At 45.1% G+C, this 60,948-nt stretch overlaps 8 long non-coding RNA genes across 8 annotated transcripts in view; all 8 read left to right on the top strand.

The window, feature by feature from the left end:
- Positions 1-4,439: 4,439 nt before the first annotated feature.
- On the top strand, positions 4,440-9,394 carry LOC140692633 (uncharacterized). The gene is made up of 3 exons (XR_012068190.1): positions 4,440-4,543; positions 7,743-7,815; positions 9,189-9,394. It is a non-coding gene; the product is annotated as an uncharacterized lncRNA (long non-coding RNA).
- Positions 9,395-9,753: 359 nt separating this feature from the next.
- Positions 9,754-14,675, top strand: LOC140692669 (uncharacterized). The gene is made up of 3 exons (XR_012068252.1): positions 9,754-9,834; positions 13,036-13,108; positions 14,482-14,675. It is a non-coding gene; the product is annotated as an uncharacterized lncRNA (long non-coding RNA).
- Positions 14,676-20,334: 5,659 nt separating this feature from the next.
- On the top strand, positions 20,335-25,257 carry LOC140692662 (uncharacterized). Its single transcript, XR_012068245.1, has 3 exons — positions 20,335-20,419; positions 23,619-23,691; positions 25,065-25,257. It is a non-coding gene; the product is annotated as an uncharacterized lncRNA (long non-coding RNA).
- Positions 25,258-25,628: 371 nt separating this feature from the next.
- Positions 25,629-30,550, top strand: LOC140692653 (uncharacterized). Its single transcript, XR_012068235.1, has 3 exons — positions 25,629-25,710; positions 28,911-28,983; positions 30,357-30,550. It is a non-coding gene; the product is annotated as an uncharacterized lncRNA (long non-coding RNA).
- A 367-nt stretch (positions 30,551-30,917) lies between these two features.
- Positions 30,918-35,840, top strand: LOC140692667 (uncharacterized). Its single transcript, XR_012068250.1, has 3 exons — positions 30,918-31,002; positions 34,203-34,275; positions 35,648-35,840. It is a non-coding gene; the product is annotated as an uncharacterized lncRNA (long non-coding RNA).
- A 10,864-nt stretch (positions 35,841-46,704) lies between these two features.
- On the top strand, positions 46,705-51,676 carry LOC140692673 (uncharacterized). Its single transcript, XR_012068256.1, has 3 exons — positions 46,705-46,876; positions 50,077-50,149; positions 51,523-51,676. It is a non-coding gene; the product is annotated as an uncharacterized lncRNA (long non-coding RNA).
- A 407-nt stretch (positions 51,677-52,083) lies between these two features.
- On the top strand, positions 52,084-56,968 carry LOC140692672 (uncharacterized). Its single transcript, XR_012068255.1, has 3 exons — positions 52,084-52,168; positions 55,369-55,441; positions 56,815-56,968. It is a non-coding gene; the product is annotated as an uncharacterized lncRNA (long non-coding RNA).
- Positions 56,969-57,375: 407 nt separating this feature from the next.
- The window catches only part of LOC140692671 (uncharacterized), a 4,881-nt gene continuing 1,308 nt past the window's right edge, over positions 57,376-60,948 (top strand). Inside the window, exons 1-2 of the long non-coding RNA XR_012068254.1 lie at positions 57,376-57,460; positions 60,661-60,733. This is a non-coding gene — a long non-coding RNA (uncharacterized lncRNA). The remainder of the gene's footprint in view (positions 57,461-60,660; positions 60,734-60,948) is intronic.

Genomic DNA, 60,948 nt, shown 5'->3' with positions numbered 1-60,948 from the left:
GACAGGCCATGCATCTCTCCTTAAGCTTGAAACAGAGAGTCAAATAAGCTGATTCACTTAAGAGAGTGCTTCCAATCACCTATGATTTCCTGCTTCCCTCTCCCATCTTTAGGGTTTTGATGTCCTCCTTGCCTTCTTCTTGTTTCTTCTTTGCCACTCATGCTCTTCTTGCATTTCCAATAATGGTTTCTTCTTTCCATTTCATCTTGCTGCTTTTCTATTCAGGGTAGATTTCTCAACCATTCTTGTAGGATAAGTTTTGAACTGCTGAATTCTTTTAAGATTTGCCGGTTTGTGGAATTTTCTAGCTCTGCCGTTATTAGGACTGGCGGTCATGTGGCATAGGCTCCCCTAGGTGGCAGCATTTGGCCATTCAGGATATGGTCTGTGTCCTGGCACTCCTCCCTCTCCTGCAATATTGCTGCCGAGATATCAGCTGAATCCCCTCTTGAGGTTCCCTTGTGACTATGTTGTTTCCTCCAGGTGCATTTTAAATCACTGTGATATTCGTGAGCTTTGTTGATTTGAATCATACAGCTGCTGGTAGGTCTATTGGGATTCCACCTCCTTTGGATGCTGTGTAATTCCTGAATTCGCATACATGATTCTTTCTTGGCTTTCAGGAAGTTTCAGTCTGATTTTTCTACAGATAAATTTTCAGACATTTTTTGTTTCCTTATCTCTTGCTTTTCCATCTGGGACCCTTATGAATTCTAGTCTTTCATGCCCTGTCTTAACCCAGGGTTCAACAGCAATGTTTACATTGCTTTGCACTTGCTTTCCTATGTCTGCTTCTGACCGAGGTTTTTCTGATCCCATGTCTTCACAGTCATTCACGCGTCCCTCTGCATTATCTAGTCTGCTTACGACTAAATTTTAGCCCTGATATTATCACATCCATTGAGTTTCCTGATATTTTTTGGCTCGTCTTTAGACTTTCTCTTCCCCTTTTCCGGTATTCTGCCTTATGTGATTCTGAGACACTGTTGTTTTTCAGTGATTTCCTGACCTCCATTTTCAACACATGGTCTGGATAGCGTTTTGCAGTCTAGTTGTTTGAAAGCATATCTTTTGGGCCTTCAATATCTTTGGAACTGAAAATGGTACTTCCTGTTTCTTTTACTGTACTTCTTCACCTCTACTGCTCAGGTAATATCAGGTATGTAATGTGGACTTCTAGGGCTTTGTTAAGTGAAAATTTTAGACTTTTGGCTCTATGCAATTCCATGGGATTTCTGTGCGGACAATTTCTCCTAGACATTGATGCCATATCGTGTTCCTGTGTGTGTTGTCTGGTATATCTCCAATTGCTGGTGTTGCATTAGTTTTGATGAAAAACCAATACTATTTTGATTTGCATAACTTCATTTTGATAATGCTTATCTCACAATTCTGAAAGTGCACAGGACACTTCTTCTTGTGGAAATGAAGCTTCTAAAGGTTCTCAGCTCTGCATTCTGCTCTATGTCATTTTGGAGTGTTTCCAAAACAGCAAACTGAGAGTGCGCTTGTGCTTTGTAGTTCCACGGGAATGTGCCAATGAAAGCAGTTCTTCTCAGAGCTTCTCTGTCTACAGAAACACCAGTGGAAGCATATCTATGGATGTCACATATCAGGGCCTGCTGGAATGATCCCGCAGACCTACCTTGGTGTCCTCGGTGCCGTACCGTGCTGGTGCCATCCAAAATGTAGCATCCGCTTTAGGGAGATAATGCTGTAGGTAATGCTTCCTCTTCTAACGCTGTGGACTTGGACCACTCTTCCTTGTCCTCTCATCCTTGTGGCACGGGTGCACGAAGGCAACCACACAGCTGTTGTGCATCCTGTGCCTCAAACCAAACCATAATCCCAGCCCAGGTTATGAATGTAGCAGATCCTAAGTCTTTCATTCTGATTTCAAAACCAAGGCCCCCTGGATCCCTCAGACCAGATGAACGATATCTCTGATTCAGCCCCACACGTGCTCTATTGGCAAAATGCCCAATTGGTCCCTGGTCCTGCAGATGCACTGGCTGTGGCCATGGGACATATTGGTAATCTCAACCACGTGACCAGTTTTGATGCTTTATCATTGGTACACATTTTGGTTTGCTCTCTTGATTCGACCCACCACATCCCACAATGCACTCCAGATCCCTGAGACTCAGCGTGTGCCATCATTCGTAGCCCTATCCCTCACAGAACGTTGCCTCTGCTACCTCAAATGTGGCAGCTGGGATCTTGGACTCCGAATCAACTGTGGGGATATTTTGCGCTGGTTTCTTTGAGTTCTGTCAGCCAAGCATCTGCTGTGCACTCTTGTAAATCTCAGCACATCACCTTCTATCCCATGTCTCCTGTCCGCTTGAGAGTGTGCGTCCAAGTTAAACAGAGTTTCACCCTTGTTGCTCCATCACCAGGGGTCAGACCCTCACTGGATTCCATTTCCTGCTTTGCCTTCTCCTGCTTCCAGGTGTCCTGAGGCCTCATCCTGTCTTTGGAAGTAACAGACCTCTCTTTGGCAAGTGTCCTGTGCCAAGGGCTGGGTGAGTGGATGTTTCCATTGCTCTGTTCATGGGAGCGAGTGAGTGCAGGTTGCACTTTTCTCTGCCAACTGGGCATCGATGAATCAACACTATCCAGATACATTTCACAGAAATGTGATATTTGCTTAGCTCTTTGTTTCTATACAGCCGTGGTGGGAGGGATGGTCCGAATACACCTGTTTTGACATTGTGTTGATATCTCATTTGCAGTCTTTAAGAAGTTTAAAAGAATTCATTTACATGTTTTGGGAGTTATACGAAAATGAAGTTATTTTTTGAAACACACTCAATCGACCTAGAAGCCAGACTTGTCAATTTTGGTAACATTTTGTCAGCTCGACGGAAAACCTAGACAGATAGAATGCAAATTGGCAGTCCAAACTGTTAAAGGGTTCATGTCGGCTCTTTACGGTTGAAGCCTCCGGAACCAACAGGAACCATGAAATAACTATTGGAAACTTGAAATAACCCCCAAACTTGGATACACTTGTGCATTGGTGCCCTTTACTCCCAATGACACCTACTGGCCAATATTGGCATTTCAAGGGGTAACATCCCTCTCTAGGAAAATACAAGAGGAAAGAAACCAAATATATACATTTAGGTTTGAATCCAAAAGCACCTAGAGGCATTCTAGCTAGGAGAACCCTGCTGCAGTTATGCTAGTCTATGGAGAACCAGGTGTTCTTCTATCAGTGATGAGAACGCTTAATCATCCGATCATGTTGGGTAAAGCCATTTAACGCAACCAAGTCTGCACCCGCATGATATAGTGCCCACGGGGGCTTGACTCAAGTGAAAGACGATCCACATAAGCTGTGTCTTTTATATCATTGGCGACTTTTACAGTACAGTTCTCTTTCTGACTTGTACTATTTACCTATACTGTCTTGAAAAATTGAGGCCTAATACAGATTCAAGTTCAGTCAGATTCCCCTCTCTTACCACACTCCCTTCACCCCAGGGAAGACATAAGCACAACATTTGCTGAATCTAGCGGAAGGCCATCGTTTCTAGGTGTGAGCTAAGTATTCAATTCCTATCTATTTCAGCCAAGTTTATTGGACCTTTAAGGAGTTCACTGTTGTTCACAGAGTGTGAAGCTGGAGGAACTCTGATTCTAGGAGGGGCTTGTTTTACTCGTAATGGCTTCATTGCAGCTCAGCTACTGATCCTTCAAAATGGATGCCTGTGTGGAGGGGAGGGAAGGCAAGTGCTTGCTAGCTAGGCCCAAACCTGGGAAAAGGCTTACCTGGGCTTGGTGAATTCTGGTCTGAATGGCTTGGGAAGGCCCCTTGGGAAGTGTGGATTCCCATGACCTCTTCCAAGAACAGGAGCGTTTTGATCATCTCTGCCATCTCTTCTCTTGCAGACGTCAGGGACCTTGGACCCGTTCTTGGAGAAGAGAATTGAGGAACTTCCTCAAGTCCACGTTGGCACTCCGTATGTTTCTGCCAGTATCAGCGAGGTTCAATATGTCTCATGAATGTCTTTGGAGCCTGGTATCCTCTACAGCTGTCTCCACGCCAGTATTCTCCATTGTAGCAGAACATCTCTCATCCATGTGTTCGCATCTCTCCTCAATCCGTTCAGCCAGCTTTTCGGCCAGCTTCTCTTCGTGTCTCCCCTAAAGTTGACTTCACCAGGACTGGGCAAGTCTGAAAGTACCTCGGAGCCTCACCAGTAAGCTGATGACAGGCAGATCTTCCACTGTCTGCCCTTTCAGGTTCTGGAAACTGACCTGTGACCTCAGGTCTTTGGGCAGCAGCAGTATCTCGAACTTACACAGCTTCCCGGACCAAACACCTAAGCCAAGCTCCACAGAGGGCGGCAGCCCCTCCATCACACTGATCCACCCACAGAACTCTGCCCGGTTACCTAGGATCCAACAGCCACAACAAGCCTCACGGTACACACCAACATTCCACCTGGAATCCAACCGCTAACTGCCATCCCCAATGGCTGCTGCATCTTGTCAGTGTTGGGGGAGGGGCTGCATCCGACGAGAAGTTCCTAAGGTAAATGTGATTCTACCCACTAGCGTCCCATGGGCCTTTCTTCTTCCCTCTTTCCTTTTGTTCAGATCTCTATGCACAGTACCAATGGAGGGAAGTGTGTCCCTTTTCAGTTGATGGTTTCACACGTCTTTAAACTTTCTAACAGTTCACAGTACACAGAGACCCACTAAAGGAGACTTATGTTCCTATAATATCCGTACACCCGGAATACATATGCGTCGCCTGATTTCTGCTGAAACACCCGCACTCTCAGGACATGGATCCATTGGTTTCATGGGGGCTGAAATTCCAAGAAATGAAACCAACCCCAATGTGCACTTTGCTGTCAGTCTCTTTTGCTCTTAGTACACTTTGGCAGAGCTACTTGCCTTTGTTATAGGCTTCTTACAATTCTTCTCTACGTAGCCTAGAATATGGCATTCCTTCATCCTGTTGGAAGACATACAAGTCTACATCACGGACTAGGAATCCATTTGATTCCAAATCGGCATTAGGGTTAGGTCACGATATGTTCTTATGAATCAAAATTTACGAATATGAATGCACGCCTCCGAATACAAGTGTGCTGAGTACATGCAAGCCGCGATAATGGGTCGATGCATGCTGAATGATCCTTGACATCACCTTAAGTATTTTCTTTTGAATAATCATGGTTCCCTTGGTAAATATCAGCCAACCGTACCATTTTGGTGTTTGTTTGTTGGTTTGATTCTTTGTTGGTCTGCTTCTCGCTTGTATTGCAAACACGACAGGCCATGCATCTCTCCTTAAGCTTGAAACAGAGAGTCAAATAAGCTGATTCACTTAAGAGAGTGCTTCCAATCACCTATGATTTCCTGCTTCCCTCTCCCATCTTTAGGGTTTTGATGTCCTCCTTGCCTTCTTCTTGTTTCTTCTTTGCCACTCATGCTCTTCTTGCATTTCCAATAATGGTTTCTTCTTTCCATTTCATCTTGCTGCTTTTCTATTCAGGGTAGATTTCTCAACCATTCTTGTAGGATAAGTTTTGAACTGCTGAATTCTTTTAAGATTTGCCGGTTTGTGGAATTTTCTAGCTCTGCCGTTATTAGGACTGGCGGTCATGTGGCATAGGCTCCCCTAGGTGGCAGCATTTGGCCATTCAGGATATGGTCTGTGTCCTGGCACTCCTCCCTCTCCTGCAATATTGCTGCCGAGATATCAGCTGAATCCCCTCTTGAGGTTCCCTTGTGACTATGTTGTTTCCTCCAGGTGCATTTTAAATCACTGTGATATTCGTGAGCTTTGTTGATTTGAATCATACAGCTGCTGGTAGGTCTATTGGGATTCCACCTCCTTTGGATGCTGTGTAATTCCTGAATTCGCATACATGATTCTTTCTTGGCTTTCAGGAAGTTTCAGTCTGATTTTTCTACAGATAAATTTTCAGACATTTTTTGTTTCCTTATCTCTTGCTTTTCCATCTGGGACCCTTATGAATTCTAGTCTTTCATGCCCTGTCTTAACCCAGGGTTCAACAGCAATGTTTACATTGCTTTGCACTTGCTTTCCTATGTCTGCTTCTGACCGAGGTTTTTCTGATCCCATGTCTTCACAGTCATTCACGCGTCCCTCTGCATTATCTAGTCTGCTTACGACTAAATTTTAGCCCTGATATTATCACATCCATTGAGTTTCCTGATATTTTTTGGCTCGTCTTTAGACTTTCTCTTCCCCTTTTCCGGTATTCTGCCTTATGTGATTCTGAGACACTGTTGTTTTTCAGTGATTTCCTGACCTCCATTTTCAACACATGGTCTGGATAGCGTTTTGCAGTCTAGTTGTTTGAAAGCATATCTTTTGGGCCTTCAATATCTTTGGAACTGAAAATGGTACTTCCTGTTTCTTTTACTGTACTTCTTCACCTCTACTGCTCAGGTAATATCAGGTATGTAATGTGGACTTCTAGGGCTTTGTTAAGTGAAAATTTTAGACTTTTGGCTCTATGCAATTCCATGGGATTTCTGTGCGGACAATTTCTCCTAGACATTGATGCCATATCGTGTTCCTGTGTGTGTTGTCTGGTATATCTCCAATTGCTGGTGTTGCATTAGTTTTGATGAAAAACCAATACTATTTTGATTTGCATAACTTCATTTTGATAATGCTTATCTCACAATTCTGAAAGTGCACAGGACACTTCCTCTTGTGGAAATGAAGCTTCTAAAGGTTCTCAGCTCTGCATTCTGCTCTATGTCATTTTGGAGTGTTTCCAAAACAGCAAACTGAGAGTGCGCTTGTGCTTTGTAGTTCCACGGGAATGTGCCAATGAAAGCAGTTCTTCTCAGAGCTTCTCTGTCTACAGAAACACCAGTGGAAGCATATCTATGGATGTCACATATCAGGGCCTGCTGGAATGATCCCGCAGACCTACCTTGGTGTCCTCGGTGCCGTACCGTGCTGGTGCCATCCAAAATGTAGCATCCGCTTTAGGGAGATAATGCTGTAGGTAATGCTTCCTCTTCTAACGCTGTGGACTTGGACCACTCTTCCTTGTCCTCTCATCCTTGTGGCACGGGTGCACGAAGGCAACCACACAGCTGTTGTGCATCCTGTGCCTCAAACCAAACCATAATCCCAGCCCAGGTTATGAATGTAGCAGATCCTAAGTCTTTCATTCTGATTTCAAAACCAAGGCCCCCTGGATCCCTCAGACCAGATGAACGATATCTCTGAGTCAGCCCCACACGTGCTCTATTGGCAAAATGCCCAATTGGTCCCTGGTCCTGCAGATGCACTGGGTGTGGCCATGGGACATATTGGTAATCTCAACCACGTGACCAGTTTTGATGCTTTATCATTGGTACACATTTTGGTTTGCTCTCTTGATTCGACCCACCACATCCCACAATGCACTCCAGATCCCTGAGACTCAGCGTGTGCCATCATTCGTAGCCCTATCCCTCACAGAACGTTGCCTCTGCTACCTCAAATGTGGCAGCTGGGATCTTGGACTCCGAATCAACTGTGGGGATATTTTGCGCTGGTTTCTTTGAGTTCTGTCAGCCAAGCATCTGCTGTGCACTCTTGTAAATCTCAGCACATCACCTTCTATCCCATGTCTCCTGTCCGCTTGAGAGTGTGCGTCCAAGTTAAACAGAGTTTCACCCTTGTTGCTCCATCACCAGGGGTCAGACCCTCACTGGATTCCATTTCCTGCTTTGCCTTCTCCTGCTTCCAGGTGTCCTGAGGCCTCATCCTGTCTTTGGAAGTAACAGACCTCTCTTCGGCAAGTGTCCTGTGCCAAGGGCTGGGTGAGTGGATGTTTCCATTGCTCTGTTCATGGGAGCGAGTGAGTGCAGGTTGCACTTCTTCTCTGCCAACTGGGCATCGATGAATCAACACTATCCAGATACATTTCACAGAAATGTGATATTTGCTTAGCTCTTTGTTTCTATACAGCCGTGGTGGGAGGGATGGTCCGAATACACCTGTTTTGACATTGTGTTGATATCTCATTTGCAGTCTTTAAGAAGTTTAAAAGAATTCATTTACATGTTTTGGGAGTTATACGAAAATGAAGTTATTTTTTGAAACACACTCAATCGACCTAGAAGCCAGACTTGTCAATTTTGGTAACATTTTGTCAGCTCGACGGAAAACCTAGACAGATAGAATGCAAATTGGCAGTCCAAACTGTTAAAGGGTTCATGTCGGCTCTTTACGGTTGAAGCCTCCGGAACCAACAGGAACCATGAAATAACTATTGGAAACTTGAAATAACCCCCAAACTTGGATACACTTGTGCATTGGTGCCCTTTACTCCCAATGACACCTACTGGCCAATATTGGCATTTCAAGGGGTAACATCCCTCTCTAGGAAAATACAAGAGGAAAGAAACCAAATATATACATTTAGGTTTGAATCCAAAAGCACCTAGAGGCATTCTAGCTAGGAGAACCCTGCTGCAGTTATGCTAGTCTATGGAGAACCAGGTGTTCTTCTATCAGTGATGAGAACGCTTAATCATCCGATCATGTTGGGTAAAGCCATTTAACGCAACCAAGTCTGCACCCGCATGATATAGTGCCCACGGGGGCTTGACTCAAGTGAAAGACGATCCACATAAGCTGTGTCTTTTATATCATTGGCGACTTTTACAGTACAGTTCTCTTTCTGACTTGTACTATTTACCTATACTGTCTTGAAAAATTGAGGCCTAATACAGATTCAAGTTCAGTCAGATTCCCCTCTCTTACCACACTCCCTTCACCCCAGGGAAGACATAAGCACAACATTTGCTGAATCTAGCGGAAGGCCATCGTTTCTAGGTGTGAGCTAAGTATTCAATTCCTATCTATTTCAGCCAAGTTTATTGGACCTTTAAGGAGTTCACTGTTGTTCACAGAGTGTGAAGCTGGAGGAACTCTGATTCTAGGAGGGGCTTGTTTTACTCGTAATGGCTTCATTGCAGCTCAGCTACTGATCCTTCAAAATGGATGCCTGTGTGGAGGGGAGGGAAGGCAAGTGCTTGCTAGCTAGGCCCAAACCTGGGAAAAGGCTTACCTGGGCTTGGTGAATTCTGGTCTGAATGGCTTGGGAAGGCCCCTTGGGAAGTGTGGATTCCCATGACCTCTTCCAAGAACAGGAGCGTTTTGATCATCTCTGCCATCTCTTCTCTTGCAGACGTCAGGGACCTTGGACCCGTTCTTGGAGAAGAGAATTGAGGAACTTCCTCAAGTCCACGTTGGCACTCCGTATGTTTCTGCCAGTATCAGCGAGGTTCCATATGTCTCATGAATGTCTTTGGAGCCTGGTATCCTCTACAGCTGTCTCCACGCCAGTATTCTCCATTGTAGCAGAACATCTCTCATCCATGTGTTCGCATCTCTCCTCAATCCGTTCAGCCAGCTTTTCGGCCAGCTTCTCTTCGTGTCTCCCCTAAAGTTGACTTCACCAGGACTGGGCAAGTCTGAAAGTACCTCGGAGCCTCACCAGTAAGCTGATGACAGGCAGATCTTCCACTGTCTGCCCTTTCAGGTTCTGGAAACTGACCTGTGACCTCAGGTCTTTGGGCAGCAGCAGTATCTCGAACTTACACAGCTTCCCGGACCAAACACCTAAGCCAAGCTCCACAGAGGGCGGCAGCCCCTCCATCACACTGATCCACCCACAGAACTCTGCCCGGTTACCTAGGATCCAACAGCCACAACAAGCCTCGCGGTACACACCAACATTCCACCTGGAATCCAACCGCTAACTGCCATCCCCAATGGCTGCTGCATCTTGTCAGTGTTGGGGGAGGGGCTGCATCCGACGAGAAGTTCCTAAGGTAAATGTGATTCTACCCACTAGCGTCCCATGGGCCTTTCTTCTTCCCTCTTTCCTTTTGTTCAGATCTCTATGCACAGTACCAATGGAGGGAAGTGTGTCCCTTTTCAGTTGATGGTTTCACACGTCTTTAAACTTTCTAACAGTTCACAGTACACAGAGACCCACTAAAGGAGACTTATGTTCCTATAATATCCGTACACCCGGAATACATATGCGTCGCCTGATTTCTGCTGAAACACCCGCACTCTCAGGACATGGATCCATTGGTTTCATGGGGGCTGAAATTCCAAGAAATGAAACCAACCCCAATGTGCACTTTGCTGTCAGTCTCTTTTGCTCTTAGTACACTTTGGCAGAGCTACTTGCCTTTGTTATAGGCTTCTTACAATTCTTCTCTACGTAGCCTAGAATATGGCATTCCTTCATCCTGTTGGAAGACATACAAGTCTACATCACGGACTAGGAATCCATTTGATTCCAAATCGGCATTAGGGTTAGGTCACGATATGTTCTTATGAATCAAAATTTACGAATATGAATGCACGCCTCCGAATACAAGTGTGCTGAGTACATGCAAGCCGCGATAATGGGTCGATGCATGCTGAATGATCCTTGACATCACCTTAAGTATTTTCTTTTGAATAATCATGGTTCCCTTGGTAAATATCAGCCAACCGTAGCATTTTGGTGTTTGTTTGTTGGTTTGATTCTTTGTTGGTCTGCTTCTCGCTTGTATTGCAAACACGACAGGCCATGCATCTCTCCTTAAGCTTGAAACAGAGAGTCAAATAAGCTGATTCACTTAAGAGAGTGCTTCCAATCACCTATGATTTCCTGCTTCCCTCTCCCATCTTTAGGGTTTTGATGACCTCCTTGCCTTCTTCTTGTTTCTTCTTTGCCACTCATGCTCTTCTTGCATTTCCAATAATGGTTTCTTCTTTCCATTTCATCTTGCTGCTTTTCTATTCAGGGTAGATTTCTCAACCATTCTTGTAGGATAAGTTTTGAACTGCTGAATTCTTTTAAGATTTGCCGGTTTGTGGAATTTTCTAGCTCTGCCGTTATTAGGACTGGCGGTCATGTGGCATAGGCTCCCCTAGGTGGCAGCATTTGGCCATTCAGGATATGGTCTGTGTCCTGGCACTCCTCCCTCTCCTGCAATATTGCTGCCGAGATATCAGCTGAATCCCCTCTTGAGGTTCCCTTGTGACTATGTTGTTTCCTCCAGGTGCATTTTAAATCACTGTGATATTCGTGAGCTTTGTTGATTTGAATCATACAGCTGCTGGTAGGTCTATTGGGATTCCACCTCCTTTGGATGCTGTGTAATTCCTGAATTCGCATACATGATTCTTTCTTGGCTTTCAGGAAGTTTCAGTCTGATTTTTCTACAGATAAATTTTCAGACATTTTTTGTTTCCTTATCTCTTGCTTTTCCATCTGGGACCCTTATGAATTCTAGTCTTTCATGCCCTGTCTTAACCCAGGGTTCAACAGCAATGTTTACATTGCTTTGCACTTGCTTTCCTATGTCTGCTTCTGACCGAGGTTTTTCTGATCCCATGTCTTCACAGTCATTCACGCGTCCCTCTGCATTATCTAGTCTGCTTACGACTAAATTTTAGCCCTGATATTATCACATCCATTGAGTTTCCTGATATTTTTTGGCTCGTCTTTAGACTTTCTCTTCCCCTTTTCCGGTATTCTGCCTTATGTGATTCTGAGACACTGTTGTTTTTCAGTGATTTCCTGACCTCCATTTTCAACACATGGTCTGGATAGCGTTTTGCAGTCTAGTTGTTTGAAAGCTTATCTTTTGGGCCTTCAATATCTTTGGAACTGAAAATGGTACTTCCTGTTTCTTTTACTGTACTTCTTCACCTCTACTGCTCAGGTAATATCAGGTATGTAATGTGGACTTCTAGGGCTTTGTTAAGTGAAAATTTTAGACTTTTGGCTCTACGCAATTCCATGGGATTTCTGTGCGGACAATTTCTCCTAGACATTGATGCCATATCGTGTTCCTGTGTGTGTTGTCTGGTATATCTCCAATTGCTGTTGTTGCATTAGTTTTGATGAAAAACCAATACTATTTTGATTTGCATAACTTCATTTTGATAATGCTTATCTCACAATTCTGAAAGTGCGCAGGACACTTCCTCTTGTGGAAATGAAGTTTTTTAAAGGTTCTCAGCTCTGCATTCTGCTCTATGTCATTTTGGAGTGTTTCCAAAACAGCAAACTGAGAGTGCGCTTGTGCTTTGTAGTTCCACGGGAATGTGCCAATGAAAGCAGTTCTTCTCAGAGCTTCTCTGTCTACAGAAACACCAGTGGAAGCATATCTATGGATGTCACATATCAGGGCCTGCTGGAATGATCCCGCAGACCTACCTTGGTGTCCTCGGTGCCGTACCGTGCTGGTGCCATCCAAAATGTAGCATCCGCTTTAGGGAGATAATGCTGTAGGTAATGCTTCCTCTTCTAACGCTGTGGACTTGGACCACTCTTCCTTGTCCTCTCATCCTTGTGGCACGGGTGCACGAAGGCAACCACACAGCTGTTGCGCATCCTGTGCCTCAAACCAAACCATAATCCCAGCCCAGGTTATGAATGTAGCAGATCCTAAGGCTTTTCATTCTGATTTCAAAACCAAGGCCCCCTGGATCCCTCAGACCAGATGAACGATATCTCTGAGTCAGCCCCACACGTGCTCTATTGGCAAAATGCCCAATTGGTCCCTGGTCCTGCAGATGCACTGGGTGTGGCCATGGGACATATTGGTAATCTCAACCACGTGACCAGTTTTGATGCTTTATCATTGGTACACATTTTGGTTTGCTCTCTTGATTCGACCCACCACATCCCACAATGCACTCCAGATCCCTGAGACTCAGCGTGTGCCATCATTCGTAGCCCTATCCCTCACAGAACGTTGCCTCTGCTACCTCAAATGTGGCAGCTGGGATCTTGGACTCCGAATCAACTGTGGGGATATTTTGCGCTGGTTTCTTTGAGTTCTGTCAGCCAAGCATCTGCTGTGCACTCTTGTAAATCTCAGCACATCACCTTCTATCCCATGTCTCCTGTCCGCTTGAGAGTGTGCGTCCAAGTTAAACAGAGTTTCACCCTTGTTGCTCCATCACCAGGGGTCAGACCCTCACTGGATTCCATTTCCTGCTTTGCCTTCTCCTGCTTCCAGGTGTCCTGAGGCCTCATCCTGTCTTTGGAAGTAACAGACCTCTCTTCGGCAAGTGTCCTGTGCCAAGGGCTGGGTGAGTGGATGTTTCCATTGCTCTGTTCATGGGAGCGAGTGAGTGCAGGTTGCACTTCTTCTCTGCCAACTGGGCATCGATGAATCAACACTATCCAGATACATTTCACAGAAATGTGATATTTGCTTAGCTCTTTGTTTCTATACAGCCGTGGTGGGAGGGATGGTCCGAATACACCTGTTTTGACATTGTGTTGATATCTCATTTGCAGTCTTTAAGAAGTTTAAAAGAATTCATTTACATGTTTTGGGAGTTATACGAAAATGAAGTTATTTTTTGAAACACACTCAATCGACCTAGAAGCCAGACTTGTCAATTTTGGTAACATTTTGTCAGCTCGACGGAAAACCTAGACAGATAGAATGCAAATTGGCAGTCCAAACTGTTAAAGGGTTCATGTCGGCTCTTTACGGTTGAAGCCTCCGAAACCAACAGGAACCATGAAATAACTATTGGAAACTTGAAATAACCCCCAAACTTGGATACACTTGTGCATTGGTGCCCTTTACTCCCAATGACACCTACTGGCCAATATTGGCATTTCAAGGGGTAACATCCCTCTCTAGGAAAATACAAGAGGAAAGAAACCAAATATATACATTTAGGTTTGAATCCAAAAGCACCTAGAGGCATTCTAGCTGGGAGAACCCTGCTGCAGTTATGCTAGTCTATGGAGAACCAGGTGTTCTTCTATCAGTGATGAGAACGCTTAATCATCCGATCATGTTGGGTAAAGCCATTTAACGCAACCAAGTCTGCACCCGCATGATATAGTGCCCACGGGGGCTTGACTCAAGTGAAAGACGATCCACATAAGCTGTGTCTTTTATATCATTGGCGACTTTTACAGTACAGTTCTCTTTCTGACTTGTACTATTTACCTATACTGTCTTGAAAAATTGAGGCCTAATACAGATTCAAGTTCAGTCAGATTCCCCTCTCTTACCACACTCCCTTCACCCCAGGGAAGACATAAGCACAACATTTGCTGAATCTAGCGGAAGGCCATCGTTTCTAGGTGTGAGCTAAGTATTCAATTCCTATCTATTTCAGCCAAGTTTATTGGACCTTTAAGGAGTTCACTGTTGTTCACAGAGTGTGAAGCTGGAGGAACTCTGATTCTAGGAGGGGCTTGTTTTACTCGTAATGGCTTCATTGCAGCTCAGCTACTGATCCTTCAAAATGGATGCCTGTGTGGAGGGGAGGGAAGGCAAGTGCTTGCTAGCTAGGCCCAAACCTGGGAAAAGGCTTACCTGGGCTTGGTGAATTCTGGTCTGAATGGCTTGGGAAGGCCCCTTGGGAAGTGTGGATTCCCATGACCTCTTCCAAGAACAGGAGCGTTTTGATCATCTCTGCCATCTCTTCTCTTGCAGACGTCAGGGACCTTGGACCCGTTCTTGGAGAAGAGAATTGAGGAACTTCCTCAAGTCCACGTTGGCACTCCGTATGTTTCTGCCAGTATCAGCGAGGTTCAATATGTCTCATGAATGTCTTTGGAGCCTGGTATCCTCTACAGCTGTCTCCACGCCAGTATTCTCCATTGTAGCAGAACATCTCTCATCCATGTGTTCGCATCTCTCCTCAATCCGTTCAGCCAGCTTTTCGGCCAGCTTCTCTTCGTGTCTCCCCTAAAGTTGACTTCACCAGGACTGGGCAAGTCTGAAAGTACCTCGGAGCCTCACCAGTAAGCTGATGACAGGCAGATCTTCCACTGTCTGCCCTTTCAGGTTCTGGAAACTGACCTGTGACCTCAGGTCTTTGGGCAGCAGCAGTATCTCGAACTTACACAGCTTCCCGGACCAAACACCTAAGCCAAGCTCCACAGAGGGCGGCAGCCCCTCCATCACACTGATCCACCCACAGAACTCTGCCCGGTTACCTAGGATCCAACAGCCACAACAAGCCTCGCGGTACACACCAACATTCCACCTGGAATCCAACTGCTAACTGCCATCCCCAATGGCTGCTGCATCTTGTCAGTGTTGGGGGAGGGGCTGCATCCGACGAGAAGTTCCTAAGGTAAATGTGATTCTACCCACTAGCGTCCCATGGGCCTTTCTTCTTCCCTCTTTCCTTTTGTTCAGATCTCTATGCACAGTACCAATGGAGGGAAGTGTGTCCCTTTTCAGTTGATGGTTTCACACGTCTTTAAACTTTCTAACAGTTCACAGTACACAGAGACCCACTAAAGGAGACTTACGTTCCTATAATATCCGTACACCCGGAATACATATGCGTCGCCTGATTTCTGCTGAAACACCCGCACTCTCAGGACATGGATCCATTGGTTTCATGGGGGCTGAAATTCCAAGAAATGAAACCAACCCCAATGTGCACTTTGCTGTCAGTCTCTTTTGCTCTTAGTACACTTTGGCAGAGCTACTTGCCTTTGTTATAGGCTTCTTACAATTCTTCTCTACGTAGCCTAGAATATGGCATTCCTTCATCCTGTTGGAAGACATACAAGTCTACATCACGGACTAGGAATCCATTTGATTCCAAATCGGCATTAGGGTTAGGTCACGATATGTTCTTATGAATCAAAATTTACGAATATGAATGCACGCCTCCGAATACAAGTGTGCTGAGTACATGCAAGCCGCGATAATGGGTCGATGCATGCTGAATGATCCTTGACATCACCTTAAGTATTTTCTTTTGAATAATCATGGTTCCCTTGGTAAATATCAGCCAACCGTACCATTTTGGTGTTTGCTTGTTGGTTTGATTCTTTGTTGGTCTGCTTCTCGCTTGTATTGCAAACACGACAGGCCATGCATCTCTCCTTAAGCTTGAAACAGAGAGTCAAATAAGCTGATTCACTTAAGAGAGTGCTTCCAATCACCTATGATTTCCTGCTTCCCTCTCCCATCTTTAGGGTTTTGATGTTCTCCTTGCCTTCTTCTTGTTTCTTCTTTGCCACTCATGCTCTTCTTGCATTTCCAATAATGGTTTCTTCTTTCCATTTCATCTTGCTGCTTTTCTATTCAGGGTAGATTTCTCAACCATTCTTGTAGGATAAGTTTTGAACTGCTGAATTCTTTTAAGATTTGCCGGTTTGTGGAATTTTCTAGCTCTGCCGTTATTAGGACTGGCGGTCATGTGGCATAGGCTCCCCTAGGTGGCAGCATTTGGCCATTCAGGATATGGTCTGTGTCCTGGCACTCCTCCCTCTCCTGCAATATTGCTGCCGAGATATCAGCTGAATCCCCTCTTGAGGTTCCCTTGTGACTATGTTGTTTCCTCCAGGTGCATTTTAAATCACTGTGATATTCGTGAGCTTTGTTGATTTGAATCATACAGCTGCTGGTAGGTCTATTGGGATTCCACCTCCTTTGGATGCTGTGTAATTCCTGAATTCGCATACATGATTCTTTCTTGGCTTTCAGGAAGTTTCAGTCTGATTTTTCTACAGATAAATTTTCAGACATTTTTTGTTTCCTTATCTCTTGCTTTTCCATCTGGGACCCTTATGAATTCTAGTCTTTCATGCCCTGTCTTAACCCAGGGTTCAACAGCAATGTTTACATTGCTTTGCACTTGCTTTCCTATGTCTGCTTCTGACCGAGGTTTTTCTGATCCCATGTCTTCACAGTCATTCACGCGTCCCTCTGCATTATCTAGTCTGCTTACGACTAAATTTTAGCCCTGATATTATCACATCCATTGAGTTTCCTGATATTTTTTGGCTCGTCTTTAGACTTTCTCTTCCCCTTTTCCGGTATTCTGCCTTATGTGATTCTGAGACACTGTTGTTTTTCAGTGATTTCCTGACCTCCATTTTCAACACATGGTCTGGATAGCGTTTTGCAGTCTAGTTGTTTGAAAGCTTATCTTTTGGGCCTTCAATATCTTTGGAACTGAAAATGGTACTTCCTGTTTCTTTTACTGTACTTCTTCACCTCTACTGCTCAGGTAATATCAGGTATGTAATGTGGACTTCTAGGGCTTTGTTAAGTGAAAATTTTAGACTTTTGGCTCTACGCAATTCCATGGGATTTCTGTGCGGACAATTTCTCCTAGACATTGATGCCATATCGTGTTCCTGTGTGTGTTGTCTGGTATATCTCCAATTGCTGTTGTTGCATTAGTTTTGATGAAAAACCAATACTATTTCGATTTGCATAACTTCATTTTGATAATGCTTATCTCACAATTCTGAAAGTGCGCAGGACACTTCCTCTTGTGGAAATGAAGCTTTTAAAGGTTCTCAGCTCTGCATTCTGCTCTATGTCATTTTGGAGTGTTTCCAAAACAGCAAACTGAGAGTGCGCTTGTGCTTTGTAGTTCCACGGGAATGTGCCAATGAAAGCAGTTCTTCTCAGAGCTTCTCTGTCTACAGAAACACCAGTGGAAGCATATCTATGGATGTCACATATCAGGGCCTGCTGGAATGATCCCGCAGACCTACCTTGGTGTCCTCGGTGCCGTAACGTGCTGGTGCCATCCAAAATGTAGCATCCGCTTTAGGGAGATAATGCTGTAGGTAATGCTTCCTCTTCTAACGCTGTGGACTTGGACCACTCTTCCTTGTCCTCTCATCCTTGTGGCACGGGTGCACGAAGGCAACCACACAGCTGTTGCGCATCCTGTGCCTCAAACCAAACCATAATCCCAGCCCAGGTTATGAATGTAGCAGATCCTAAGGCTTTTCATTCTGATTTCAAAACCAAGGCCCCCTGGATCCCTCAGACCAGATGAACAATATCTCTGATTCAGCCCCACACGTGCTCTATTGGCAAAATGCCCAATTGGTCCCTGGTCCTGCAGATGCACTGGCTGTGGCCATGGGACATATTGGTAATCTCAACCACGTGACCAGTTTTGATGCTTTATCATTGGTACACATTTTGGTTTGCTCTCTTGATTCGACACACCACATCCCACAATGCACTCCAGATCCCTGAGACTCAGCGTGTGCCATCATTCGTAGCCCTATCCCTCACAGAACGTTGCCTCTGCTACCTCAAATGTGGCAGCTGGGATCTTGGACTCCGAATCAACTGTGGGGATATTTTGCGCTGGTTTCTTTGAGTTCTGTCAGCCAAGCATCTGCTGTGCACTCTTGTAAATCTCAGCACATCACCTTCTATCCCATGTCTCCTGTCCGCTTGAGAGTGTGCGTCCAAGTTAAACAGAGTTTCACCCTTGTTGCTCCATCACCAGGGGTCAGACCCTCACTGGATTCCATTTCCTGCTTTGCCTTCTCCTGCTTCCAGGTGTCCTGAGGCCTCATCCTGTCTTTGGAAGTAACAGACCTCTCTTTGGCAAGTGTCCTGTGCCAAGGGCTGGGTGAGTGGATGTTTCCATTGCTCTGTTCATGGGAGCGAGTGAGTGCAGGTTGCACTTCTTCTCTGCCAACTGGGCATCGATGAATCAACACTATCCAGATACATTTCACAGAAATGTGATATTTGCTTAGCTCTTTGTTTCTATACAGCCGTGGTGGGAGGGATGGTCCGAATACACCTGTTTTGACATTGTGTTGATATCTCATTTGCAGTCTTTAAGAAGTTTAAAAGAATTCATTTACATGTTTTGGGAGTTATACGAAAATGAAGTTATTTTTTGAAACACACTCAATCGACCTAGAAGCCAGACTTGTCAATTTTGGTAACATTTTGTCAGCTCGACGGAAAACCTAGACAGATAGAATGCAAATTGGCAGTCCAAACTGTTAAAGGGTTCATGTCGGCTCTTTACGGTTGAAGCCTCCGAAACCAACAGGAACCATGAAATAACTATTGGAAACTTGAAATAACCCCCAAACTTGGATACACTTGTGCATTGGTGCCCTTTACTCCCAATGACACCTACTGGCCAATATTGGCATTTCAAGGGGTAACATCCCTCTCTAGGAAAATACAAGAGGAAAGAAACCAAATATATACATTTAGGTTTGAATCCAAAAGCACCTAGAGGCATTCTAGCTAGGAGAACCCTGCTGCAGTTATGCTAGTCTATGGAGAACCAGGTGTTCTTCTATCAGTGATGAGAACGCTTAATCATCCGATCATGTTGGGTAAAGCCATTTAACGCAACCAAGTCTGCACCCGCATGATATAGTGCCCACGGGGGCTTGACTCAAGTGAAAGACGATCCACATAAGCTGTGTCTTTTATATCATTGGCGACTTTTACAGTACAGTTCTCTTTCTGACTTGTACTATTTACCTATACTGTCTTGAAAAATTGAGGCCTAATACAGATTCAAGTTCAGTCAGATTCCCCTCTCTTACCACACTCCCTTCACCCCAGGGAAGACATAAGCACAACATTTGCTGAATCTAGCGGAAGGCCATCGTTTCTAGGTGTGAGCTAAGTATTCAATTCCTATCTATTTCAGCCAAGTTTATTGGACCTTTAAGGAGTTCACTGTTGTTCACAGAGTGTGAAGCTGGAGGAACTCTGATTCTAGGAGGGGCTTGTTTTACTCGTAATGGCTTCATTGCAGCTCAGCTACTGATCCTTCAAAATGGATGCCTGTGTGGAGGGGAGGGAAGGCAAGTGCTTGCTAGCTAGGCCCAAACCTGGGAAAAGGCTTACCTGGGCTTGGTGAATTCTGGTCTGAATGGCTTGGGAAGGCCCCTTGGGAAGTGTGGATTCCCATGACCTCTTCCAAGAACAGGAGCGTTTTGATCATCTCTGCCATCTCTTCTCTTGCAGACGTCAGGGACCTTGGACCCGTTCTTGGAGAAGAGAATTGAGGAACTTCCTCAAGTCCACGTTGGCACTCCGTATGTTTCTGCCAGTATCAGCGAGGTTCAATATGTCTCATGAATGTCTTTGGAGCCTGGTATCCTCTACAGCTGTCTCCACGCCAGTATTCTCCATTGTAGCAGAACATCTCTCATCCATGTGTTCGCATCTCTCCTCAATCCGTTCAGCCAGCTTTTCGGCCAGCTTCTCTTCGTGTCTCCCCTAAAGTTGACTTCACCAGGACTGGGCAAGTCTGAAAGTACCTCGGAGCCTCACCAGTAAGCTGATGACAGGCAGATCTTCCACTGTCTGCCCTTTCAGGTTCTGGAAACTGACCTGTGACCTCAGGTCTTTGGGCAGCAGCAGTATCTCGAACTTACACAGCTTCCCGGACCAAACACCTAAGCCAAGCTCCACAGAGGGCGGCAGCCCCTCCATCACACTGATCCACCCACAGAACTCTGCCCGGTTACCTAGGATCCAACAGCCACAACAAGCCTCGCGGTACACACCAACATTCCACCTGGAATCCAACCGCTAACTGCCATCCCCAATGGCTGCTGCATCTTGTCAGTGTTGGGGGAGGGGCTGCATCCGACGAGAAGTTCCTAAGGTAAATGTGATTCTACCCACTAGCGTCCCATGGGCCTTTCTTCTTCCCTCTTTCCTTTTGTTCAGATCTCTATGCACAGTACCAATGGAGGGAAGTGTGTCCCTTTTCAGTTGATGGTTTCACACGTCTTTAAACTTTCTAACAGTTCACAGTACACAGAGACCCACTAAAGGAGACTTATGTTCCTATAATATCCGTACACCCGGAATACATATGCGTCGCCTGATTTCTGCTGAAACACCCGCACTCTCAGGACATGGATCCATTGGTTTCATGGGGGCTGAAATTCCAAGAAATGAAACCAACCCCAATGTGCACTTTGCTGTCAGTCTCTTTTGCTCTTAGTACACTTTGGCAGAGCTACTTGCCTTTGTTATAGGCTTCTTACAATTCTTCTCTACGTAGCCTAGAATATGGCATTCCTTCATCCTGTTGGAAGACATACAAGTCTACATCACGGACTAGGAATCCATTTGATTCCAAATCGGCATTAGGGTTAGGTCACGATATGTTCTTATGAATCAAAATTTACGAATATGAATGCACGCCTCCGAATACAAGTGTGCTGAGTACATGCAAGCCGCGATAATGGGTCGATGCATGCTGAATGATCCTTGACATCACCTTAAGTATTTTCTTTTGAATAATCATGGTTCCCTTGGTAAATATCAGCCAACCGTAGCATTTTGGTGTTTGTTTGTTGGTTTGATTCTTTGTTGGTCTGCTTCTCGCTTGTATTGCAAACACGACAGGCCATGCATCTCTCCTTAAGCTTGAAACAGAGAGTCAAATAAGCTGATTCACTTAAGAGAGTGCTTCCAATCACCTATGATTTCCTGCTTCCCTCTCCCATCTTTAGGGTTTTGATGTCCTCCTTGCCTTCTTCTTGTTTCTTCTTTGCCACTCATGCTCTTCTTGCATTTCCAATAATGGTTTCTTCTTTCCATTTCATCTTGCTGCTTTTCTATTCAGGGTAGATTTCTCAACCATTCTTGTAGGATAAGTTTTGAACTGCTGAATTCTTTTAAGATTTGCCGGTTTGTGGAATTTTCTAGCTCTGCCGTTATTAGGACTGGCGGTCATGTGGCATAGGCTCCCCTAGGTGGCAGCATTTGGCCATTCAGGATATGGTCTGTGTCCTGGCACTCCTCCCTCTCCTGCAATATTGCTGCCGAGATATCAGCTGAATCCCCTCTTGAGGTTCCCTTGTGACTATGTTGTTTCCTCCAGGTGCATTTTAAATCACTGTGATATTCGTGAGCTTTGTTGATTTGAATCATACAGCTGCTGGTAGGTCTATTGGGATTCCACCTCCTTTGGATGCTGTGTAATTCCTGAATTCGCATACATGATTCTTTCTTGGCTTTCAGGAAGTTTCAGTCTGATTTTTCTACAGATAAATTTTCAGACATTTTTTGTTTCCTTATCTCTTGCTTTTCCATCTGGGACCCTTATGAATTCTAGTCTTTCATGCCCTGTCTTAACCCAGGGTTCAACAGCAATGTTTACATTGCTTTGCACTTGCTTTCCTATGTCTGCTTCTGACCGAGGTTTTTCTGATCCCATGTCTTCACAGTCATTCACGCATCCCTCTGCATTATCTAGTCTGCTTACGACTAAATTTTAGCCCTGATATTATCACATCCATTGAGTTTCCTGATATTTTTTGGCTCGTCTTTAGACTTTCTCTTCCTCTTTTCCGGTATTCTGCCTTATGTGATTCTGAGACACTGTTGTTTTTCAGTGATTTCCTGACCTCCATTTTCAACACATGGTCTGGATAGCGTTTTGCAGTCTAGTTGTTTGAAAGCTTATCTTTTGGGCCTTCAATATCTTTGGAACTGAATATGGTACTTCCTGTTTCTTTTACTGTACTTCTTCACCTCTACTGCTCAGGTAATATCAGGTATGTAACGTGGACTTCTAGGGCTTTGTTAAGTGAAAATTTTAGACTTTTGGCTCTACGCAATTCCATGGGATTTCTGTGCGGACAATTTCTCCTAGACATTGATGCCATATCGTGTTCCTGTGTGTGTTGTCTGGTATATCTCCAATTGCTGTTGTTGCATTAGTTTTGATGAAATCCAATACTATTTCGATTTGCATAACTTCATTTTGATAATGCTTATCTCACAATTCTGAAAGTGCGCAGGACACTTCCTCTTGTGGAAATGAAGCTTTTAAATGTTCTCAGCTCTGCATTCTGCTCTATGTCATTTTGGAGTGTTTCCAAAACAGCAAACTGAGAGTGCGCTTGTGCTTTGTAGTTCCACGGGAATGTCCCAATGAAAGCAGTTCTTCTCAGAGCTTCTCTGTCTACAGAAACACCAGTGGAAGCATATCTATGGATGTCACATATCAGGGCCTGCTGGAATGATCCCGCAGACCTACCTTGGTGTCCTCGGTGCCGTACCGTGCTGGTGCCATCCAAAATGTAGCATCCGCTTTAGGGAGATAATGCTGTAGGTAATGCTTCCTCTTCTAACGCTGTGGACTTGGACCACTCTTCCTTGTCCTCTCATCCTTGTGGCACGGGTGCACGAAGGCAACCACACAGCTGTTGCGCATCCTGTGCCTCAAACCAAACCATAATCCCAGCCCAGGTTATGAATGTAGCAGATCCTAAGGCTTTTCATTCTGATTTCAAAACCAAGGCCCCCTGGATCCCTCAGACCAGATGAACGATATCTCTGAGTCAGCCCCACACGTGCTCTATTGGCAAAATGCCCAATTGGTCCCTGGTCCTGCAGATGCACTGGGTGTGGCCATGGGACATATTGGTAATCTCAACCACGTGACCAGTTTTGATGCTTTATCATTGGTACACATTTTGGTTTGCTCTCTTGATTCGACCCACCACATCCCACAATGCACTCCAGATCCCTGAGACTCAGCGTGTGCCATCATTCGTAGCCCTATCCCTCACAGAACGTTGCCTCTGCTACCTCAAATGTGGCAGCTGGGATCTTGGACTCCGAATCAACTGTGGGGATATTTTGCGCTGGTTTCTTTGAGTTCTGTCAGCCAAGCATCTGCTGTGCACTCTTGTAAATCTCAGCACATCACCTTCTATCCCATGTCTCCTGTCCGCTTGAGAGTGTGCGTCCAAGTTAAACAGAGTTTCACCCTTGTTGCTCCATCACCAGGGGTCAGACCCTCACTGGATTCCATTTCCTGCTTTGCCTTCTCCTGCTTCCAGGTGTCCTGAGGCCTCATCCTGTCTTTGGAAGTAACAGACCTCTCTTCGGCAAGTGTCCTGTGCCAAGGGCTGGGTGAGTGGATGTTTCCATTGCTCTGTTCATGGGAGCGAGTGAGTGCAGGTTGCACTTCTTCTCTGCCAACTGGGCATCGATGAATCAACACTATCCAGATACATTTCACAGAAATGTGATATTTGCTTAGCTCTTTGTTTCTATACAGCCGTGGTGGGAGGGATGGTCCGAATACACCTGTTTTGACATTGTGTTGATATCTCATTTGCAGTCTTTAAGAAGTTTAAAAGAATTCATTTACATGTTTTGGGAGTTATACGAAAATGAAGTTATTTTTTGAAACACACTCAATCGACCTAGAAGCCAGACTTGTCAATTTTGGTAACATTTTGTCAGCTCGACGGAAAACCTAGACAGATAGAATGCAAATTGGCAGTCCAAACTGTTAAAGGGTTCATGTCGGCTCTTTACGGTTGAAGCCTCCGAAACCAACAGGAACCATGAAATAACTATTGGAAACTTGAAATAACCCCCAAACTTGGATACACTTGTGCATTGGTGCCCTTTACTCCCAATGACACCTACTGGCCAATATTGGCATTTCAAGGGGTAACATCCCTCTCTAGGAAAATACAAGAGGAAAGAAACCAAATATATACATTTAGGTTTGAATCCAAAAGCACCTAGAGGCATTCTAGCTAGGAGAACCCTGCTGCAATTATGCTAGTCTATGGAGAACCAGGTGTTCTTCTATCAGTGATGAGAACGCTTAATCATCCGATCATGTTGGGTAAAGCCATTTAACGCAACCAAGTCTGCACCCGCATGATATAGTGCCCACGGGGGCTTGACTCAAGTGAAAGACGATCCACATAAGCTGTGTCTTTTATATCATTGGCGACTTTTACAGTACAGTTCCCTTTCTGACTTGTACTATTTACCTATACTGTCTTGAAAAATTGAGGCCTAATACAGATTCAAGTTCAGTCAGATTCCCCTCTCTTACCACACTCCCTTCACCCCAGGGAAGACATAAGCACAACATTTGCTGAATCTAGCGGAAGGCCATCGTTTCTAGGTGTGAGCTAAGTATTCAATTCCTATCTATTTCAGCCAAGTTTATTGGACCTTTAAGGAGTTCACTGTTGTTCACAGAGTGTGAAGCTGGAGGAACTCTGATTCTAGGAGGGGCTTGTTTTACTCGTAATGGCTTCATTGCAGCTCAGCTACTGATCCTTCAAAATGGATGCCTGTGTGGAGGGGAGGGAAGGCAAGTGCTTGCTAGCTAGGCCCAAACCTGGGAAAAGGCTTACCTGGGCTTGGTGAATTCTGGTCTGAATGGCTTGGGAAGGCCCCTTGGGAAGTGTGGATTCCCATGACCTCTTCCAAGAACAGGAGTGTTTTGATCATCTCTGCCATCTCTTCTCTTGCAGACGTCAGGGACCTTGGACCCGTTCTTGGAGAAGAGAATTGAGGAACTTCCTCAAGTCCACGTTGGCACTCCGTATGTTTCTGCCAGTATCAGCGAGGTTCAATATGTCTCATGAATGTCTTTGGAGCCTGGTATCCTCTACAGCTGTCTCCACGCCAGTATTCTCCATTGTAGCAGAACATCTCTCATCCATGTGTTCGCATCTCTCCTCAATCCGTTCAGCCAGCTTTTCGGCCAGCTTCTCTTCGTGTCTCCCCTAAAGTTGACTTCACCAGGACTGGGCAAGTCTGAAAGTACCTCGGAGCCTCACCAGTAAGCTGATGACAGGCAGATCTTCCACTGTCTGCCCTTTCAGGTTCTGGAAACTGACCTGTGACCTCAGGTCTTTGGGCAGCAGCAGTATCTCGAACTTACACAGCTTCCCGGACCAAACACCTAAGCCAAGCTCCACAGAGGGCGGCAGCCCCTCCATCACACTGATCCACCCACAGAACTCTGCCCGGTTACCTAGGATCCAACAGCCACAACAAGCCTCGCGGTACACACCAACATTCCACCTGGAATCCAACCGCTAACTGCCATCCCCAATGGCTGCTGCATCTTGTCAGTGTTGGGGGAGGGGCTGCATCCGACGAGAAGTTCCTAAGGTACATGTGATTCTACCCACTAGCGTCCCATGGGCCTTTCTTCTTCCCTCTTTCCTTTTGTTCAGATCTCTATGCACAGTACCAATGGAGGGAAGTGTGTCCCTTTTCAGTTGATGGTTTCACACGTCTTTAAACTTTCTAACAGTTCACAGTACACAGAGACCCACTAAAGGAGACTTATGTTCCTATAATATCCGTACACCCGGAATACATATGCGTCGCCTGATTTCTGCTGAAACACCCGCACTCTCAGGACATGGATCCATTGGTTTCATGGGGGCTGAAATTCCAAGAAATGAAACCAACCCCAATGTGCACTTTGCTGTCAGTCTCTTTTGCTCTTAGTACACTTTGGCAGAGCTACTTGCCTTTGTTATAGGCTTCTTACAATTCTTCTCTACGTAGCCTAGAATATGGCATTCCTTCATCCTGTTGGAAGACATACAAGTTTACATCACGGACTAGGAATCCATTTGATTCCAAATCGGCATTAGGGTTAGGTCACGATATGTTCTTATGAATCAAAATTTACGAATATGAATGCACGCCTCCGAATACAAGTGTGCTGAGTACATGCAAGCCGCGATAATGGGTCGATGCATGCTGAATGATCCTTGACATCACCTTAAGTATTTTCTTTTGAATAATCATGGTTCCCTTGGTAAATATCAGCCAACCGTACCATTTTGGTGTTTGCTTGTTGGTTTGATTCTTTGTTGGTCTGCTTCTCGCTTGTATTGCAAACACGACAGGCCATGCATCTCTCCTTAAGCTTGAAACAGAGAGTCAAATAAGCTGATTCACTTAAGAGAGTGCTTCCAATCACCTATGATTTCCTGCTTCCCTCTCCCATCTTTAGGGTTTTGATGTTCTCCTTGCCTTCTTCTTGTTTCTTCTTTGCCACTCATGCTCTTCTTGCATTTCCAATAATGGTTTCTTCTTTCCATTTCATCTTGCTGCTTTTCTATTCAGGGTAGATTTCTCAACCATTCTTGTAGGATAAGTTTTGAACTGCTGAATTCTTTTAAGATTTGCCGGTTTGTGGAATTTTCTAGCTCTGCCGTTATTAGGACTGGCGGTCATGTGGCATAGGCTCCCCTAGGTGGCAGCATTTGGCCATTCAGGATATGGTCTGTGTCCTGGCACTCCTCCCTCTCCTGCAATATTGCTGCCGAGATATCAGCTGAATCCCCTCTTGAGGTTCCCTTGTGACTATGTTGTTTCCTCCAGGTGCATTTTAAATCACTGTGATATTCGTGAGCTTTGTTGATTTGAATCATACAGCTGCTGGTAGGTCTATTGGGATTCCACCTCCTTTGGATGCTGTGTAATTCCTGAATTCGCATACATGATTCTTTCTTGGCTTTCAGGAAGTTTCAGTCTGATTTTTCTACAGATAAATTTTCAGACATTTTTTGTTTCCTTATCTCTTGCTTTTCCATCTGGGACCCTTATGAATTCTAGTCTTTCATGCCCTGTCTTAACCCAGGGTTCAACAGCAATGTTTACATTGCTTTGCACTTGCTTTCCTATGTCTGCTTCTGACCGAGGTTTTTCTGATCCCATGTCTTCACAGTCATTCACGCGTCCCTCTGCATTATCTAGTCTGCTTACGACTAAATTTTAGCCCTGATATTATCACATCCATTGAGTTTCCTGATATTTTTTGGCTCGTCTTTAGACTTTCTCTTCCCCTTTTCCGGTATTCTGCCTTATGTGATTCTGAGACACTGTTGTTTTTCAGTGATTTCCTGACCTCCATTTTCAACACATGGTCTGGATAGCGTTTTGCAGTCTAGTTGTTTGAAAGCATATCTTTTGGGCCTTCAATATCTTTGGAACTGAAAATGGTACTTCCTGTTTCTTTTACTGTACTTCTTCACCTCTACTGCTCAGGTAATATCAGGTATGTAATGTGGACTTCTAGGGCTTTGTTAAGTGAAAATTTTAGACTTTTGGCTCTACGCAATTCCATGGGATTTCTGTGCGGACAATTTCTCCTAGACATTGATGCCATATCGTGTTCCTGTGTGTGTTGTCTGGTATATCTCCAATTGCTGTTGTTGCATTAGTTTTGATGAAAAACCAATACTATTTCGATTTGCATAACTTCATTTTGATAATGCTTATCTCACAATTCTGAAAGTGCGCAGGACACTTCCTCTTGTGGAAATGAAGCTTTTAAAGGTTCTCAGCTCTGCATTCTGCTCTATGTCATTTTGGAGTGTTTCCAAAACAGCAAACTGAGAGTGCGCTTGTGCTTTGTAGTTCCACGGGAATGTGCCAATGAAAGCAGTTCTTCTCAGAGCTTCTCTGTCTACAGAAACACCAGTGGAAGCATATCTATGGATGTCACATATCAGGGCCTGCTGGAATGATCCCGCAGACCTACCTTGGTGTCCTCGGTGCCGTACCGTGCTGGTGCCATCCAAAATGTAGCATCCGCTTTAGGGAGATAATGCTGTAGGTAATGCTTCCTCTTCTAATGCTGTGGACTTGGACCACTCTTCCTTGTCCTCTCATCCTTGTGGCACGGGTGCACGAAGGCAACCACACAGCTGTTGCGCATCCTGTGCCTCAAACCAAACCATAATCCCAGCCCAGGTTATGAATGTAGCAGATCCTAAGTCTTTTCATTCTGATTTCAAAACCAAGGCCCCCTGGATCCCTCAGACCAGATGAACGATATCTCTGAGTCAGCCCCACACGTGCTCTATTGGCAAAATGCCCAATTGGTCCCTGGTCCTGCAGATGCACTGGCTGTGGCCATGGGACATATTGGTAATCTCAACCACGTGACCAGTTTTGATGCTTTATCATTGGTACACATTTTGGTTTGCTCTCTTGATTCGACCCACCACATCCCACAATGCACTCCAGATCCCTGAGACTCAGCGTGTGCCATCATTCGTAGCCCTATCCCTCACAGAACGTTGCCTCTGCTACCTCAAATGTGGCAGCTGGGATCTTGGACTCCGAATCAACTGTGGGGATATTTTGCGCTGGTTTCTTTGAGTTCTGTCAGCCAAGCATCTGCTGTGCACTCTTGTAAATCTCAGCACATCACCTTCTATCCCATGTCTCCTGTCCGCTTGAGAGTGTGCGTCCAAGTTAAACAGAGGTTCACCCTTGTTGCTCCATCACCAGGGGTCAGACCCTCACTGGATTCCATTTCCTGCTTTGCCTTCTCCTGCTTCCAGGTGTCCTGAGGCCTCATCCTGTCTTTGGAAGTAACAGACCTCTCTTCGGCAAGTGTCCTGTGCCAAGGGCTGGGTGAGTGGATGTTTCCATTGCTCTGTTCATGGGAGCGAGTGAGTGCAGGTTGCACTTCTTCTCTGCCAACTGGGCATCGATGAATCAACACTATCCAGATACATTTCACAGAAATGTGATATTTGCTTAGCTCTTTGTTTCTATACAGCCGTGGTGGGAGGGATGGTCCGAATACACCTGTTTTGACATTGTGTTGATATCTCATTTGCAGTCTTTAAGAAGTTTAAAAGAATTCATTTACATGTTTTGGGAGTTATACGAAAATGAAGTTATTTTTTGAAACACACTCAATCGACCTAGAAGCCAGACTTGTCAATTTTGGTAACATTTTGTCAGCTCGACGGAAAACCTAGACAGATAGAATGCAAATTGGCAGTCCAAACTGTTAAAGGGTTCATGTCGGCTCTTTACGGTTGAAGCCTCCGAAACCAACAGGAACCATGAAATAACTATTGGAAACTTGAAATAACCCCCAAACTTGGATACACTTGTGCATTGGTGCCCTTTACTCCCAATGACACCTACTGGCCAATATTGGCATTTCAAGGGGTAACATCCCTCTCTAGGAAAATACAAGAGGAAAGAAACCAAATATATACATTTAGGTTTGAATCCAAAAGCACCTAGAGGCATTCTAGCTAGGAGAACCCTGCTGCAATTATGCTAGTCTATGGAGAACCAGGTGTTCTTCTATCAGTGATGAGAACGCTTAATCATCCGATCATGTTGGGTAAAGCCATTTAACGCAACCAAGTCTGCACCCGCATGATATAGTGCCCACGGGGGCTTGACTCAAGTGAAAGACGATCCACATAAGCTGTGTCTTTTATATCATTGGCGACTTTTACAGTACAGTTCTCTTTCTGACTTGTACTATTTACCTATACTGTCTTGAAAAATTGAGGCCTAATACAGATTCAAGTTCAGTCAGATTCCCCTCTCTTACCACACTCCCTTCACCCCAGGGAAGACATAAGCACAACATTTGCTGAATCTAGCGGAAGGCCATCGTTTCTAGGTGTGAGCTAAGTATTCAATTCCTATCTATTTCAGCCAAGTTTATTGGACCTTTAAGGAGTTCACTGTTGTTCACAGAGTGTGAAGCTGGAGGAACTCTGATTCTAGGAGGGGCTTGTTTTACTCGTAATGGCTTCATTGCAGCTCAGCTACTGATCCTTCAAAATGGATGCCTGTGTGGAGGGGAGGGAAGGCAAGTGCTTGCTAGCTAGGCCCAAACCTGGGAAAAGGCTTACCTGGGCTTGGTGAATTCTGGTCTGAATGGCTTGGGAAGGCCCCTTGGGAAGTGTGGATTCCCATGACCTCTTCCAAGAACAGGAGCGTTTTGATCATCTCTGCCATCTCTTCTCTTGCAGACGTCAGGGACCTTGGACCCGTTCTTGGAGAAGAGAATTGAGGAACTTCCTCAAGTCCACGTTGGCACTCCGTATGTTTCTGCCAGTATCAGCGAGGTTCAATATGTCTCATGAATGTCTTTGGAGCCTGGTATCCTCTACAGCTGTCTCCACGCCAGTATTCTCCATTGTAGCAGAACATCTCTCATCCATGTGTTCGCATCTCTCCTCAATCCGTTCAGCCAGCTTTTCGGCCAGCTTCTCTTCGTGTCTCCCCTAAAGTTGACTTCACCAGGACTGGGCAAGTCTGAAAGTACCTCGGAGCCTCACCAGTAAGCTGATGACAGGCAGATCTTCCACTGTCTGCCCTTTCAGGTTCTGGAAACTGACCTGTGACCTCAGGTCTTTGGGCAGCAGCAGTATCTCGAACTTACACAGCTTCCCGGACCAAACACCTAAGCCAAGCTCCACAGAGGGCGGCAGCCCCTCCATCACACTGATCCACCCACAGAACTCTGCCCGGTTACCTAGGATCCAACAGCCACAACAAGCCTCGCGGTACACACCAACATTCCACCTGGAATCCAACCGCTAACTGCCATCCCCAATGGCTGCTGCATCTTGTCAGTGTTGGGGGAGGGGCTGCATCCGACGAGAAGTTCCTAAGGTAAATGTGATTCTACCCACTAGCGTCCCATGGGCCTTTCTTCTTCCCTCTTTCCTTTTGTTCAGATCTCTATGCACAGTACCAATGGAGGGAAGTGTGTCCCTTTTCAGTTGATGGTTTCACACGTCTTTAAACTTTCTAACAGTTCACAGTACACAGAGACCCACTAAAGGAGACTTATGTTCCTATAATATCCGTACACCCGGAATACATATGCGTCGCCTGATTTCTGCTGAAACACCCGCACTCTCAGGACATGGATCCATTGGTTTCATGGGGGCTGAAATTCCAAGAAATGAAACCAACCCCAATGTGCACTTTGCTGTCAGTCTCTTTTGCTCTTAGTACACTTTGGCAGAGCTACTTGCCTTTGTTATAGGCTTCTTACAATTCTTCTCTACGTAGCCTAGAATATGGCATTCCTTCATCCTGTTGGAAGACATACAAGTCTACATCACGGACTAGGAATCCATTTGATTCCAAATCGGCATTAGGGTTAGGTCACGATATGTTCTTATGAATCAAAATTTACGAATATGAATGCACGCCTCCGAATACAAGTGTGCTGAGTACATGCAAGCCGCGATAATGGGTCGATGCATGCTGAATGATCCTTGACATCACCTTAAGTATTTTCTTTTGAATAATCATGGTTCCCTTGGTAAATATCAGCCAACCGTACCATTTTGGTGTTTGTTTGTTGGTTTGATTCTTTGTTGGTCTGCTTCTCGCTTGTATTGCAAACACGACAGGCCATGCATCTCTCCTTAAGCTTGAAACAGAGAGTCAAATAAGCTGATTCACTTAAGAGAGTGCTTCCAATCACCTATGATTTCCTGCTTCCCTCTCCCATCTTTAGGGTTTTGATGTCCTCCTTGCCTTCTTCTTGTTTCTTCTTTGCCACTCATGCTCTTCTTGCATTTCCAATAATGGTTTCTTCTTTCCATTTCATCTTGCTGCTTTTCTATTCAGGGTAGATTTCTCAACCATTCTTGTAGGATAAGTTTTGAACTGCTGAATTCTTTTAAGATTTGCCGGTTTGTGGAATTTTCTAGCTCTGCCGTTATTAGGACTGGCGGTCATGTGGCATAGGCTCCCCTAGGTGGCAGCATTTGGCCATTCAGGATATGGTCTGTGTCCTGGCACTCCTCCCTCTCCTGCAATATTGCTGCCGAGATATCAGCTGAATCCCCTCTTGAGGTTCCCTTGTGACTATGTTGTTTCCTCCAGGTGCATTTTAAATCACTGTGATATTCGTGAGCTTTGTTGATTTGAATCATACAGCTGCTGGTAGGTCTATTGGGATTCCACCTCCTTTGGATGCTGTGTAATTCCTGAATTCGCATACATGATTCTTTCTTGGCTTTCAGGAAGTTTCAGTCTGATTTTTCTACAGATAAATTTTCAGACATTTTTTGTTTCCTTATCTCTTGCTTTTCCATCTGGGACCCTTATGAATTCTAGTCTTTCATGCCCTGTCTTAACCCAGGGTTCAACAGCAATGTTTACATTGCTTTGCACTTGCTTTCCTATGTCTGCTTCTGACCGAGGTTTTTCTGATCCCATGTCTTCACAGTCATTCACGCGTCCCTCTGCATTATCTAGTCTGCTTACGACTAAATTTTAGCCCTGATATTATCACATCCATTGAGTTTCCTGATATTTTTTGGCTCGTCTTTAGACTTTCTCTTCCCCTTTTCCGGTATTCTGCCTTATGTGATTCTGAGACACTGTTGTTTTTCAGTGATTTCCTGACCTCCATTTTCAACACATGGTCTGGATAGCGTTTTGCAGTCTAGTTGTTTGAAAGCTTATCTTTTGGGCCTTCAATATCTTTGGAACTGAAAATGGTACTTCCTGTTTCTTTTACTGTACTTCTTCACCTCTACTGCTCAGGTAATATCAGGTATGTAATGTGGACTTCTAGGGCTTTGTTAAGTGAAAATTTTAGACTTTTGGCTCTACGCAATTCCATGGGATTTCTGTGCGGACAATTTCTCCTAGACATTGATGCCATATCGTGTTCCTGTGTGTGTTGTCTGGTATATCTCCAATTGCTGTTGTTGCATTAGTTTTGATGAAAAACCAATACTATTTCGATTTGCATAACTTCATTTTGATAATGCTTATCTCACAATTCTGAAAGTGCGCAGGACACTTCCTCTTGTGGAAATGAAGCTTTTAAAGGTTCTCAGCTCTGCATTCTGCTCTATGTCATTTTGGAGTGTTTCCAAAACAGCAAACTGAGAGTGCGCTTGTGCCTTGTACTTCCACGGGAATGTGCCAATGAAAGCAGTTCTTCTCAGAGCTTCTCTGTCTACAGAAACACCAGTGGAAGCATATCTATGGATGTCACATATCAGGGCCTGCTGGAATGATCCCGCAGACCTACCTTGGTGTCCTCGGTGCCGTACCGTGCTGGTGCCATCCAAAATGTAGCATCCGCTTTAGGGAGATAATGCTGTAGGTAATGCTTCCTCTTCTAATGCTGTGGACTTGGACCACTCTTCCTTGTCCTCTCATCCTTGTGGCACGGGTGCACGAAGGCAACCACACAGCTGTTGCGCATCCTGTGCCTCAAACCAAACCATAATCCCAGCCCAGGTTATGAATGTAGCAGATCCTAAGTCTTTTCATTCTGATTTCAAAACCAAGGCCCCCTGGATCCCTCAGACCAGATGAACGATATCTCTGAGTCAGCCCCACACGTGCTCTATTGGCAAAATGCCCAATTGGTCCCTGGTCCTGCAGATGCACTGGCTGTGGCCATGGGACATATTGGTAATCTCAACCACGTGACCAGTTTTGATGCTTTATCATTGGTACACATTTTGGTTTGCTCTCTTGATTCGACCCACCACATCCCACAATGCACTCCAGATCCCTGAGACTCAGCGTGTGCCATCATTCGTAGCCCTATCCCTCACAGAACGTTGCCTCTGCTACCTCAAATGTGGCAGCTGGGATCTTGGACTCCGAATCAACTGTGGGGATATTTTGCGCTGGTTTCTTTGAGTTCTGTCAGCCAAGCATCTGCTGTGCACTCTTGTAAATCTCAGCACATCACCTTCTATCCCATGTCTCCTGTCCGCTTGAGAGTGTGCGTCCAAGTTAAACAGAGGTTCACCCTTGTTGCTCCATCACCAGGGGTCAGACCCTCACTGGATTCCATTTCCTGCTTTGCCTTCTCCTGCTTCCAGGTGTCCTGAGGCCTCATCCTGTCTTTGGAAGTAACAGACCTCTCTTCGGCAAGTGTCCTGTGCCAAGGGCTGGGTGAGTGGATGTTTCCATTGCTCTGTTCATGGGAGCGAGTGAGTGCAGGTTGCACTTCTTCTCTGCCAACTGGGCATCGATGAATCAACACTATCCAGATACATTTCACAGAAATGTGATATTTGCTTAGCTCTTTGTTTCTATACAGCCGTGGTGGGAGGGATGGTCCGAATACACCTGTTTTGACATTGTGTTGATATCTCATTTGCAGTCTTTAAGAAGTTTAAAAGAATTCATTTACATGTTTTGGGAGTTATACGAAAATGAAGTTATTTTTTGAAACACACTCAATCGACCTAGAAGCCAGACTTGTCAATTTTGGTAACATTTTGTCAGCTCGACGGAAAACCTAGACAGATAGAATGCAAATTGGCAGTCCAAACTGTTAAAGGGTTCATGTCGGCTCTTTACGGTTGAAGCCTCTGAAACCAACAGGAACCATGAAATAACTATTGGAAACTTGAAATAACCCCCAAACTTGGATACACTTGTGCATTGGTGCCCTTTACTCCCAATGACACCTACTGGCCAATATTGGCATTTCAAGGGGTAACATCCCTCTCTAGGAAAATACAAGAGGAAAGAAACCAAATATATACATTTAGGTTTGAATCCAAAAGCACCTAGAGGCATTCTAGCTGGGAGAACCCTGCTGCAGTTATGCTAGTCTATGGAGAACCAGGTGTTCTTCTATCAGTGATGAGAACGCTTAATCATCCGATCATGTTGGGTAAAGCCATTTAACGCAACCAAGTCTGCACCCGCATGATATAGTGCCCACGGGGGCTTGACTCAAGTGAAAGACGATCCACATAAGCTGTGTCTTTTATATCATTGGCGACTTTTACAGTACAGTTCTCTTTCTGACTTGTACTATTTACCTATACTGTCTTGAAAAATTGAGGCCTAATACAGATTCAAGTTCAGTCAGATTCCCCTCTCTTACCACACTCCCTTCACCCAAGGGAAGACATAAACACAACATTTGCTGAATCTAGCGGAAGGCCATCGTTTCTAGGTGTGAGCTAAGTATTCAATTCCTATCTATTTCAGCCAAGTTTATGGACCTTTAAGGAGTTCACTGTTGTTCACAGAGTGTGAAGCTGGAGGAACTCTGATTCTAGGAGGGGCTTGTTTTACTCGTAATGGCTTCATTGCAGCTCAGCTACTGATCCTTCAAAATGGATGCCTGTGTGGAGGGGAGGGAAGGCAAGTGCTTGCTAGCTAGGCCCAAACCTGGGAAAAGGCTTACCTGGGCTTGGTGAATTCTGGTCTGAATGGCTTGGGAAGGCCCCTTGGGAAGTGTGGATTCCCATGACCTCTTCCAAGAACAGGAGCGTTTTGATCATCTCTGCCATCTCTTCTCTTGCAGACGTCAGGGACCTTGGACCCGTTCTTGGAGAAGAGAATTGAGGAACTTCCTCAAGTCCACGTTGGCACTCCGTATGTTTCTGCCAGTATCAGCGAGGTTCAATATGTCTCATGAATGTCTTTGGAGCCTGGTATCCTCTACAGCTGTCTCCACGCCAGTATTCTCCATTGTAGCAGAACATCTCTCATCCATGTGTTCGCATCTCTCCTCAATCCGTTCAGCCAGCTTTTCGGCCAGCTTCTCTTCGTGTCTCCCCTAAAGTTGACTTCACCAGGACTGGGCAAGTCTGAAAGTACCTCGGAGCCTCACCAGTAAGCTGATGACAGGCAGATCTTCCACTGTCTGCCCTTTCAGGTTCTGGAAACTGACCTGTGACCTCAGGTCTTTGGGCAGCAGCAGTATCTCGAACTTACACAGCTTCCCGGACCAAACACCTAAGCCAAGCTCCACAGAGGGCGGCAGCCCCTCCATCACACTGATCCACCCACAGAACTCTGCCCGGTTACCTAGGATCCAACAGCCACAACAAGCCTCACGGTACACACCAACATTCCACCTGGAATCCAACCGCTAACTGCCATCCCCAATGGCTGCTGCATCTTGTCAGTGTTGGGGGAGGGGCTGCATCCGACGAGAAGTTCCTAAGGTACATGTGATTCTACCCACTAGCGTCCCATGGGCCTTTCTTCTTCCCTCTTTCCTTTTGTTCAGATCTCTATGCACAGTACCAATGGAGGGAAGTGTGTCCCTTTTCAGTTGATGGTTTCACACGTCTTTAAACTTTCTAACAGTTCACAGTACACAGAGACCCACTAAAGGAGACTTATGTTCCTATAATATCCGTACACCCGGAATACATATGCGTCGCCTGATTTCTGCTGAAACACCCGCACTCTCAGGACATGGATCCATTGGTTTCATGGGGGCTGAAATTCCAAGAAATGAAACCAACCCCAATGTGCACTTTGCTGTCAGTCTCTTTTGCTCTTAGTACACTTTGGCAGAGCTACTTGCCTTTGTTATAGGCTTCTTACAATTCTTCTCTACGTAGCCTAGAATATGGCATTCCTTCATCCTGTTGGAAGACATACAAGTCTACATCACGGACTAGGAATCCATTTGATTCCAAATCGGCATTAGGGTTAGGTCACGATATGTTCTTATGAATCAAAATTTACGAATATGAATGCACGCCTCCGAATACAAGTGTGCTGAGTACATGCAAGCCGCGATAATGGGTCGATGCATGCTGAATGATCCTTGACATCACCTTAAGTATTTTCTTTTGAATAATCATGGTTCCCTTGGTAAATATCAGCCAACCGTACCATTTTGGTGTTTGTTTGTTGGTTTGATTCTTTGTTGGTCTGCTTCTCGCTTGTATTGCAAACACGACAGGCCATGCATCTCTCCTTAAGCTTGAAACAGAGAGTCAAATAAGCTGATTCACTTAAGAGAGTGCTTCCAATCACCTATGATTTCCTGCTTCCCTCTCCCATCTTTAGGGTTTTGATGTCCTCCTTGCCTTCTTCTTGTTTCTTCTTTGCCACTCATGCTCTTCTTGCATTTCCAATAATGGTTTCTTCTTTCCATTTCATCTTGCTGCTTTTCTATTCAGGGTAGATTTCTCAACCATTCTTGTAGGATAAGTTTTGAACTGCTGAATTCTTTTAAGATTTGCCGGTTTGTGGAATTTTCTAGCTCTGCCGTTATTAGGACTGGCGGTCATGTGGCATAGGCTCCCCTAGGTGGCAGCATTTGGCCATTCAGGATATGGTCTGTGTCCTGGCACTCCTCCCTCTCCTGCAATATTGCTGCCGAGATATCAGCTGAATCCCCTCTTGAGGTTCCCTTGTGACTATGTTGTTTCCTCCAGGTGCATTTTAAATCACTGTGATATTCGTGAGCTTTGTTGATTTGAATCATACAGCTGCTGGTAGGTCTATTGGGATTCCACCTCCTTTGGATGCTGTGTAATTCCTGAATTCGCATACATGATTCTTTCTTGGCTTTCAGGAAGTTTCAGTCTGATTTTTCTACAGATAAATTTTCAGACATTTTTTGTTTCCTTATCTCTTGCTTTTCCATCTGGGACCCTTATGAATTCTAGTCTTTCATGCCCTGTCTTAACCCAGGGTTCAACAGCAATGTTTACATTGCTTTGCACTTGCTTTCCTATGTCTGCTTCTGACCGAGGTTTTTCTGATCCCATGTCTTCACAGTCATTCACGCGTCCCTCTGCATTATCTAGTCTGCTTACGACTAAATTTTAGCCCTGATATTATCACATCCATTGAGTTTCCTGATATTTTTTGGCTCGTCTTTAGACTTTCTCTTCCCCTTTTCCGGTATTCTGCCTTATGTGATTCTGAGACACTGTTGTTTTTCAGTGATTTCCTGACCTCCATTTTCAACACATGGTCTGGATAGCGTTTTGCAGTCTAGTTGTTTGAAAGCTTATCTTTTGGGCCTTCAATATCTTTGGAACTGAAAATGGTACTTCCTGTTTCTTTTACTGTACTTCTTCACCTCTACTGCTCAGGTAATATCAGGTATGTAATGTGGACTTCTAGGGCTTTGTTAAGTGAAAATTTTAGACTTTTGGCTCTACGCAATTCCATGGGATTTCTGTGCGGACAATTTCTCCTAGACATTGATGCCATATCGTGTTCCTGTGTGTGTTGTCTGGTATATCTCCAATTGCTGTTGTTGCATTAGTTTTGATGAAAAACCAATACTATTTCGATTTGCATAACTTCATTTTGATAATGCTTATCTCACAATTCTGAAAGTGCGCAGGACACTTCCTCTTGTGGAAATGAAGCTTTTAAAGGTTCTCAGCTCTGCATTCTGCTCTATGTCATTTTGGAGTGTTTCCAAAACAGCAAACTGAGAGTGCGCTTGTGCCTTGTACTTCCACGGGAATGTGCCAATGAAAGCAGTTCTTCTCAGAGCTTCTCTGTCTACAGAAACACCAGTGGAAGCATATCTATGGATGTCACATATCAGGGCCTGCTGGAATGATCCCGCAGACCTACCTTGGTGTCCTCGGTGCCGTACCGTGCTGGTGCCATCCAAAATGTAGCATCCGCTTTAGGGAGATAATGCTGTAGGTAATGCTTCCTCTTCTAATGCTGTGGACTTGGACCACTCTTCCTTGTCCTCTCATCCTTGTGGCACGGGTGCACGAAGGCAACCACACAGCTGTTGCGCATCCTGTGCCTCAAACCAAACCATAATCCCAGCCCAGGTTATGAATGTAGCAGATCCTAAGTCTTTTCATTCTGATTTCAAAACCAAGGCCCCCTGGATCCCTCAGACCAGATGAACGATATCTCTGAGTCAGCCCCACACGTGCTCTATTGGCAAAATGCCCAATTGGTCCCTGGTCCTGCAGATGCACTGGCTGTGGCCATGGGACATATTGGTAATCTCAACCACGTGACCAGTTTTGATGCTTTATCATTGGTACACATTTTGGTTTGCTCTCTTGATTCGACCCACCACATCCCACAATGCACTCCAGATCCCTGAGACTCAGCGTGTGCCATCATTCGTAGCCCTATCCCTCACAGAACGTTGCCTCTGCTACCTCAAATGTGGCAGCTGGGATCTTGGACTCCGAATCAACTGTGGGGATATTTTGCGCTGGTTTCTTTGAGTTCTGTCAGCCAAGCATCTGCTGTGCACTCTTGTAAATCTCAGCACATCACCTTCTATCCCATGTCTCCTGTCCGCTTGAGAGTGTGCGTCCAAGTTAAACAGAGGTTCACCCTTGTTGCTCCATCACCAGGGGTCAGACCCTCACTGGATTCCATTTCCTGCTTTGCCTTCTCCTGCTTCCAGGTGTCCTGAGGCCTCATCCTGTCTTTGGAAGTAACAGACCTCTCTTTGGCAAGTGTCCTGTGCCAAGGGCTGGGTGAGTGGATGTTTCCATTGCTCTGTTCATGGGAGCGAGTGAGTGCAGGTTGCACTTCTTCTCTGCCAACTGGGCATCGATGAATCAACACTATCCAGATACATTTCACAGAAATGTGATATTTGCTTAGCTCTTTGTTTCTATACAGCCGTGGTGGGAGGGATGGTCCGAATACACCTGTTTTGACATTGTGTTGATATCTCATTTGCAGTCTTTAAGAAGTTTAAAAGAATTCATTTACATGTTTTGGGAGTTATACGAAAATGAAGTTATTTTTTGAAACACACTCAATCGACCTAGAAGCCAGACTTGTCAATTTTGGTAACATTTTGTCAGCTCGACGGAAAACCTAGACAGATAGAATGCAAATTGGCAGTCCAAACTGTTAAAGGGTTCATGTCGGCTCTTTACGGTTGAAGCCTCTGAAACCAACAGGAACCATGAAATAACTATTGGAAACTTGAAATAACCCCCAAACTTGGATACACTTGTGCATTGGTGCCCTTTACTCCCAATGACACCTACTGGCCAATATTGGCATTTCAAGGGGTAACATCCCTCTCTAGGAAAATACAAGAGGAAAGAAACCAAATATATACATTTAGGTTTGAATCCAAAAGCACCTAGAGGCATTCTAGCTAGGAGAACCCTGCTGCAGTTATGCTAGTCTATGGAGAACCAGGTGTTCTTCTATCAGTGATGAGAACGCTTAATCATCCGATCATGTTGGGTAAAGCCATTTAACACAACCAAGTCTGCACCCGCATGATATAGTGCCCACGGGGGCTTGACTCAAGTGAAAGACGATCCACATAAGCTGTGTCTTTTATATCATTGGCGACTTTTACAGTACAGTTCTCTTTCTGACTTGTACTATTTACCTATACTGTCTTGAAAAATTGAGGCCTAATACAGATTCAAGTTCAGTCAGATTCCCCTCTCTTACCACACTCCCTTCACCCAAGGGAAGACATAAACACAACATTTGCTGAATCTAGCGGAAGGCCATCATTTCTAGGTGTGAGCTAAGTATTCAATTCCTATCTATTTCAGCCAAGTTTATGGACCTTTAAGGAGTTCACTGTTGTTCACAGAGTGTGAAGCTGGAGGAACTCTGATTCTAGGAGGGGCTTGTTTTACTCGTAATGGCTTCATTGCAGCTCAGCTACTGATCCTTCAAAATGGATGCCTGTGTGGAGGGGAGGGAAGGCAAGTGCTTGCTAGCTAGGCCCAAACCTGGGAAAAGGCTTACCTGGGCTTGGTGAATTCTGGTCTGAATGGCTTGGGAAGGCCCCTTGGGAAGTGTGGATTCCCATGACCTCTTCCAAGAACAGGAGCGTTTTGATCATCTCTGCCATCTCTTCTCTTGCAGACGTCAGGGACCTTGGACCCGTTCTTGGAGAAGAGAATTGAGGAACTTCCTCAAGTCCACGTTGGCACTCCGTATGTTTCTGCCAGTATCAGCGAGGTTCAATATGTCTCATGAATGTCTTTGGAGCCTGGTATCCTCTACAGCTGTCTCCACGCCAGTATTCTCCATTGTAGCAGAACATCTCTCATCCATGTGTTCGCATCTCTCCTCAATCCGTTCAGCCAGCTTTTCGGCCAGCTTCTCTTCGTGTCTCCCCTAAAGTTGACTTCACCAGGACTGGGCAAGTCTGAAAGTACCTCGGAGCCTCACCAGTAAGCTGATGACAGGCAGATCTTCCACTGTCTGCCCTTTCAGGTTCTGGAAACTGACCTGTGACCTCAGGTCTTTGGGCAGCAGCAGTATCTCGAACTTACACAGCTTCCCGGACCAAACACCTAAGCCAAGCTCCACAGAGGGCGGCAGCCCCTCCATCACACTGATCCACCCACAGAACTCTGCCCGGTTACCTAGGATCCAACAGCCACAACAAGCCTCGCGGTACACACCAACATTCCACCTGGAATCCAACCGCTAACTGCCATCCCCAATGGCTGCTGCATCTTGTCAGTGTTGGGGGAGGGGCTGCATCCGACGAGAAGTTCCTAAGGTAAATGTGATTCTACCCACTAGCGTCCCATGGGCCTTTCTTCTTCCCTCTTTCCTTTTGTTCAGATCTCTATGCACAGTACCAATGGAGGGAAGTGTGTCCCTTTTCAGTTGATGGTTTCACACGTCTTTAAACTTTCTAACAGTTCACAGTACACAGAGACCCACTAAAGGAGACTTATGTTCCTATAATATCCGTACACCCGGAATACATATGCGTCGCCTGATTTCTGCTGAAACACCCGCACTCTCAGGACATGGATCCATTGGTTTCATGGGGGCTGAAATTCCAAGAAATGAAACCAACCCCAATGTGCACTTTGCTGTCAGTCTCTTTTGCTCTTAGTACACTTTGGCAGAGCTACTTGCCTTTGTTATAGGCTTCTTACAATTCTTCTCTACGTAGCCTAGAATATGGCATTCCTTCATCCTGTTGGAAGACATACAAGTCTACATCACGGACTAGGAATCCATTTGATTCCAAATCGGCATTAGGGTTAGGTCACGATATGTTCTTATGAATCAAAATTTACGAATATGAATGCACGCCTCCGAATACAAGTGTGCTGAGTACATGCAAGCCGCGATAATGGGTCGATGCATGCTGAATGATCCTTGACATCACCTTAAGTATTTTCTTTTGAATAATCATGGTTCCCTTGGTAAATATCAGCCAACCGTACCATTTTGGTGTTTGTTTGTTGGTTTGATTCTTTGTTGGTCTGCTTCTCGCTTGTATTGCAAACACGACAGGCCATGCATCTCTCCTTAAGCTTGAAACAGAGAGTCAAATAAGCTGATTCACTTAAGAGAGTGCTTCCAATCACCTATGATTTCCTGCTTCCCTCTCCCATCTTTAGGGTTTTGATGTCCTCCTTGCCTTCTTCTTGTTTCTTCTTTGCCACTCATGCTCTTCTTGCATTTCCAATAATGGTTTCTTCTTTCCATTTCATCTTGCTGCTTTTCTATTCAGGGTAGATTTCTCAACCATTCTTGTAGGATAAGTTTTGAACTGCTGAATTCTTTTAAGATTTGCCGGTTTGTGGAATTTTCTAGCTCTGCCGTTATTAGGACTGGCGGTCATGTGGCATAGGCTCCCCTAGGTGGCAGCATTTGGCCATTCAGGATATGGTCTGTGTCCTGGCACTCCTCCCTCTCCTGCAATATTGCTGCCGAGATATCAGCTGAATCCCCTCTTGAGGTTCCCTTGTGACTATGTTGTTTCCTCCAGGTGCATTTTAAATCACTGTGATATTCGTGAGCTTTGTTGATTTGAATCATACAGCTGCTGGTAGGTCTATTGGGATTCCACCTCCTTTGGATGCTGTGTAATTCCTGAATTCGCATACATGATTCTTTCTTGGCTTTCAGGAAGTTTCAGTCTGATTTTTCTACAGATAAATTTTCAGACATTTTTTGTTTCCTTATCTCTTGCTTTTCCATCTGGGACCCTTATGAATTCTAGTCTTTCATGCCCTGTCTTAACCCAGGGTTCAACAGCAATGTTTACATTGCTTTGCACTTGCTTTCCTATGTCTGCTTCTGACCGAGGTTTTTCTGATCCCATGTCTTCACAGTCATTCACGCGTCCCTCTGCATTATCTAGTCTGCTTACGACTAAATTTTAGCCCTGATATTATCACATCCATTGAGTTTCCTGATATTTTTTGGCTCGTCTTTAGACTTTCTCTTCCCCTTTTCCGGTATTCTGCCTTATGTGATTCTGAGACACTGTTGTTTTTCAGTGATTTCCTGACCTCCATTTTCAACACATGGTCTGGATAGCGTTTTGCAGTCTAGTTGTTTGAAAGCTTATCTTTTGGGCCTTCAATATCTTTGGAACTGAAAATGGTACTTCCTGTTTCTTTTACTGTACTTCTTCACCTCTACTGCTCAGGTAATATCAGGTATGTAATGTGGACTTCTAGGGCTTTGTTAAGTGAAAATTTTAGACTTTTGGCTCTACGCAATTCCATGGGATTTCTGTGCGGACAATTTCTCCTAGACATTGATGCCATATCGTGTTCCTGTGTGTGTTGTCTGGTATATCTCCAATTGCTGTTGTTGCATTAGTTTTGATGAAAAACCAATACTATTTCGATTTGCATAACTTCATTTTGATAATGCTTATCTCACAATTCTGAAAGTGCGCAGGACACTTCCTCTTGTGGAAATGAAGCTTTTAAAGGTTCTCAGCTCTGCATTCTGCTCTATGTCATTTTGGAGTGTTTCCAAAACAGCAAACTGAGAGTGCGCTTGTGCTTTGTAGTTCCACGGGAATGTCCCAATGAAAGCAGTTCTTCTCAGAGCTTCTCTGTCTACAGAAACACCAGTGGAAGCATATCTATGGATGTCACATATCAGGGCCTGCTGGAATGATCCCGCAGACCTACCTTGGTGTCCTCGGTGCCGTACCGTGCTGGTGCCATCCAAAATGTAGCATCCGCTTTAGGGAGATAATGCTGTAGGTAATGCTTCCTCTTCTAACGCTGTGGACTTGGACCACTCTTCCTTGTCCTCTCATCCTTGTGGCACGGGTGCACGAAGGCAACCACACAGCTGTTGCGCATCCTGTGCCTCAAACCAAACCATAATCCCAGCCCAGGTTATGAATGTAGCAGATCCTAAGTCTTTTCATTCTGATTTCAAAACCAAGGCCCCCTGGATCCCTCAGACCAGATGAACGATATCTCTGAGTCAGCCCCACACGTGCTCTATTGGCAAAATGCCCAATTGGTCCCTGGTCCTGCAGATGCACTGGGTGTGGCCATGGGACATATTGGTAATCTCAACCACGTGACCAGTTTTGATGCTTTATCATTGGTACACATTTTGGTTTGCTCTCTTGATTCGACCCACCACATCCCACAATGCACTCCAGATCCCTGAGACTCAGCGTGTGCCATCATTCGTAGCCCTATCCCTCACAGAACGTTGCCTCTGCTACCTCAAATGTGGCAGCTGGGATCTTGGACTCCGAATCAACTGTGGGGATATTTTGCGCTGGTTTCTTTGAGTTCTGTCAGCCAAGCATCTGCTGTGCACTCTTGTAAATCTCAGCACATCACCTTCTATCCCATGTCTCCTGTCCGCTTGAGAGTGTGCGTCCAAGTTAAACAGAGTTTCACCCTTGTTGCTCCATCACCAGGGGTCAGACCCTCACTGGATTCCATTTCCTGCTTTGCCTTCTCCTGCTTCCAGGTGTCCTGAGGCCTCATCCTGTCTTTGGAAGTAACAGACCTCTCTTCGGCAAGTGTCCTGTGCCAAGGGCTGGGTGAGTGGATGTTTCCATTGCTCTGTTCATGGGAGCGAGTGAGTGCAGGTTGCACTTCTTCTCTGCCAACTGGGCATCGATGAATCAACACTATCCAGATACATTTCACAGAAATGTGATATTTGCTTAGCTCTTTGTTTCTATACAGCCGTGGTGGGAGGGATGGTCCGAATACACCTGTTTTGACATTGTGTTGATATCTCATTTGCAGTCTTTAAGAAGTTTAAAAGAATTCATTTACATGTTTTGGGAGTTATACGAAAATGAAGTTATTTTTTGAAACACACTCAATCGACCTAGAAGCCAGACTTGTCAATTTTGGTAACATTTTGTCAGCTCGACGGAAAACCTAGACAGATAGAATGCAAATTGGCAGTCCAAACTGTTAAAGGGTTCATGTCGGCTCTTTACGGTTGAAGCCTCCGAAACCAACAGGAACCATGAAATAACTATTGGAAACTTGAAATAACCCCCAAACTTGGATACACTTGTGCATTGGTGCCCTTTACTCCCAATGACACCTACTGGCCAATATTGGCATTTCAAGGGGTAACATCCCTCTCTAGGAAAATACAAGAGGAAAGAAACCAAATATATACATTTAGGTTTGAATCCAAAAGCACCTAGAGGCATTCTAGCTAGGAGAACCCTGCTGCAGTTATGCTAGTCTATGGAGAACCAGGTGTTCTTCTATCAGTGATGAGAACGCTTAATCATCCGATCATGTTGGGTAAAGCCATTTAACGCAACCAAGTCTGCACCCGCATGATATAGTGCCCACGGGGGCTTGACTCAAGTGAAAGACGATCCACATAAGCTGTGTCTTTTATATCATTGGCGACTTTTACAGTACAGTTCTCTTTCTGACTTGTACTATTTACCTATACTGTCTTGAAAAATTGAGGCCTAATACAGATTCAAGTTCAGTCAGATTCCCCTCTCTTACCACACTCCCTTCACCCAAGGGAAGACATAAACACAACATTTGCTGAATCTAGCGGAAGGCCATCGTTTCTAGGTGTGAGCTAAGTATTCAATTCCTATCTATTTCAGCCAAGTTTATTGGACCTTTAAGGAGTTCACTGTTGTTCACAGAGTGTGAAGCTGGAGGAACTCTGATTCTAGGAGGGGCTTGTTTTACTCGTAATGGCTTCATTGCAGCTCAGCTACTGATCCTTCAAAATGGATGCCTGTGTGGAGGGGAGGGAAGGCAAGTGCTTGCTAGCTAGGCCCAAACCTGGGAAAAGGCTTACCTGGGCTTGGTGAATTCTGGTCTGAATGGCTTGGGAAGGCCCCTTGGGAAGTGTGGATTCCCATGACCTCTTCCAAGAACAGGAGCATTTTGATCATCTCTGCCATCTCTTCTCTTGCAGACGTCAGGGACCTTGGACCCGTTCTTGGAGAAGAGAATTGAGGAACTTCCTCAAGTCCACGTTGGCACTCCGTATGTTTCTGCCAGTATCAGCGAGGTTCAATATGTCTCATGAATGTCTTTTGAGCCTGGTATCCTCTACAGCTGTCTCCACGCCAGTATTCTCCATTGTAGCAGAACATCTCTCATCCATGTGTTCGCATCTCTCCTCAATCCGTTCAGCCAGCTTTTCGGCCAGCTTCTCTTCGTGTCTCCCCTAAAGTTGACTTCACCAGGACTGGGCAAGTCTGAAAGTACCTCGGAGCCTCACCAGTAAGCTGATGACAGGCAGATCTTCCACTGTCTGCCCTTTCAGGTTCTGGAAACTGACCTGTGACCTCAGGTCTTTGGGCAGCAGCAGTATCTCGAACTTACACAGCTTCCCGGACCAAACACCTAAGCCAAGCTCCACAGAGGGCGGCAGCCCCTCCATCACACTGATCCACCCACAGAACTCTGCCCGGTTACCTAGGATCCAACAGCCACAACAAGCCTCGCGGTACACACCAACATTCCACCTGGAATCCAACCGCTAACTGCCATCCCCAATGGCTGCTGCATCTTGTCAGTGTTGGGGGAGGGGCTGCATCCGACGAGAAGTTCCTAAGGTAAATGTGATTCTACCCACTAGCGTCCCATGGGCCTTTCTTCTTCCCTCTTTCCTTTTGTTCAGATCTCTATGCACAGTACCAATGGAGGGAAGTGTGTCCCTTTTCAGTTGATGGTTTCACACGTCTTTAAACTTTCTAACAGTTCACAGTACACAGAGACCCACTAAAGGAGACTTATGTTCCTATAATATCCGTACACCCGGAATACATATGCGTCGCCTGATTTCTGCTGAAACACCCGCACTCTCAGGACATGGATCCATTGGTTTCATGGGGGCTGAAATTCCAAGAAATGAAACCAACCCCAATGTGCACTTTGCTGTCAGTCTCTTTTGCTCTTAGTACACTTTGGCAGAGCTACTTGCCTTTGTTATAGGCTTCTTACAATTCTTCTCTACGTAGCCTAGAATATGGCATTCCTTCATCCTGTTGGAAGACATACAAGTCTACATCACGGACTAGGAATCCATTTGATTCCAAATCGGCATTAGGGTTAGGTCACGATATGTTCTTATGAATCAAAATTTACGAATATGAATGCACGCCTCCGAATACAAGTGTGCTGAGTACATGCAAGCCGCGATAATGGGTCGATGCATGCTGAATGATCCTTGACATCACCTTAAGTATTTTCTTTTGAATAATCATGGTTCCCTTGGTAAATATCAGCCAACCGTAGCATTTTGGTGTTTGTTTGTTGGTTTGATTCTTTGTTGGTCTGCTTCTCGCTTGTATTGCAAACACGACAGGCCATGCATCTCTCCTTAAGCTTGAAACAGAGAGTCAAATAAGCTGATTCACTTAAGAGAGTGCTTCCAATCACCTATGATTTCCTGCTTCCCTCTCCCATCTTTAGGGTTTTGATGTCCTCCTTGCCTTCTTCTTGTTTCTTCTTTGCCACTCATGCTCTTCTTGCATTTCCAATAATGGTTTCTTCTTTCCATTTCATCTTGCTGCTTTTCTATTCAGGGTAGATTTCTCAACCATTCTTGTAGGATAAGTTTTGAACTGCTGAATTCTTTTAAGATTTGCCGGTTTGTGGAATTTTCTAGCTCTGCCGTTATTAGGACTGGCGGTCATGTGGCATAGGCTCCCCTAGGTGGCAGCATTTGGCCATTCAGGATATGGTCTGTGTCCTGGCACTCCTCCCTCTCCTGCAATATTGCTGCCGAGATATCAGCTGAATCCCCTCTTGAGGTTCCCTTGTGACTATGTTGTTTCCTCCAGGTGCATTTTAAATCACTGTGATATTCGTGAGCTTTGTTGATTTGAATCATACAGCTGCTGGTAGGTCTATTGGGATTCCACCTCCTTTGGATGCTGTGTAATTCCTGAATTCGCATACATGATTCTTTCTTGGCTTTCAGGAAGTTTCAGTCTGATTTTTCTACAGATAAATTTTCAGACATTTTTTGTTTCCTTATCTCTTGCTTTTCCATCTGGGACCCTTATGAATTCTAGTCTTTCATGCCCTGTCTTAACCCAGGGTTCAACAGCAATGTTTACATTGCTTTGCACTTGCTTTCCTATGTCTGCTTCTGACCGAGGTTTTTCTGATCCCATGTCTTCACAGTCATTCACGCGTCCCTCTGCATTATCTAGTCTGCTTACGACTAAATTTTAGCCCTGATATTATCACATCCATTGAGTTTCCTGATATTTTTTGGCTCGTCTTTAGACTTTCTCTTCCCCTTTTCCGGTATTCTGCCTTATGTGATTCTGAGACACTGTTGTTTTTCAGTGATTTCCTGACCTCCATTTTCAACACATGGTCTGGATAGCGTTTTGCAGTCTAGTTGTTTGAAAGCTTATCTTTTGGGCCTTCAATATCTTTGGAACTGAAAATGGTACTTCCTGTTTCTTTTACTGTACTTCTTCACCTCTACTGCTCAGGTAATATCAGGTATGTAATGTGGACTTCTAGGGCTTTGTTAAGTGAAAATTTTAGACTTTTGGCTCTACGCAATTCCATGGGATTTCTGTGCGGACAATTTCTCCTAGACATTGATGCCATATCGTGTTCCTGTGTGTGTTGTCTGGTATATCTCCAATTGCTGTTGTTGCATTAGTTTTGATGAAAAACCAATACTATTTCGATTTGCATAACTTCATTTTGATAATGCTTATCTCACAATTCTGAAAGTGCGCAGGACACTTCCTCTTGTGGAAATGAAGCTTTTAAAGGTTCTCAGCTCTGCATTCTGCTCTATGTCATTTTGGAGTGTTTCCAAAACAGCAAACTGAGAGTGCGCTTGTGCTTTGTAGTTCCACGGGAATGTCCCAATGAAAGCAGTTCTTCTCAGAGCTTCTCTGTCTACAGAAACACCAGTGGAAGCATATCTATGGATGTCACATATCAGGGCCTGCTGGAATGATCCCGCAGACCTACCTTGGTGTCCTCGGTGCCGTACCGTGCTGGTGCCATCCAAAATGTAGCATCCGCTTTAGGGAGATAATGCTGTAGGTAATGCTTCCTCTTCTAACGCTGTGGACTTGGACCACTCTTCCTTGTCCTCTCATCCTTGTGGCACGGGTGCACGAAGGCAACCACACAGCTGTTGCGCATCCTGTGCCTCAAACCAAACCATAATCCCAGCCCAGGTTATGAATGTAGCAGATCCTAAGGCTTTTCATTCTGATTTCAAAACCAAGGCCCCCTGGATCCCTCAGACCAGATGAACGATATCTCTGAGTCAGCCCCACACGTGCTCTATTGGCAAAATGCCCAATTGGTCCCTGGTCCTGCAGATGCACTGGGTGTGGCCATGGGACATATTGGTAATCTCAACCACGTGACCAGTTTTGATGCTTTATCATTGGTACACATTTTGGTTTGCTCTCTTGATTCGACCCACCACATCCCACAATGCACTCCAGATCCCTGAGACTCAGCGTGTGCCATCATTCGTAGCCCTATCCCTCACAGAACGTTGCCTCTGCTACCTCAAATGTGGCAGCTGGGATCTTGGACTCCGAATAAACTGTGGGGATATTTTGTGCTGGTTTCTTTGAGTTCTGTCAGCCAAGCATCTGCTGTGCACTCTTGTAAATCTCAGCACATCACCTTCTATCCCATGTCTCCTGTCCGCTTGAGAGTGTGCGTCCAAGTTAAACAGAGTTTCACCCTTGTTGCTCCATCACCAGGGGTCAGACCCTCACTGGATTCCATTTCCTGCTTTGCCTTCTCCTGCTTCCAGGTGTCCTGAGGCCTCATCCTGTCTTTGGAAGTAACAGACCTCTCTTCGGCAAGTGTCCTGTGCCAAGGGCTGGGTGAGTGGATGTTTCCATTGCTCTGTTCATGGGAGCGAGTGAGTGCAGGTTGCACTTCTTCTCTGCCAACTGGGCATCGATGAATCAACACTATCCAGATACATTTCACAGAAATGTGATATTTGCTTAGCTCTTTGTTTCTATACAGCCGTGGTGGGAGGGATGGTCCGAATACACCTGTTTTGACATTGTGTTGATATCTCATTTGCAGTCTTTAAGAAGTTTAAAAGAATTCATTTACATGTTTTGGGAGTTATACGAAAATGAAGTTATTTTTTGAAACACACTCAATCGACCTAGAAGCCAGACTTGTCAATTTTGGTAACATTTTGTCAGCTCGACGGAAAACCTAGACAGATAGAATGCAAATTGGCAGTCCAAACTGTTAAAGGGTTCATGTCGGCTCTTTACGGTTGAAGCCTCCGGAACCAACAGGAACCATGAAATAACTATTGGAAACTTGAAATAACCCCCAAACTTGGATACACTTGTGCATTGGTGCCCTTTACTCCCAATGACACCTACTGGCCAATATTGGCATTTCAAGGGGTAACATCCCTCTCTAGGAAAATACAAGAGGAAAGAAACCAAATATATACATTTAGGTTTGAATCCAAAAGCACCTAGAGGCATTCTAGCTAGGAGAACCCTGCTGCAGTTATGCTAGTCTATGGAGAACCAGGTGTTCTTCTATCAGTGATGAGAACGCTTTATCATCCGATCATGTTGGGTAAAGCCATTTAACGCAACCAAGTCTGCACCCGCATGATATAGTGCCCACGGGGGCTTGACTCAAGTGAAAGACGATCCACATAAGCTGTGTCTTTTATATCATTGGCGACTTTTACAGTACAGTTCTCTTTCTGACTTGTACTATTTACCTATACTGTGTTGAAAAATTGAGGCCTAATACAGATTCATGTTCAGTCAGATTCCCCTCTCTTACCACACTCCCTTCACCCAAGGGAAGACATAAACACAACATTTGCTGAATCTAGCGGAAGGCCATCGTTTCTAGGTGTGAGCTAAGTATTCAATTCCTATCTATTTCAGCCAAGTTTATTGGACCTTTAAGGAGTTCACTGTTGTTCACAGAGTGTGAAGCTGGAGGAACTCTGATTCTAGGAGGGGCTTGTTTTACTCGTAATGGCTTCATTGCAGCTCAGCTACTGATCCTTCAAAATGGATGCCTGTGTGGAGGGGAGGGAAGGCAAGTGCTTGCTAGCTAGGCCCAAACCTGGGAAAAGGCTTACCTGGGCTTGGTGAATTCTGGTCTGAATGGCTTGGGAAGGCCCCTTGGGAAGTGTGGATTCCCATGACCTCTTCCAAGAACAGGAGCATTTTGATCATCTCTGCCATCTCTTCTCTTGCAGACGTCAGGGACCTTGGACCCATTCTTGGAGAAGAGAATTGAGGAACTTCCTCAAGTCCACATTGGCACTCCGTATGTTTCTGCCAGTATCAGCGAGGTTCAATATGTCTCATGAATGTCTTTGGAGCCTGGTATCCTCTACAGCTGTCTCCACGCCAGTATTCTCCATTGTAGCAGAACATCTCTCATCCATGTGTTCGCATCTCTCCTCAATCCGTTCAGCCAGCTTTTCGGCCAGCTTCTCTTCGTGTCTCCCCTAAAGTTGACTTCACCAGGACTGGGCAAGTCTGAAAGTACCTCGGAGCCTCACCAGTAAGCTGATGACAGGCAGATCTTCCACTGTCTGCCCTTTCAGGTTCTGGAAACTGACCTGTGACCTCAGGTCTTTGGGCAGCAGCAGTATCTCGAACTTACACAGCTTCCCGGACCAAACACCTAAGCCAAGCTCCACAGAGGGCGGCAGCCCCTCCATCACACTGATCCACCCACAGAACTCTGCCCGGTTACCTAGGATCCAACAGCCACAACAAGCCTCGCGGTACACACCAACATTCCACCTGGAATCCAACCGCTAACTGCCATCCCCAATGGCTGCTGCATCTTGTCAGTGTTGGGGGAGGGGCTGCATCCGACGAGAAGTTCCTAAGGTAAATGTGATTCTACCCACTAGCGTCCCATGGGCCTTTCTTCTTCCCTCTTTCCTTTTGTTCAGATCTCTATGCACAGTACCAATGGAGGGAAGTGTGTCCCTTTTCAGTTGATGGTTTCACACGTCTTTAAACTTTCTAACAGTTCACAGTACACAGAGACCCACTAAAGGAGACTTATGTTCCTATAATATCCGTACACCCGGAATACATATGCGTCGCCTGATTTCTGCTGAAACACCCGCACTCTCAGGACATGGATCCATTGGTTTCATGGGGGCTGAAATTCCAAGAAATGAAACCAACCCCAATGTGCACTTTGCTGTCAGTCTCTTTTGCTCTTAGTACACTTTGGCAGAGCTACTTGCCTTTGTTATAGGCTTCTTACAATTCTTCTCTACGTAGCCTAGAATATGGCATTCCTTCATCCTGTTGGAAGACATACAAGTCTACATCACGGACTAGGAATCCATTTGATTCCAAATCGGCATTAGGGTTAGGTCACGATATGTTCTTATGAATCAAAATTTACGAATATGAATGCACGCCTCCGAATACAAGTGTGCTGAGTACATGCAAGCCGCGATAATGGGTCGATGCATGCTGAATGATCCTTGACATCACCTTAAGTATTTTCTTTTGAATAATCATGGTTCCCTTGGTAAATATCAGCCAACCGTACCATTTTGGTGTTTGTTTGTTGGTTTGATTCTTTGTTGGTCTGCTTCTCGCTTGTATTGCAAACACGACAGGCCATGCATCTCTCCTTAAGCTTGAAACAGAGAGTCAAATAAGCTGATTCACTTAAGAGAGTGCTTCCAATCACCTATGATTTCCTGCTTCCCTCTCCCATCTTTAGGGTTTTGATGTCCTCCTTGCCTTCTTCTTGTTTCTTCTTTGCCACTCATGCTCTTCTTGCATTTCCAATAATGGTTTCTTCTTTCCATTTCATCTTGCTGCTTTTCTATTCAGGGTAGATTTCTCAACCATTCTTGTAGGATAAGTTTTGAACTGCTGAATTCTTTTAAGATTTGCCGGTTTGTGGAATTTTCTAGCTCTGCCGTTATTAGGACTGGCGGTCATGTGGCATAGGCTCCCCTAGGTGGCAGCATTTGGCCATTCAGGATATGGTCTGTGTCCTGGCACTCCTCCCTCTCCTGCAATATTGCTGCCGAGATATCAGCTGAATCCCCTCTTGAGGTTCCCTTGTGACTATGTTGTTTCCTCCAGGTGCATTTTAAATCACTGTGATATTCGTGAGCTTTGTTGATTTGAATCATACAGCTGCTGGTAGGTCTATTGGGATTCCACCTCCTTTGGATGCTGTGTAATTCCTGAATTCGCATACATGATTCTTTCTTGGCTTTCAGGAAGTTTCAGTCTGATTTTTCTACAGATAAATTTTCAGACATTTTTTGTTTCCTTATCTCTTGCTTTTCCATCTGGGACCCTTATGAATTCTAGTCTTTCATGCCCTGTCTTAACCCAGGGTTCAACAGCAATGTTTACATTGCTTTGCACTTGCTTTCCTATGTCTGCTTCTGACCGAGGTTTTTCTGATCCCATGTCTTCACAGTCATTCACGCGTCCCTCTGCATTATCTAGTCTGCTTACGACTAAATTTTAGCCCTGATATTATCACATCCATTGAGTTTCCTGATATTTTTTGGCTCGTCTTTAGACTTTCTCTTCCCCTTTTCCGGTATTCTGCCTTATGTGATTCTGAGACACTGTTGTTTTTCAGTGATTTCCTGACCTCCATTTTCAACACATGGTCTGGATAGCGTTTTGCAGTCTAGTTGTTTGAAAGCTTATCTTTTGGGCCTTCAATATCTTTGGAACTGAAAATGGTACTTCCTGTTTCTTTTACTGTACTTCTTCACCTCTACTGCTCAGGTAATATCAGGTATGTAATGTGGACTTCTAGGGCTTTGTTAAGTGAAAATTTTAGACTTTTGGCTCTACGCAATTCCATGGGATTTCTGTGCGGACAATTTCTCCTAGACATTGATGCCATATCGTGTTCCTGTGTGTGTTGTCTGGTATATCTCCAATTGCTGTTGTTGCATTAGTTTTGATGAAAAACCAATACTATTTCGATTTGCATAACTTCATTTTGATAATGCTTATCTCACAATTCTGAAAGTGCGCAGGACACTTCCTCTTGTGGAAATGAAGCTTTTAAAGGTTCTCAGCTCTGCATTCTGCTCTATGTCATTTTGGAGTGTTTCCAAAACAGCAAACTGAGAGTGCGCTTGTGCTTTGTAGTTCCACGGGAATGTGCCAATGAAAGCAGTTCTTCTCAGAGCTTCTCTGTCTACAGAAACACCAGTGGAAGCATATCTATGGATGTCACATATCAGGGCCTGCTGGAATGATCCCGCAGACCTACCTTGGTGTCCTCGGTGCCGTACCGTGCTGGTGCCATCCAAAATGTAGCATCCGCTTTAGGGAGATAATGCTGTAGGTAATGCTTCCTCTTCTAACGCTGTGGACTTGGACCACTCTTCCTTGTCCTCTCATCCTTGTGGCACGGGTGCACGAAGGCAACCACACAGCTGTTGCGCATCCTGTGCCTCAAACCAAACCATAATCCCAGCCCAGGTTATGAATGTAGCAGATCCTAAGGCTTTTCATTCTGATTTCAAAACCAAGGCCCCCTGGATCCCTCAGACCAGATGAACGATATCTCTGAGTCAGCCCCACACGTGCTCTATTGGCAAAATGCCCAATTGGTCCCTGGTCCTGCAGATGCACTGGGTGTGGCCATGGGACATATTGGTAATCTCAACCACGTGACCAGTTTTGATGCTTTATCATTGGTACACATTTTGGTTTGCTCTCTTGATTCGACCCACCACATCCCACAATGCACTCCAGATCCCTGAGACTCAGCGTGTGCCATCATTCGTAGCCCTATTCCTCACAGAACGTTGCCTCTGCTACCTCAAATGTGGCAGCTGGGATCTTGGACTCCGAATCAACTGTGGGGATATTTTGCGCTGGTTTCTTTGAGTTCTGTCAGCCAAGCATCTGCTGTGCACTCTTGTAAATCTCAGCACATCACCTTCTATCCCATGTCTCCTGTCCGCTTGAGAGTGTGCGTCCAAGTTAAACAGAGTTTCACCCTTGTTGCTCCATCACCAGGGGTCAGACCCTCACTGGATTCCATTTCCTGCTTTGCCTTCTCCTGCTTCCAGGTGTCCTGAGGCCTCATCCTGTCTTTGGAAGTAACAGACCTCTCTTCGGCAAGTGTCCTGTGCCAAGGGCTGGGTGAGTGGATGTTTCCATTGCTCTGTTCATGGGAGCGAGTGAGTGCAGGTTGCACTTCTTCTCTGCCAACTGGGCATCGATGAATCAACACTATCCAGATACATTTCACAGAAATGTGATATTTGCTTAGCTCTTTGTTTCTATACAGCCGTGGTGGGAGGGATGGTCCGAATACACCTGTTTTGACATTGTGTTGATATCTCATTTGCAGTCTTTAAGAAGTTTAAAAGAATTCATTTACATGTTTTGGGAGTTATACGAAAATGAAGTTATTTTTTGAAACACACTCAATCGACCTAGAAGCCAGACTTGTCAATTTTGGTAACATTTTGTCAGCTCGACGGAAAACCTAGACAGATAGAATGCAAATTGGCAGTCCAAACTGTTAAAGGGTTCATGTCGGCTCTTTACGGTTGAAGCCTCCGAAACCAACAGGAACCATGAAATAACTATTGGAAACTTGAAATAACCCCCAAACTTGGATACACTTGTGCATTGGTGCCCTTTACTCCCAATGACACCTACTGGCCAATATTGGCATTTCAAGGGGTAACATCCCTCTCTAGGAAAATACAAGAGGAAAGAAACCAAATATATACATTTAGGTTTGAATCCAAAAGCACCTAGAGGCATTCTAGCTAGGAGAACCCTGCTGCAGTTATGCTAGTCTATGGAGAACCAGGTGTTCTTCTATCAGTGATGAGAACGCTTAATCATCCGATCATGTTGGGTAAAGCCATTTAACGCAACCAAGTCTGCACCCGCATGATATAGTGCCCACGGGGGCTTGACTCAAGTGAAAGACGATCCACATAAGCTGTGTCTTTTATATCATTGGCGACTTTTACAGTACAGTTCTCTTTCTGACTTGTACTATTTACCTATACTGTCTTGAAAAATTGAGGCCTAATACAGATTCAAGTTCAGTCAGATTCCCCTCTCTTACCACACTCCCTTCACCCCAGGGAAGACATAAACACAACATTTGCTGAATCTAGCGGAAGGCCATCGTTTCTAGGTGTGAGCTAAGTATTCAATTCCTATCTATTTCAGCCAAGTTTATTGGACCTTTAAGGAGTTCACTGTTGTTCACAGAGTGTGAAGCTGGAGGAACTCTGATTCTAGGAGGGGCTTGTTTTACTCGTAATGGCTTCATTGCAGCTCAGCTACTGATCCTTCAAAATGGATGCCTGTGTGGAGGGGAGGGAAGGCAAGTGCTTGCTAGCTAGGCCCAAACCTGGGAAAAGGCTTACCTGGGCTTGGTGAATTCTGGTCTGAATGGCTTGGGAAGGCCCCTTGGGAAGTGTGGATTCCCATGACCTCTTCCAAGAACAGGAGCGTTTTGATCATCTCTGCCATCTCTTCTCTTGCAGACGTCAGGGACCTTGGACCCGTTCTTGGAGAAGAGAATTGAGGAACTTCCTCAAGTCCACGTTGGCACTCCGTATGTTTCTGCCAGTATCAGCGAGGTTCAATATGTCTCATGAATGTCTTTGGAGCCTGGTATCCTCTACAGCTGTCTCCATGCCAGTATTCTCCATTGTAGCAGAACATCTCTCATCCATGTGTTCGCATCTCTCCTCAATCCGTTCAGCCAGCTTTTCGGCCAGCTTCTCTTCGTGTCTCCCCTAAAGTTGACTTCACCAGGACTGGGCAAGTCTGAAAGTACCTCGGAGCCTCACCAGTAAGCTGATGACAGGCAGATCTTCCACTGTCTGCCCTTTCAGGTTCTGGAAACTGACCTGTGACCTCAGGTCTTTGGGCAGCAGCAGTATCTCGAACTTACACAGCTTCCCGGACCAAACACCTAAGCCAAGCTCCACAGAGGGCGGCAGCCCCTCCATCACACTGATCCACCCACAGAACTCTGCCCGGTTACCTAGGATCCAACAGCCACAACAAGCCTCGCGGTACACACCAACATTCCACCTGGAATCCAACCGCTAACTGCCATCCCCAATGGCTGCTGCATCTTGTCAGTGTTGGGGGAGGGGCTGCATCCGACGAGAAGTTCCTAAGGTAAATGTGATTCTACCCACTAGCGTCCCATGGGCCTTTCTTCTTCCCTCTTTCCTTTTGTTCAGATCTCTATGCACAGTACCAATGGAGGGAAGTGTGTCCCTTTTCAGTTGATGGTTTCACACGTCTTTAAACTTTCTAACAGTTCACAGTACACAGAGACCCACTAAAGGAGACTTATGTTCCTATAATATCCGTACACCCGGAATACATATGCGTCGCCTGATTTCTGCTGAAACACCCGCACTCTCAGGACATGGATCCATTGGTTTCATGGGGGCTGAAATTCCAAGAAATGAAACCAACCCCAATGTGCACTTTGCTGTCAGTCTCTTTTGCTCTTAGTACACTTTGGCAGAGCTACTTGCCTTTGTTATAGGCTTCTTACAATTCTTCTCTACGTAGCCTAGAATATGGCATTCCTTCATCCTGTTGGAAGACATACAAGTCTACATCACGGACTAGGAATCCATTTGATTCCAAATCGGCATTAGGGTTAGGTCACGATATGTTCTTATGAATCAAAATTTACGAATATGAATGCACGCCTCCGAATACAAGTGTGCTGAGTACATGCAAGCCGCGATAATGGGTCGATGCATGCTGAATGATCCTTGACATCACCTTAAGTATTTTCTTTTGAATAATCATGGTTCCCTTGGTAAATATCAGCCAACCGTACCATTTTGGTGTTTGTTTGTTGGTTTGATTCTTTGTTGGTCTGCTTCTCGCTTGTATTGCAAACACGACAGGCCATGCATCTCTCCTTAAGCTTGAAACAGAGAGTCAAATAAGCTGATTCACTTAAGAGAGTGCTTCCAATCACCTATGATTTCCTGCTTCCCTCTCCCATCTTTAGGGTTTTGATGTCCTCCTTGCCTTCTTCTTGTTTCTTCTTTGCCACTCATGCTCTTCTTGCATTTCCAATAATGGTTTCTTCTTTCCATTTCATCTTGCTGCTTTTCTATTCAGGGTAGATTTCTCAACCATTCTTGTAGGATAAGTTTTGAACTGCTGAATTCTTTTAAGATTTGCCGGTTTGTGGAATTTTCTAGCTCTGCCGTTATTAGGACTGGCGGTCATGTGGCATAGGCTCCCCTAGGTGGCAGCATTTGGCCATTCAGGATATGGTCTGTGTCCTGGCACTCCTCCCTCTCCTGCAATATTGCTGCCGAGATATCAGCTGAATCCCCTCTTGAGGTTCCCTTGTGACTATGTTGTTTCCTCCAGGTGCATTTTAAATCACTGTGATATTCGTGAGCTTTGTTGATTTGAATCATACAGCTGCTGGTAGGTCTATTGGGATTCCACCTCCTTTGGATGCTGTGTAATTCCTGAATTCGCATACATGATTCTTTCTTGGCTTTCAGGAAGTTTCAGTCTGATTTTTCTACAGATAAATTTTCAGACATTTTTTGTTTCCTTATCTCTTGCTTTTCCATCTGGGACCCTTATGAATTCTAGTCTTTCATGCCCTGTCTTAACCCAGGGTTCAACAGCAATGTTTACATTGCTTTGCACTTGCTTTCCTATGTCTGCTTCTGACCGAGGTTTTTCTGATCCCATGTCTTCACAGTCATTCACGCGTCCCTCTGCATTATCTAGTCTGCTTACGACTAAATTTTAGCCCTGATATTATCACATCCATTGAGTTTCCTGATATTTTTTGGCTCGTCTTTAGACTTTCTCTTCCCCTTTTCCGGTATTCTGCCTTATGTGATTCTGAGACACTGTTGTTTTTCAGTGATTTCCTGACCTCCATTTTCAACACATGGTCTGGATAGCGTTTTGCAGTCTAGTTGTTTGAAAGCTTATCTTTTGGGCCTTCAATATCTTTGGAACTGAAAATGGTACTTCCTGTTTCTTTTACTGTACTTCTTCACCTCTACTGCTCAGGTAATATCAGGTATGTAATGTGGACTTCTAGGGCTTTGTTAAGTGAAAATTTTAGACTTTTGGCTCTACGCAATTCCATGGGATTTCTGTGCGGACAATTTCTCCTAGACATTGATGCCATATCGTGTTCCTGTGTGTGTTGTCTGGTATATCTCCAATTGCTGTTGTTGCATTAGTTTTGATGAAAAACCAATACTATTTCGATTTGCATAACTTCATTTTGATAATGCTTATCTCACAATTCTGAAAGTGCGCAGGACACTTCCTCTTGTGGAAATGAAGCTTTTAAAGGTTCTCAGCTCTGCATTCTGCTCTATGTCATTTTGGAGTGTTTCCAAAACAGCAAACTGAGAGTGCGCTTGTGCTTTGTAGTTCCACGGGAATGTGCCAATGAAAGCAGTTCTTCTCAGAGCTTCTCTGTCTACAGAAACACCAGTGGAAGCATATCTATGGATGTCACATATCAGGGCCTGCTGGAATGATCCCGCAGACCTACCTTGGTGTCCTCGGTGCCGTACCGTGCTGGTGCCATCCAAAATGTAGCATCCGCTTTAGGGAGATAATGCTGTAGGTAATGCTTCCTCTTCTAACGCTGTGGACTTGGACCACTCTTCCTTGTCCTCTCATCCTTGTGGCACGGGTGCACGAAGGCAACCACACAGCTGTTGCGCATCCTGTGCCTCAAACCAAACCATAATCCCAGCCCAGGTTATGAATGTAGCAGATCCTAAGGCTTTTCATTCTGATTTCAAAACCAAGGCCCCCTGGATCCCTCAGACCAGATGAACGATATCTCTGAGTCAGCCCCACACGTGCTCTATTGGCAAAATGCCCAATTGGTCCCTGGTCCTGCAGATGCACTGGGTGTGGCCATGGGACATATTGGTAATCTCAACCACGTGACCAGTTTTGATGCTTTATCATTGGTACACATTTTGGTTTGCTCTCTTGATTCGACCCACCACATCCCACAATGCACTCCAGATCCCTGAGACTCAGCGTGTGCCATCATTCGTAGCCCTATTCCTCACAGAACGTTGCCTCTGCTACCTCAAATGTGGCAGCTGGGATCTTGGACTCCGAATCAACTGTGGGGATATTTTGCGCTGGTTTCTTTGAGTTCTGTCAGCCAAGCATCTGCTGTGCACTCTTGTAAATCTCAGCACATCACCTTCTATCCCATGTCTCCTGTCCGCTTGAGAGTGTGCGTCCAAGTTAAACAGAGTTTCACCCTTGTTGCTCCATCACCAGGGGTCAGACCCTCACTGGATTCCATTTCCTGCTTTGCCTTCTCCTGCTTCCAGGTGTCCTGAGGCCTCATCCTGTCTTTGGAAGTAACAGACCTCTCTTCGGCAAGTGTCCTGTGCCAAGGGCTGGGTGAGTGGATGTTTCCATTGCTCTGTTCATGGGAGCGAGTGAGTGCAGGTTGCACTTCTTCTCTGCCAACTGGGCATCGATGAATCAACACTATCCAGATACATTTCACAGAAATGTGATATTTGCTTAGCTCTTTGTTTCTATACAGCCGTGGTGGGAGGGATGGTCCGAATACACCTGTTTTGACATTGTGTTGATATCTCATTTGCAGTCTT

This window comes from Vicugna pacos, unplaced genomic scaffold (assembly GCF_048564905.1).
Source record: "Vicugna pacos unplaced genomic scaffold, VicPac4 scaffold_14, whole genome shotgun sequence".
NCBI lineage: Eukaryota > Metazoa > Chordata > Mammalia > Artiodactyla > Camelidae > Vicugna > Vicugna pacos.
The sequence above is the reverse complement of the archived record's forward strand: the minus strand, read 5'-3'. Positions and strand labels throughout refer to the sequence as shown.